This window comes from Gymnogyps californianus, chromosome 6 (genome assembly GCF_018139145.2).
Source record: "Gymnogyps californianus isolate 813 chromosome 6, ASM1813914v2, whole genome shotgun sequence".
NCBI lineage: Eukaryota > Metazoa > Chordata > Aves > Accipitriformes > Cathartidae > Gymnogyps > Gymnogyps californianus.
In genome coordinates, this window is record NC_059476.1 from 14,985,604 (window position 1) to 15,047,052 (window position 61,449).

The 61,449-nt window shown below is 43.8% G+C and overlaps 1 protein-coding gene across 1 annotated transcript; it reads left to right on the forward strand.

The window, feature by feature from the left end:
- Nucleotides 1–17,461: 17,461 nt before the first annotated feature.
- NT5C2 (5'-nucleotidase, cytosolic II) lies at nt 17,462–57,581 on the forward strand. The gene is made up of 17 exons (XM_050899034.1): nt 17,462–17,571; nt 28,835–28,908; nt 44,686–44,803; nt 46,221–46,316; nt 47,647–47,738; nt 47,931–47,988; nt 49,310–49,403; nt 50,423–50,476; nt 51,660–51,743; nt 52,491–52,532; nt 53,695–53,802; nt 54,153–54,219; nt 54,896–55,066; nt 55,923–55,974; nt 56,220–56,280; nt 56,831–57,007; nt 57,241–57,581. The coding sequence occupies exons 1-17, from the start codon at nt 17,471–17,473 to the stop codon at nt 57,496–57,498; spliced, it is 1,707 nt and encodes a 568-aa protein (XP_050754991.1). The 5' UTR covers nt 17,462–17,470; the 3' UTR covers nt 57,499–57,581.
- Nucleotides 57,582–61,449: the final 3,868 nt, after the last annotated feature.

Consider the following 61,449-nt stretch of genomic DNA (forward strand, 5'->3'; position numbering starts at 1 on the left):
AGCTGTGGCTTTTTTAGCAGTGAGGGTAATAGGACAGAAAACTGAACAGAATGTGCCCAGGAGTGGAAGCCTTGTCTCACTCTTTGGGATGTGTTTGGGATGAGAGATGTTACCAAGTCAGCGCATGGGAATTTTCACTTACTTTCTGTACTGCATCTACTTTTTAAATTTTATTTATAGTGTCAGCAGCACAAATATCATTTGAAATGGCCATGATCTGAGTCTTCAGCAGTTGTCTATTCTGTGCTGAAGCATATCTTATTCTTTGAGTATCTTCAAAGTGCGCATTCATTTAAGTATTTCCTATTGTAAAATGTCTGTTTCATGCTACTAAAGAAATTATTATTATGTGTCGTGGTTATGATGCTCGTAGCAATGAGCTGTATTTTGTTTTTTAATCATTATGACTCCTTAACTGGAATGGTTCCTAAAAGCTTGGACAGTGTACTCTACATAGAGAGCATGTATAACATGAGTCTGCTTTCTTAACACAACCACAGAGACAATCCAACATGTACAATAAATAGAACTTAATGTATGGTAAATATAACTTAAGCAACATCTGGAAAAAATTGCGTAGGTATTTAAGGTAGCCACTGTAAGCAATTGATAATCTAAACCCGCCTACAAAAGCGTAGTCATTAAGTCCCATGCATATGTTTGCAGGGCTAAAAAGGTGCTTGGGAGACCTGCCTGTATGAAGGCATATTAGGAGAAATACATTTTTTATATGACAGCATGAGATCAACAAGGGAGCCTGAGTAATTCAGCCTAAAAAAACCACAGCAGTCTGTGTCAAATCTTAACTACTACCTGAATGTGTAACAGTGAGTGCACCTTCCTATAAGGTCAAAAGCAGATTTGCCTTTACTTCCCAGGCAGTTGGGTCCCCAAGTTTAGGAGTAGTGAATGGCTGTGTGCCAGCCCTCTTAGTCCTATCACTTTTTCAAGTCTGGTGCAGGATGGTAGAGGCTAAACGTGTTGCTTGCTGGTGACCTTAGATTATCATCCTCTGGGCATGAATACCGGCTGAGGGATTTACCAGCACAGCCAGCCCTTTTTTGGTAGTTTCATTAGAGATAAAGTTCTGACTAAACTGGGGAGGTTGGAAACGTAAGCAAGAAAACAAGTGGGTTCTTACCCTGTGCATCATACCAGCTAAAACTGCTTTAAATTCTGCAAAGGTGTGAGCCCATTGAATGTGGAGAGCAGGAGTCACAGTCATGAGATACCTATAGAAATGATGCTGGGACGTGCGCAACCAGTTGGTTTCTCTTTTGAAATTAAAGGATGTGTGCGCACAGCTTCTGTAGGTGGATGGAAGAGGAAAGGGAGGCCCAAGGAGATGCAATTCTTTTGAGATTTGAAGGTGGCTCCAAAGTGAAGTAAGTTAGTAGAAACAGATGTGTGGGAACAATGTACTGTAGTACTGCTTGTGTTGTACCCATCCTGTAAATAAGAAGACAGTTTCGGTCTCCAAAACTACCATTCGGGCTTTTTTCACCACAAGTGATTTATTTAAAAACAAAGGTTCCTTGAAGTCATTATGCGATCCAAACTTAGCTTAATTTAGTTATAGAGTATTCACAGCTCTCAGCTGCCTTCCAGATATTTTAAAACAAAGACTTAGTATTTTGCATATATGCTTACTACAAGATTATCATTTAACCTTGCTTGGCACAATTGCTTCAGAGGAAAGGGCAAAACAGAGATTTCCTGTACGGGTTTCTGCGGGAGACTCTGAAGTAGAGTGGTTTTCCACTGTTTACTTAAGAACAGGCCTTTGGATTAGCTGGCTTTGACCCAGGCCTTGTAGTTCTCCCTGTTAACATTGGCATAATACATAAAACACTTAAGATACATTCTTGCTAGATTTTCAGGAAGCGAATTCTCGCTGAACCCTCCAGGAAGGTACACTTCCCCAAAATACTTTCCAACCGGGGTGGTCCAGCTTTGGCAGTTGTGGTGGCCAGATCTGGATTGTGGGACCTTCTGGGTGGGTTGCCCCTTTCTTGTGCGAGCTGCTGCCGTTCCGCTGGCAGCAGCTGCTGCCTGCACTGCTGCGGCAGCAACAGCTGCATCCCAGCTGTGCACGCTGGCTCCAGGAGGAAGCGTTTAGCTGTTCAGGCAGTGTTTGCTGCTGAAATCAGTATTCCTTATCTCCTTTGGAGAATGGTGGCTGTGGGTGGGAATCAACTCATACTTTACTACTTGGACTGTGCTCCTCTTGGCATTCGCATCAAATGTAGTGCATCTGGCCATGGCATATATAGAAGAGAAACTTTCTAATCCGCTTCTAAAATAACCTAGGAAGGAAGGTAAATTCAAAAGAGAGAAGACCAGTTGTTTAGCGTAAAGCATACTAAAATCTCTAGACCAGCTGAATTCAGCTGGTGTTTGGGTTGATTCAGTTGGTGATGAGTTGCACGTAGGCATGCATGGCAAATAATTAGGAACATGGGGTCAGAGAAGAGCATGTGAATGTCCTGCCCTCAGAAACCCAAAGAGGTGCTGAGTGAGATTTATGCCAGTGCTTTGTAATCATAACACAGCAATTACCAATAATAATATCTAAAAGTAAGTGCTAGTAAACAGCAGGCTGCTTAGGTAATTTTGGAAGTCAGTAAATAGAACCAGTTGCAATTAAAAATAAGTAATCTTTTCAGATGTTGATTTCCTTTGCTTTCTCCATCTGAGATACCTCCCCCCCCCCAAAGGAAGAGCTGAACATGTTGGCAAAGGTATTTCAAATGTTTCTTGCTGATCCTTTCAAGTCACCTTTTTGGATATTACAAAGCAATTCCATTTCAAGACTATGCAAAGACATACGTGGCCTTTGAAGTCACAGGAAAGGGCTACAAGATTTGGTCCCAAGTGTCCTGGTTAAATCATGTTGTTTCTGACATCCTATGCAGTATTCACTGAGACCTTTTAAGACCAGATACCCATGATAGCTGCATAGTTGTTTCTTTTTCATTGCTTGTTCAGTTCCACTTCTATAATGTTATTCTCTGTGTGTACTTTTAGGTCGGGATGAGTTCATTCCCTAAAGAATACACTGATGAGTTGAACATAAATTGCAGGTGCTCTGAGCACCAGTTAGCTTGAGGCTGACCCTGGAAACTGCTCTTCCAGTTCAGTTCCTGCAGCTTTCCCATCATTGAATACAAGTGGCTGAGTGAAGATGGAAAGAGGAATTTAACATAGAAGCAAGCCAGACTGGTAAATCATCTGTTAGTTCTGCTGTCTGGAAACTGAGGCAGGAGACAGATTTCATTTTCCGCTTCATGTTGCAAGCATCAGTCAGCGCACCAGTGATGTTTAAGGGCAGGTCAGCAAGGTAGTGCCTGTCTCGAGTCTTTCGGTGTTTGGGATGCTGCATTTCCACATTGCTTTCCTTTGTTAAAAAAAATGAAAATAAAACATTGCCTAAAGGGAAGCACAAACACGTGAACAGGGTCTCTCTGAAGGGAGAAGTGGTCAGCAGACCTTTTCTACCTGTAGTCAAAAGCAGCACTGCAGCTGACAGGGCTGGGTAGAGCTCTGCTAGGGAAAAATGATAAAAATGAGCATTTGCTACCTAAAGCTATAAGTGGTTCAAGTAAGTAGACACAAAACCGCTCTTCTCTATTCTTCAGAATGCTTGCTCTACCCAAGTGTCGCTGCTAAGCAGTGACTAGCATACCAGATGATCTTCTGCTAAGTCCTTTTCAGTTAATAATATGAATTTAGCCCCTAGAAGGCATTAGCTTGCCTGTACCATTAACCACTTGGTGACTGCAGACGTCCTGAGCAGAATGTGTCTTGCACATGTTCTGTTCTTTATTAGTATCCTCCTTAGAGTGGTGTTGAAATGGGATGATTTTATAGAGAGTATGTTAAAAAATGTCATTGCTGGAATCATCAGCAGATGTGTGTGATATTTTATGAGTGAATTTTATACAAATTGGAAAGAGTTTTACTTGCTGTGATCTGAGATGAAATATCCATCAATAATTTGGGGACTTTTTCACTTCTGATCCAGAGAAATAATGCTGTAGCCTTTCTAAGAGTTTGTTAAAAACACATTTGTAATCTAACCTCTGCTATTTTTTTTTTTCACGTGATAATAGATTAGGTAGGTTCTTAACTTCTTGTTTTACATGTATTCTAACTTCTCTTGCAATATTGCAATAGCAGTTTTATGAGCCAAGGCCAAAAAACTCTGCTTGCTAAACTTGAGCAATCAGGAGGGAATGGATGATGAAAAACTAACAATGTTTTACTCATCTACCACTCATTTGTCTTCACAGACATGTAGCGAGTAGATATTAACAAAGACAGTAATAAAAAGCACTTTCAGTCCTCGTAAATCGATGTGTGCTGGTGGGGTCAAGAACAAATATTGGAAAGGTTAGGACATGTAGAGAACTGTCTTCTCGTGTTGTGACACTCTGAGCCAGGCTGGGATTTTTTTCAATTGCTGTTTTGAAAGCAATTAGAAGGAGGCATTTCTGTGGCTGTGCAGGAGGCTTTGTGCTGGCTGGGCGTGTGGTCAGCTTTTTTTTTAGTGGCTACAGTAGGTCAGGTAACATGCTGAAAAAGAAGTCCTTCTCAGTGAATCAGGGCTGTCGTACTACTCTGCTTGGGACAAATATTTTTTGAAGTGTCCCAGAACCCAGGGGGTTCAAGCTGTTCACTCACCCGCAGCAGGAGCACAAGGCCGCACTCTTGAATGAGTCTTCAAGTCTACACCAACGAGATACTTGAGGTTCCCTGAAGAGAGAAGTCGCAGCCAGAGGGAAGGTTCAGTGTCAGGAACTCTCAGCTCTGGTTTTGGGATAACAGGGGCCTGCTGCTGATGCCTTCTTAGTTGTTTGTTAATGTTCTCTCACCCTTCAGGCTGACAGGTTTCTTCCAGGTCACAGCTGATGGAGCAGGTCTGTCACTTCACCTGTGTTCTTTCTGAGTATCATCTATGCTGAGACAAGTACAGAGAGAGCACTATGTGTGTTCTCCTCAGCTCCTGCCAGGGAACAGTCTCCTGTGTCAGCAGGATTGATTTAACATATTAAAAAACAGTGAACTGAAGGGACCATGGAAAGATGACTTTGTTTTCCCCAAATGAACTTAGTGGTTTGTGTTTTGCTTGGATGGGGTAGTAAGAAGTTTCTGAAGAAAAGAAGTTGATACAGTTGGAAAATGGTATAATGTAGGCCTTTGGTATCACTTGATAAAGCTGAGACGTTAGGTTATCAAAGAGAAGCCAGAGACTTAGCAAAAGCTCAAAGTCATCATAGATGTTCAGTTATTTTACTGATGAATTAAGTTACGTAGGTTGCCTAAGAAATGCTGTATTAATTAGCAGTCTTTTGGAAGAGCATGGGAATACTACAGAGAAAGTATTCGTAAAATTAATTTACTTGTAGAGTTTCCTGCAGTGGTGCCTTGGTACTACACATCTGTCAAGATTAAATGAGATTTGGGGGCTGATAACATCTAGGTGGGGACACTATTGTGCCCTAAGGACAGATTTGTAATTTCATTTGTAATCAGGCAGACTATAATTACTATGTTTGGCTCTGATTAAAAAAACAGGTCAGAAAAGGAATGAATTGTGCTCTTTATGTGGAGGGGAACTTCACCCATAAGAGCACTTCAAAACACCTACAGACTTCACGTTCCCTGTTTTTTCATCTTTGTGCTTGCTCAGTTGGTAGGTCTGTGTAGCTTGCTTCTCATGGGCAAGGAGCTGCTGTGTGGGACTGCTTGCTAGGAACGGAGTGCAGGAAAGGTTTTGGGTATGCGCCTTTCTGATCTCCATGATGAGTGATAAGTACATGTCCAACCTCTGGTTGGGGGAGAAAGAGGATTTCTGTGTGGCTCAGGTGAGGGGTACCTGTGATTACTGAACTAGGAGGAATATAGAGAAGGAAGGAGTTGTACTTCTGGCCTTTGTGAGCATTTCAGGAGAGTGTTAGAGCCAGCCCGGGAGCAATTTCTATGTGCTGAGCCTGGATGCAGAAGGCTGTTGCCCTTCTCACCTGAAAGGCTAAATCAGCCTCAGGGAAGGATTCTTGGAAGAGAGATGGGTAACCATTATTAAGGACAAAAGTAGGAAGCCCGTGAAATCTGTAGTAGGCTAGTATGCGTCTGGAGCCCTATATGTTAGGATAACTGAGAATCAAGATCCTTTTTACTAAATGATTTCTGTATTTATCTTCACGGTGCCCTTTATAGCTGAGGAGTATCGTTATTTTATCTTGGTTGTGTTTTGTGGACAAGCAGCAAGTTGAAAACTGGCTAAGTTTTGCATATGAAGTCTGTGGCCTTGCTGGGTATTAAGGCTTTCTCTCCTGTGTCTGGCTTAGCTCCATAGTCCTCAGGTCATCCTTCTTCTTTTGGAAAGATGAGTTTATTTGTCAATGATCTGCCTGTTATTGGTGGGTAAGATCTCAAAAGGAAGAGAGACCAAGTTAGTATATGAGCATTTGGTAAGCTTTTTCCTTAAAGAAGGTGGGAGGAGAAGGGAATGATGCTGGAGAAGAAAACTCTTAGCAGGGAAAAAAAAAGTTCTCACTGGTTTTGACAGAGCAGCTCTCAGAATTACCAGGTCGTCTTCAGCTGTTGGTCTTAGTGTTTATTTTCAGTAACTTTTTTTATGAAGGAGGAGCCAGTGTTCCCCAGTTAAGTATGCCAGCTTCTTTACTCAGCAGCACGTCCCTTGGCAAGTGTTGTGTCCAGAGCCCTGGGACTCATGCTGACTAGCCAGCTGGCTATCCGCATCTGGGCTGAGTGGGGACCACTTTCAGCCAAGGCTAGAGGGAGATGTGAACTCATGTTTCCAGCCTGCAGAGATGGTTCAGATGCTGATTCTGCTGTCACAGCTGTTTATGTAGCCCATAAACATGTAGAGAGGGCCCATCCAACATTGAAGAGGGTTCAACTGTCTCTAAAAAATCATCCTTATTCTTCCTTTAACTTTCAAAGATTAGAAAAAAGCAGAATAAGCTTTTAGTATCTTTGCTTTTTCTATAAAATATTAATGAAGCAGGGACATGATCTTCAGAGATAAGAGGGTTTTTTACCAGTAAGCACAGTCAGTAAGGAAAGCCAATAAAAATGTTCTCCCTCACCTTCAGTGTTTAGAAGATAAAGAGGACTTTTGGCTGTTTGTGTTATCCAAGCTGACCCAGTTGAATACTTTCAGAATGACGGTGCTACTGATCGCGAGTTGTGCATCTCAAATACTTTGTCGCTTGCTACCGTGCTTCTGGAAAGGCCCGTTAAGTCTGTATTTGCTTCCTGAAACACAGTGGAATCTGATGAAAAGCGTCATTGTTTTGAAACACCGTGATCTGCTGCCAAAAGAGCTACTGTTGTATAATCCTTAATAGCAGGTTAGAGTGGCAGTTGTTCCTTGGTTTGAAATCGGTATGTGGAAGGATGGCTTTCCAGTTCTCTCTCCGGGGATGGCACGTCTCATCTTGTTCTCTCTCTTTGGGAACTGTAACTCAGAGGTGTTCAGCTATCCTGAGTTGGTAATAGATCCTTGCACAGGTTTGAACACCGAGAGTGTTACTTAGAGGTGACAAGCTGAAGGGGACGGAAGAAACTGGCAGTTGCCTTTGAGAAGGGGGAGCAATGCTCTGGCTGCTGAGTACCAGGGGTTATATTTGTCAATTCTTGCTGGCAAGTTTTATTTGTTGCCAACGATGCTTCAGATTGTTCTGATGTAAAAGAACAGAATTGGAATAGAAAAGTTTATCTTGACTTCCCTTTCTGATTTGCAGAATTCAGTGTGTTCACTTCCGTGCTGACATTTCTGCTTTTCGTGCTGTTTACATTAACCTGTAGCTTGGCTAGCATGCTGTCATGCTTCATCTTTGTAGCAATGATATTAGTATTTGCAGATATCAGTCAAACATTGAGTTCCCATTGTGGTGGGCATTTGCATCAAAGCTTACCTCCCAGTTTTCAGCTGAAGCAAATACATGGGAACTCTTAAATATTTTCTTTAGGGTGGACTGTATTACAGCAGAGGGATCAAATTCATCTCTAGTTTTTAATCTTTCAGGACCCTGTGCAACTAGAGCAATTGCTTACGGGAAAACCAGTGTGAGTAAAATATTCGAATTATCTTACATGTTTCTTACTGGAATTTAACAGCTGGAAAAAAAGGCAGTGAGAACATCTTCTTAGCCAGGTCCATGCTTGCTATTGGCAGGCGCTCAGTTGGACAGCAGTTCGGGAACCTCTGCAGCAGAGGTTGCTGCAGGCTGCTGAAGACCTTTTCCCAAGGAACTGAGTTTCCCAGGGCCGTTAGGGTGCACAGTTCATGCTAGTGTTGGCTCAGAAGAGCCTTTGTTTGTCCATTCACCTTCTCTTCAGGTGAAACCTCTCTCTGGAGGTTTCTTTCCAATATTGCTTGTGCCTCAGCCTCTTATTCACTGATTCATTGATTTATAAGGTGAGGAAGAGTCACCTGAGGCATGATACTCAGTTTGACTGACCTGCTGTGTAGCTCAGGCTGACTTCTCTGCATTAATTCTTGACTCTGGGAAAAAAGGCTGATTTAAACATCATACACCCCCCCTTCATTTAGAGCTCTCTGGTGATGCAAAAACTACTTGAGAAATTTATTAAGTTGTTTCATAATTAACTGTCCTCTCTGTTAATATTTTTTGTGTGGATTTATTTAATTTCCAGCCATGGGCTCTTGTTCTGTCGTTGCTAGACTGAGAGCCCTCCACAGTCATGCTGCTTTCCTGTGTGTAAATGCTTCTAGACTATTTTCAAATCACCTACAGAGCCGTTCTCTGTAAATTGGCAATCTTCCGCTCCAGCCTTACTCTCTCTCACAGCTTTATTCCTTCCTCAATATAATCAGTATCGTTCTTGAATGGGGACAGCTGGCTGAAGACAGTTTTCCAGCAGTGTTTGCAGCAGTGACAGATAGCCACATGGAGTCCTGCTTGGTAGTCTTGTACATCCAAGGATCATATTTGACCTGCAGTCGCAGTATTTCTTTGAGAGCTCATACTCGCTGATTCTTCTCTGTGGCATAGCTCTTGCTCTTCTGGATCAAGTCTCACATTCCTTAAGTATGGTCCTCCTCCGTTTTTTTCTAGCGGTGGGACATTACGGGGCACACTAGACTTAGAGAAGTGGAGAACTAGCATTACCTCTAACAAACTGTTTGTGTAAGAAGCAGTATGTTGGAAACAACTAAAATGGTAATTCTGCAGGAAATATTAAGAAGCACAAGCTATATGGAAGCTAGAAAATATGCTAATTAGCTCACTGGAGAATTTGTGGTTCCCGTTTCAAGGCAGTAAACTCAGTTAGAGATAAATGAGGAGAATGGATGGTCTCATGGTACTCAGAGAGAGTCAGATTTGAGGTTTGCTCCTCTCAGAGTTGCACTGTGGATTTCATAGTTTTCCAAATTTGTTTCTAACCATCCATAAAATTGATGATAATTAAATAATGCTTAAAATATTTTAAATAACTAGTGCTCCTTGGAGTTTCTGAATGAATAGAACCCCTTGGATAGAAATGGATGGTCACCTGAAGAAACTCCATGTGGATATGTGGATATCGTTGTCAGTAGAAATAGTCTGATAAAAAAATCCATGTAAAATAAGGAGGGTTTTGTTAAATATATTTTACAATATATTTGATATATAGCCATTACTTTAGCATCTGGCTTTATGACAGAGATAAAACTCGGCCTGAAATTAAATCAAATCCTATAATAAGCCACAAGTAGCATTCTCCCTTCTTATACCTTACCCATCCAGAAATAACCCATGAGTTGCCATCGTCTATCAGTCAGACTATAGTCAAATAAATGTATGGATGGGAATGTGTTACCAATTTCACTAAAAGCACCCTCTTGGAAAAAGCGGCTTCATTGATGTCAGCACTGCGGTGGTGCCCAAGAGAAACAGCTATCCCCTTCCTGCGGGAGGACTCAAAGCCAGCATCAGACGTTGCAGGCTTGGAGGTGCGAGGGTTAGTACAATCCATGGAGCAAGGAGACTTATCAATCTAATGTAATCCAGTGGGTCTTTGTATACTGCAAGTGGGATGTACTGTAAGCTCAATACATGTGTCTGATTAACCATAACAGGTTCTTAACAGCAGATCTCTACCTCTTTAATACCCTGTAATGGGCATACAGAATTATCCTGCTTAAAGCCAACCTCAAGTATTAATTATCATGAGCTGAGAGTACGCTTTGAAGTCTCTTGGAAGGAATTTAATATTCTAATAGGAAGAGCGTATTTTGTCCTTCCTGCCATCATGAACCTGAAGCCTTGCTGTCAGAGAGGCGGCCACCCAGAAGCGGAAGTTCTTCAAGTGAAGAACTTAACTTTAGGCACAGGGAGGAAAAAAAAAAAGTCAGTTTTCTGGTTTAGGTCATTTACAAGCTTCACTGCTTATATTTGGAAACTATGGGCTTTCCAGTGTTGCCAGAGATCTCAAGTCATGGACATACTAATTTTCCAAAAGCATCACTAATTGAAAACACCTTTTGGAAACAATTTGCCATTGGCTATTAAGCAGAAGTGTTGGCAGTAAAACACAGAGTGGTTTGAATTGTCATCCCAGGGTTGTGGGGGAGAGGGAAGGAACTATGTGAACTAACAGAGCTGGTGTGTAAGGCTGCAATTCAGAATAAAACCGGAGCGTCGTTCGGCATCCATGCAATCCCTGCAGCTTGGAGTGAGTCAGAAGCCTACTGCTTTGGGGCTTTTGTCATGCATAAGTACAGGTAGTTCTCAGTCTTCAAGAATTTGTAGGTGTGATCTAGATAACTAGTGTAACTGATACCTTGACCAAGACTGATTCTATTTTTGTCTTCTAATTCTTCATTAACTGAATCCAGTATTGTCATTTGGAGTGCATTTCCTACGTTTGCCATCAGTTAAAGCTGATGTAGCCTAAAATATATGCAGCTAATTATTTTAGGATTCCTGGGGAGACTTTTTCAGACTGGCTGGTTAAACGTGTTCATCTCTATGTGTTGTTTAGCATTCTTGTTGGTAGCAAATTGAATGGGATATGCTTTGTTATCATCAAGGGACTAACATACTATCATCCTTTTTTTAAAATGCTAACTAGAGACATTTCTTGAAGAATTCTACCCCTTCTGCATTATTCTTCATCTCTGTTCAGTAGTGCCTCTGCTCTCTTGCGAGGATTTCTTTTTAGAAATTCTCCTTTTTATTGTCCTTAGCTCTCCAAAAGTGGGACCTCCACCAAATTTTGCAAGTTGGTTTATCACAAGACTTTTTTTCTTTTTTACATTGTACTGGTAGGAGCTCAAGGAGTAGTTTGTCCTGTTTTCTGGTGTGTTTTGATGGTAATCCTGGATTCTGTGATCATACTGACTTCTGTACATCTGGAACCTGTAGTTCTGAGTTACCAGGAACATTAAAATGTGGACTGGGGAGTCCCCCACCCATTTTCTCTGTGTTGTTCTTCCCAAGCAGAGCGTGAGTGGAGATTTTGGTATTTAGCTCACATGAATAGTTCTCCTGGGTTTCAGAAATGCCACTTAACAGACTCTTTTTCTCATTAGTTGGCATTTTTAGTTCTAGAAATTCTATGTCACCTTGCCTTCTAGCAGCCCCAAGATGTCTCGTCTTTGTCTCGTCTGCCACATCCCTTCAGTGAGTTTGTGACACATGAAGTTTGGGTTCATTGAGGGCTCTTCCCTCCTGGACACTGCTAGTGGGGCCTCCGGCTGCTCAGCTAGTCCCCAGCTGAGTTGAGTCACCCCTTGGCTTAGATGGGAGCCGGCACAGAAAGGACTGTTCCAGGGAGGTGGCCATCAAAGGGCCGGCACGTTAGGGAAAGGGGAGTAACTAGTGGTATTTATATGCTAGACTGATTCATTGCCTTTGCAGAGAGCTTCAGTGTGGGCATTGCAGGTGAGATCAAGCACAGTACCTGAGTGGTGGTGTTGAAGAGGAGACTGAAATGGTTGTTTTGAAGAGGAGACTGAAATGGTTGTTTTGAAGAGGAGACTGAAATAGTTGTTTTGAAGAGGAGACTGAAATGGTTGCATGGCAAACAAGTAAATAGGCTGGGAATGCGGGTGCAACATGGGAGAGCCAGGGGTCAACACAGGGTTTGACGTCTGCAGGGAGCAGAAGTCAGGCATGTTTAGAAACGTGTAGAGATTTGAGCTTGCTAAGGGTATATCAGTGTAGGCATTATTCCTACTGTGCAATTTCAAGCAGGGCACATATATCAAGACATGCTTGTATTTATGAAGCTAGCGATGTTAAGCATGAAATTATATTTAATACACTTTTTAACTGACCTCTCGGTGCCTGCCAGTTGATGCTAAGCATTGAAATTCAAATTCGTGTTAAAGTATACTCCACAAGGAAGATGCAGTGTATCTCTGTGATTCATCCTGACAGCAGTAGGAACTCAGACTGGTTTTTAGCACAGGGACTGAGGAATTAGGAGTTCTGCATTTGATTCCCACTTGCTCTGTGTTATTACCTTCTCTGTGCCCCGCTATCCTTGGCTGACAAAATGAGGACAGCATCTTTTGCTGCCCCTAAATGTATTATGTGAATGAGAGTTTGTGAAGTGCTTTGGGATCGCAGGTGTAGGAACTGCCCTTCTGGGTGAGGCCAGAAGCCTGCCCAGCCCCTGATCGCGCAGTGGCAGTAGGAGATGCTATTGAGGGGGATGACACAGTCCTGGCCACTTTCTGCAGTCCATCCCAGGATGCCAGATGCTCCAGAGGATATGATGCTAACCTGAGTGGATTTCACCTCCTCTGATGCTAGTGTCTAGCCTAAATTAGGTGCAAGCTACTTCTGCCTTCAGTGGAGGGAGAGGGACGCTCCTGGAAAGTGAGTCACTCACTTTTCTTAACCACCCTTACATGGACAGTCCTCTCAGCTGCAGAAAAACCTTCTTTTCCCCTCCCCTTCCCTGTTTGTGAGGCCGTGCCATGACCTGGACCAGGAATTTGATATGAGTCTTGAACAAGCCAACCTCAGTGCTGCTCCCTTTGCTTTTTCGCTTTCTCAGGATTTTAACATGGTTCAGTCCTCCCTTGCTGAGACCCCACAAAGCCCCTTGAGATGGAGCAGCGTTGCAGTGGGGAGCCAGGAACCGCTCTAGGCTTGGCAAGGGCACCACGAGACTTGTCTGTACACCCACAACCTCTGACTAGACACAAAGCTTTTAAGTAGCTAACGTTAGGTGTGATGATTTTTCTCTCTATTCACTTTCTGCTGTGCACGTACGTGTGTGGGTCGTACTGACAAGGCATTAATGATTCTTGAAGCAGAACGTGTGAGAAGAGGCAAATGTAGTGCATGGCAAATCAGTGTGAGTAAGCTACAACCTTGGGATTGGTTAGTGTTGCTTTTGTTTTCTGCTATGTAAGCTCTCGGAGAATATCCTGGAAAAAGTGGGATTGTCACTGCTATTTTGTTCATCTCTACATTTTAGTGTGTGTGCCTCTGATTTGGCATTGCATCATCAAAGTATTAAAACAAACTCAAAAAAATACAGGCAGTGCATTTAACCTGAACACATCAAGTATTATCAGGTGCAGAAATTTCTAACTATTTGTTGGCCAAAAAAGATAAGAAAAATAATAGTAAAACTTAAAAGGGAATGCTTCTGGAGATATTATTTTGTATGTGTAAGTACTTGAAAAAAATACACTGTGGATAATACTTTAAATCAGCCAAAATCTGACAAAAGAAGCAAATGGACTTACATGTGCTAAAAATCTCATGTTCTTTTGGACCAAAGCATATGTGCTGGATAGTAGCTCTGTATCAGAGCTTCAAAGCTGAGATTTTAAATACTTTTTCAAAATGAACCCTCTACCATAAATGCTATCAGATGCTTAATTAAGACTGCACTAGCAAGGAGCATGTTTGCAGTAAATGATGGGGAGGTGTTCTGACATGCTTTATCTATGTAAAGATTTCTATTTTTACGTCAAGCTATTTATAGATTATTGATTTCAAAAATAGATTTGTAACTAAAGAAAGATGAATCGTATTTCAGTTGCTCAGAGTTGAGAATCTTGCCTGGCTGGCTGGCTGCCCGCTCTCTTAGATGTTTATTCCAGTGGCTTACAAGTGTATGGAGCGATTCAGTCCTTCTTATCTTTCTCTCTCTGTTCGGAAGAAGGAATTTGTATTCAGGGATCAGGTCCCATGTCTCTCACCCACGCAGGTAGGCTGATTTTTACACCTTTGAAGCATCAGAACAATTTCATTGAAGTCCATGAGACTTTTTGTGCGAGTAAGACTTTTGGATGGGGAACATCCATCACAATATCTTTTGTCAGTTGTTACTGTTTTATTTCAGAGCAGTAAGCTATTGTCACAGTGCCAGTGGACCCTGCTAAGCTGTAGGAGTGCCTTTGAGTTCATGTAACACAAAACTTCAGCATAAGATTTTTTTATTTTATGCTGTGTGAACATTAAAAGAAAGATTTTAATAAATAAATCAGGGCAAAGCCTGAAGGTAGAGGTAATATCTTTTATTAGAGCAACCGATAGAGTTTGAAAACTTAGACAAGCTTGTGTGCCCAAGAGCTTGTCTATTTTTTCCAGCCATACCAGTTGGTCTAATAAAAGATATTGCCTCTGTCTACAAACCTTGTCCTGTCTATGAACTGTGTTCATCACAGCTACAGCAAAATAATGCTGGATCATTAAAATAATTCAGGCCTTTCTTGCTTAATTATGGAAACTCAGATTTTTGTGGTTTCCTCAAGTCTCAGCTTTTTGCATCCCAGCACACACCAAATGATGCTGGCTGGTTTCTCCTACTGTAGAGGAGGGTTTCATCACATAGGAGCTCAAACTGCTTCACCGATTCCTCCTTTTAGAAAGGATGTTATTAAAGGTAGCCTGCTAAAATTCTTCTGCCATATGGATTTTAGGGTATTTTGTAGGATACTATTGGTAAATTCTCAGATGTCTGGCATGGATGGCCGTTGGGAAAAGTCCTATCCTAGTACATGTAGCAGCATCTCTGATGTGGTGTGATGGTGATGGGAAGCAGATGAAGTGGGAAGAAGAGGCTGGCGGAATAGAAAGTCTCTGGCTTTGGCTGTGGGTGTAAATCTTTGAATCTTGCTATGTGTCTGGCTGGGTAAGCAGAATAGTGTAGCCCTTCTAAATGGCAGGAAGCTTGGATTTGGACTTGTTTCAGCTGGAAGACCTAGACCCAGAGCTGTCTAAGAGTCATAGGACCAGCCGTGCAACAGTTTTTTCAGAGCTGTTTCACATGCCTTTTAGAGGCCTTAAATGTGTATGTCTTTTGGATCTGAATCTGTAGCTCTAGGTTAGTAGCTTTAAAATAGCTCCAGGTGAGACCAAGGTGGTGATGATCTGGACAATCTTGAAATTCCATGGGGTAGATGCTTTTCCACCCTCTGGGGACACAAGCCCTTTCTGTCATTTGCAGTCTTGGGGTCATACCAGATCCCTCACTGTGCTGTACATCTCTCGGCTGCTGACCTGGAGTCTGTCACTCTTGCATGGGCACTGCTCCTCTCCCGAGGACTGCTGCAGCCCTTGCTGCCCGTAAGGAGCGCTGTTGCAGGCAGTGCCCTGCCTTTGAAGTGGAACAGGTTGATGCTTGCGGGCTGTTTAGTTCTGTGCCCTGTGCTGCCTTCCATCTGCCTTTGGGCATGGCTTAAATAGCTGGTAATTACTTATAAGCCCTTGGTGGCCAGGGCCTGGGCTATTTTAGAAGCTGCTTCTCCCTGCATGCCCTGTTGTGGAAGTTGCGGCTGGCTGGAATGGCCTGTCGCCCTCTCGCTGCGGTGACCTCCTCTCCTGGGTGTGTTGCAGGGAATTCGGGGGGGAGAGCTCTCAGCTCTGGCATGCGGTCCCTTTGGCTGCCTGCCAGGGCCTAAATTTGGTGACCTTTAGGATGTGGCAGAAGATGCATTTGTAAACCTTGGTTATAGTAACTGGGAGACAAGCAGAGAATGCTGGAGGAGGGAGGAACATATTTTTTACAGACAAGCTGTTTGCCGTCTGTTTGATTTTTATGACGAGCAACTAGTAGGTAAATAGACTAATAAATGCTGTAACAATTACAACTGTTGCTTTTTAATCAAATGTAAAACTAAAAAATTATACAGATTTCCTCTAGAAGAGCGAGCACGCCTGTGACCGCCAAAAGCGCCGTGACTTCTAATGCTGATGTGGACACTCGCTCTACTCTCTACTTTGCTGAAATCATCTAGTTTCCCTTCTGTAAAATGAGGGCAGTTACATGTTAAAGGTGTCTAGAAATGGTTGCTGTATCATTATCTGTGTAGCTTGTGGGTGGTTTTGTTTCTTTTAAGGAAGAGCAAACAAGCCAAGCCCTGCGGTCCAGCAGTTGTGTGGGTTACACAAGAATGTGGTTTCATGTTATACCTAATTTGGTATAACTGTGGGATGCGTCTCCCACCCCATTCTTCGCACCTGCTCTAATGATAGCGTTGTGGCAGGTTGAGCTCGGTTCAGCTTGCTGACCAGTGGAGAGCTACCCAGTTTTTATTTGCTTTTGGTTGGTTAGTTTTGATGGGTGAGGACTTGGACCGGTGAGTTGAACTGACTCACCGTGGGGCTGGTTCATCATCTCACCTGGTGCCAGGGCCGCAGCAGGACATGCGTCTGGCTGGAGGAGGGGGTGAGGAGGATTGCCCCAGTGTGCTAATAACAAAATTGGAAAAGGTACCTCTGTTTCCTCACTGCAAGGCCTTCCTGACGAGAAGGACTGTCCGGTGGTTTGGTTTTGACAACCAGTACTTGTGAAGGGATGTTTGTGAAGATCTGCTGGTGAATATTTGCATTGCTAGTGTTACAGGTTTGCAGTATGTTCTTGCTCTGTCTGAATGTGGCTCACCTGCAGAGGACAAAAGATCATCTTTCTACTTTCCTTCCAATTGTTTCTGCTAATTTAGCATCAGTTTGAAGCTTTGTCTTTGCTTAGAGATCAAATGGCCAGGGACAAGGCTCTTTATTTTTAATGGGTGGTAAAAGTGGCAATGTCAGTCCCACTGGGGTGTGTAGGGTTTGCCCTGCCTAATTTATCTTGTGTATAAAGGGTAGGTTTTCCATCACCTATAGCTAATGCATGCTAGTAACTCTAGGGTCAAAACATACCGCTTTTCAGCAAGGAAAACAAGGTCTCTATTTCTAAATGCATTTTCACCGCAATGGATAGGAATGTCTGTGCAGTTCCAGCCATGTGGAAAAGCTTTCCCAGGTCTCTGTTGTAACACCCTATCTCATCAAACGTATCAGAGGAAAGCATCTTACTTGACCTGCAAACTCAGATCATTCCACCGGGTACTTTGCAAGACTTCCTGAGTGGCATTGCATCTGTTTGTACCAGGAAACAGACAACTTTCTGGTGAAACAAACCTTGAACTTAAGCAAGCTTTTCTCATCTGCCTCTTTCAGAAATAAATAAGCATTTGAAGATGACAACCTCATGGAGCGACCGACTCCAGAATGCAGCAGATCTCCCTGCAAACATGGATGGACATGCTCTGAAAAAGTACCGCCGGGAAGCCTATCACCGGTAAGTCATTCATGTAACCCCAAAACTAAAGTGCTGAGACAGGGGGAAATAAACTAAGCATAAAACCCACATTTCTTGGTTTTTGCGTGTTGGTAAAACAGAAAGGTTGTTCTCACCTTCCTTGCAGAAGTGTTAGTAGAAAAGAACTAAGAAGATAGCACAGTATTCGCCTGCAGGAATTTACAAACAGTAGAGCTGAGATACATGTACTAGAGCGAGGAAGGGTATGCTTTCTTAATGCAGTTGAAAGATGAATCAAAGTTAGATTTTGGGATAGAAGCTTTCGAGGCAAGAAATACTTAGTGGCAGAAGTGCTGTAGTACTTACTGCAGTGCACACTGGGAGAGCATAGCCTTAGACACTGGAATGCACAAATACAAATAAGGAGGAAATCAAATGGGATGAGAAATTAAGTGTTTGAGAACTGTATCTAGTATGATTAATGGTGTGCACCACAGGAGCATGTAGAAGCACTAGGCAAGATCTCAGCTTCCTTTTCTGTGGTAGGTGTGCCTAAAACCATCTTTGCTGTAAAACAATTACAGTCTAAATAAACAAGATAGAATACAGAATAAAAGAAATGTTATCTCATTTTATAGTTTGGGAGTCAAAGTACAGACACTAGATTGTTTTCACAAGATCACATTGGAGGTTTGGTTGAGCCAAGAATTTAGCCCACAGCTCCAAAGGTTCCAAGCATAGAGCATAAAAGATGGATGCAGTCTGTATCCTTATCAGATGTCTGGACCGCTACGGAGTTAAAAACAACAGCATCGAGTAATTGTCAGTATTCTGTTTGTGGGAGGTGTATCTTCAAAGTTTAGCTTGTTTAATTTGAGAAGTCATGCAGTATGATGATCAGAGTATATTCAGCAGGAGTTGGGGAGACGTATGTCTGATATAGAAACAGAAGAAGAAGTCAAGTTTCCCAGCCTCATGCTTAAATGCCATGTTGCATTTGTGATTCATATATGGTGGTATTTCTGAGGAAGTGTTTTCGAAATGTTAGATATCTTTTGATTCTCCAAATGGAATCTGATTAGAGATAAACGCCTTAGCATCATATGATAGGCCAGGTTGTGCAAGTTGCATTGTCTAGGGCTAAGTAATGGATCCTGTGATGCCTTTCTGAAGCTTTCCAATTTCCAGTGAATATATTTGGGTACATGTCTTAAGTGGTGGCATTATTTGAGTCTCTCTGTGTCAGCTGGTTTGTCAGATATGGAAACGTCTAATGAATGTAACTATATATAGCATGTAAAAAGAGAGGGATTTTATACCATTCCCTGGCAAAAAATCTTTAGTTTGTTGAAGTCGTTGACAGGTTTACCTTTGTGTCATAATTTTACTTATGACTTTAGTTGTGTTACTCCTGATTTAGACTGATGGAAATGAAGTCAGAGTAAGGCCTATTTATTTTTTTTTTCTAAATATTTCCTCAACATTTGTGATGGTTAGGTGCTGACAGTCTGCTAAGTGTTGTACAAGATCCAAAGGAAGCAGTATTTGTCCTGAAGAGCTCACACATTCAAGTCCTCATCATGTTTACCCTTACTCATGTAGGAAATCTTTACTTTCAGAAAGAATTTCCTTATGGAAGGTGAGAGTGCACTCATATAAAGGAGAGTTTCCCACTAGGAGCTGGGATCTAGTAGTCCAAAATTAGTCTGTGCTACAGTTTAAGTACCCCTTTTTAGAATCTAGAAATGTCTTATTCAAAACATATTGCGCAGAAATGTTGCTAGCACTTCAGATTTTCATGGAAAGCACAATATTGGAAATGCATTAAGGGGAGGCACATTTTTGTTTTGAAATTACTATCCTATTTTAAAAAGAGAGAGAGAGGGAGGGAATGAGAGAGAGGGAGGGAACGGCAGAGAATGAGAGAACCTGATGCCAAGACTGTAGTATAAGTCTGTGCTATTAATGGCTTTGGTGTACCAGTTTCATGGGAGTTATTTTGATAATCCAGTATTGTAAGAATCTGAAACAACCTCATTCCAGAGGCAGTGTTGTCAGATTTCTATTTCTGGTATTTTTTGTGATCTTAGTGTTAACAGATGTGAAGTTACTTAAAAGATAAGTGCAGACTTAACATGACAGAGTAGGACTGAACTTATTTCCCCTTGTTGTTTTATATTACATTTTTTAGTATTTTAATAATTGTTCAGATGTAGAATATGTGTGCTGGTCACAGCCATCAGTTCTAGGATGTAAATTTGTTTCAGTGAGGTCCAAGTATGCTCTGACTCTTGGATATGGCTGAAGCACTGTCAATTTTATGAAAAAGAGAGATATAAAAGACGAGGTATTCATGGTCAAGATTCTTTTTTTTTCTATTCCTTCCTTTTTCTCTGTTTGTTTTTCTTTCTCTTTCAGTCTCTTTTTTTCTGTCTCTTTTTCTTCTTACTCTAGCAGCTAAAGAAAAAAAAACTTGAAAACATGAATCTAAAGTGACTTAGAAACAAAAACAATAAAAAAGAACATTGAATTTAAAACTATTAAATTTTTTTACCTTAAAGCTGGTCCCAGTGATTTCATGGGCATAATCTGGAAGGCTGGAGGAGCTTGGCAGCTGGGCCACACTGACAGATGAGCATAACTGGGGCTAGCTTTTGACACCAATGCTGGAAGCCCAGTTGGGCTCAAAGTCATTCATTGGGATTTTCTAAATGCTGCTAGTAATGCTTGGTTTTTTGAAGTGTGAAATTTTAAAAACTTGTTTCACTGCTTGTTTACTTCATGCTTATTTAAATATCAGTGGAGATACCTAGACCAGTTGATTTAACTTCCTGGTTCTCATGAACTACACCAGATTTGATATGCTTGAATTGTAAATGTTGAAGCAGCATAAAATAAGGGGAAAAGTTTCCAATCCAAGCAAAATAATTTACCTTAAAAAAATAAAAATAATGTTCTCATGGGCATGAAACTTTCAAAAAACTTTATAAAAAAATTAGCTCTGAAGATGCCACTCTAATAGTCGTGTTTTGCTGTGGTCATTCATACTAGAAATGTGTTTTTTCAGGTGTTGCACATCTTATTGTATCATACTTGATGGATGGATGTTCAACATATAATATTGTTAGCAGAAATCCCAGCTGAGACTGGTTTAACTGGTGTAATGCATACTGACTCAGAGTATGACGACTAAATCATAATCATGTGTGAATGCCATAGGCAAGAATGTTCAAAATCAAATATTTATAGCTGTTTTCCTCTTGTAGCTGTTTTCCTCCCAAAAGTTTTGCTTGGTGTTTGGATCAGTTTGTATAGCTGCTTAAGAAATTAGAGTATTGAGGTTATTGATGAAGTAAGCAAAGCTTGCGAATATGAATGCATATGCTATGCTGTAGAGTTCAAGGGCTGTAAAAGCAACATCAAGAATCAGAAAAATCTGTAGGGGAGGAGAAGTGGTGAGGTTTTATCTTCAGGGTATTTCTGATGACTTTAACTAAGACTTTCGGTTAGCTAGTGTTACTATCAGCCACAAACCTCGTTATACAACATTGTTGGCGCCTGTTGGAGGTGAGGTCTAAAGATGAATTAATATACAAGCTACATGTTATTCATTCTCTAGCAGAGGTCACTGGTAAGAGGATACTGCATTACTGTGCTATTGACAACATACATTTTAATTCGGAAATAAAATGGATGTGTAGCTGTTAGGTGGCTTTTCCTTAGTGTGTGTGGTTGTGAGGCCACCTCCCTCATGCACTGCTTGTTCACTTTTCTGGGTAGAGGATAATCACTAGATCATTTGTTCTGGAGGAGTGCTGTCATTTAACGTGATTGTAATTAGGCAAGAACTAGGTTGACTCTGAGCCACCAAATTGCCCTAGTGTCTATTTTTTAACTTTGAGTGAGCACTTCTAGGCACCCTCTGGATTATCTCACATAGCTCTTTAGGGTTTAAATAGCAACCACATCTAGTTAAAGCAAATAATGGAAAAAGTTGGTGTTCCATCCACTCTTGTTACTGACAGTTACCAAGATCCAGGAAACAGGTATTTGCATTTACTTTTATTCTGTGGTTTTGGCTTAACAGGGCAGTAAGGCTAAGATGGCCTTTTTGTTAAACATACAGACTTTGGGATGCTTTTACCATTTTGCATCAGAGTAATTTGAGACTTCTCATCCTGAACATGGGGTTTCTGTTGTTTTAGTTTTGTTTTCTTGCTCTGTTGTTTACTGGCTAGCACAGGGGATGTGGCATCATGATTCCTAGTCCTAATTCTCCTGCTGACCGGTCATAGAGTATTGAATAGGTTGCTTCATAGTTTTGTGCTTCAATTTGTTTTCAAAGCATCTTATGGTGGTAATATGAGTGAAGTGATTTAAGCTGTTAGTATACGCTGAGATCCTGGGTAAAAAAAAAAGGTATATACTTTAATAATGACAAAGCAAAAGGATTGCCAATTGGTTGTTTTGATTTCTGGGGTTAAAGATGTATTTCAGTTTGTTCAAATTTGTAAACTCTGGGCTCTTCACTGCTAATCTTGTTTCTTCACTTTATCTATACTGGATCATCAGTGATTGCAAACAGGTAGAAATGTTATATAAACTAGGCTATAAGGCTTGAAACTGTTTATCTATTTGGGTAGCTCTATATAAAGTCTCTTTAAAATGATTAATTCATTGAAAAAAATCTTTACCAGTCTGAAAATGCTCTCTTCATCAGACACGTTTGGATAGGCGATGTGTGGTATTTTCATGTAACTGTAAATGAGGTAGCTCCGTAGGCACTGCTGGCTCTGGTCTGTCCTCTCATGTCTTTGTGCAGCCTCCTTGGACTCGTGTGGTGGCATGTGTGTAGCGGAGGGCAGCATGTGGCTCTTTGTATTTATCTTGCTTTAGTGCTTTGGACATTGGAGAGAGGAGGGAGAGGGAGTGTTAAGGCGGCAGAATGGGCGAGCTTATGAGAAAGCAGAACACTTGCCAAATTAATAATAAAGAAATTACATTGAAAATGTCCCACGATCCCTAGCTTTAATAGTTTCACAGAGCAGACGGGTGTTATTTTGGGATGGAATCCATATGTGAGCTTCTTGGCACTTTGCTGTTGCCTGGGAAGAAAACCCAAACAATGGAAACAGGAATGGCCAAGGCTATCTCCTTCCATCTGATTCCTGCTGAATTTCAGAGGGAAGTGCTCATAGTCATGTTTCTGGATACAGCCTCGTCAGACTTTTAAGTTCCAGTCGTAACCTGATTTTCCAGTTTTATGTCACTATAATTGTACAAGGACGGTTAGTCTTGTGAAATTGCAGGGCACTATGTTGGAAATGTTACTAGAAGTGGCCGGGAAATTTTGATGCCCTTCTTCTGTCTCCCCTATCTGATACTGTTTCATCTGCCTAAAGTTATCTCAAGCCCAAACACTATCTCTAAATACAATTACAAACATACTGACCTGTCAGAATATTCCTCTTTGGTTAAAGAAGCAATAAAATGGAACTCTGAAAATCTAACATTGTAAAAAAAAGACCAAAATGGTACGATAAATCATAATATACAGAATGGTCATTACCTGCCTAAAGAGGCAAGACTCAGCAAAAGAATTATTACATTGGTTTTAGTAGTTTAAAGCAGTTTATTTCTTGTCCCCTCTAAGACATGTACCAAAGCATCCAGCACCCAATGACAAGACATTTTGATATATGTTAGTATCTTCTTAAGGTTGCTCATATGATTTGTGCCAGGTAAGTAAGGTCAGTGAGGGATTAATCTGAGTTCACTGCTGTTGCTGCAAGTCACCTGTAACCAGAACTATAATGTCATGTAGTGAGACATCTCCCCCAACCACACAACATCTGCATGCTAGCTAGTAATACTGAAAACATTCAGTTGTCATAAGAGTAATGGGATTTTTTTTTTCATTATTAGCCTTTTTAAAGAGTCCGTGGGGAACTTGGGCATGGGAGGCTATTAAAAACTAATCCATTTAGTTCCCTCTTATTTCTTTTTAACTCTTCTAGCTTATTAAAACATGGAAGTTGTCCATAAAGTGAAGATTAACCAAAGTGCCTAAACTTTGAGGAAGCAGGAATCTGAGCCTTCTGGCTAGTTAGTCCCTGTTTCGTGGCTGGCTCAAGCCCAACTGTCCGCCACAGTCTTTTTTAAACACACGTGTAGGTCGTGCTTAGCCAGCTCCCACTGTATTTGCTGTTCCACTCAGCACTGTTGCAAGTTTCTTTGTATTTATTTAATTTCCAGTGAAACGTACTCTCCTGACAAAGAATGCTTCTTGCTGCAAGGTATTTCTAGACACATTTGGAAAATCATTATAGAAGTGCTCTGTTCCAGAAACCTTGCCTCACATTGTTAATTTTCATTTTCTCGCTATGAGGAGTTGTGAGCCATGTGCCAAGTTCATCCTTAGTTGTATAATTCTGTGCATTTTGTTTATCTTGTCAGTCATATTACAAGAATATTATACATGCAAATTTCATTCAGGGCACAGAATGCTTTTGAGATTTTGCACAAATAAAATAAAAACATTTCTCCCTCTCTGCATTCGCTCCTCTCCTGTGTTACTCAAGAAGAGTTGGGATTTAGGTTCCTGCTTTAGAATTGATTGACAAGAACAGTAACAAAACCGAGATCAGTTCTCTTGTAAAAATATAAAGGACTGTGAATTGCAGTGTTGAGGATTATCAGGGCTCTGTGACTCCCTTTATGCATGCTCAGCAGTTCTTTCTTCCTTGCAATACAACACATTTTTCTCTTACCCAGCACAATTCATAGAGCTCAAAAAGAAAATAAATACTGTCATCGAGAGCCTTCTGCTGTGGCGAAGCTGCAGGGTTTAATCTTTGAGGAAGAACTCATTAGGGAGGAAATGTGCTTCGTGGTTTCCCTTAAACAGCTCCTCAAGTCCATTTTTCTAAAGGTGTGGATCGGTGCCAGGCTAAGCCACCCCAAGTCCACGCTGCTGCCTCCCCACTCCCCGCTGTGCCGTGTGCTGGCTCAGGGAGCCAGTGGGGCTGGATATGGTCACTCAGCCGGCTTCCCCACAAGCACCAAAACCTTGGACCGCTCCAGCCACACTGCACAAGGGAGTGCAAAACTGTGGGAAATTCACAGGGATATTCCTCAAAGCAGAAATATAAAGCTTGGTTTTTCATCAGGAAAGAAAGATGAAGGCAAGAGAAAGGCAATGTCCTATTTAAGGAGATGCTCTGGTTGCAGACAGGTGTGGAGCTGCGGGGTTGGGTTTAGGGAGTACCCACCTCTGCCTCTCAGCACAAGGAATGGAGAGGGTGTTCTCATGCTATGCCTGCAGTTTGATTTGTCTTACTGCCCAGTGCTGTTAAATTTTTAGATCAGCTTAATTTTTAACTCCAGTGCTCCTAGTTAAAACGATTATTTTCTGAATGGAAAAAAACCAAAATCAGGAGAAGGGAAAGTGTGATTCCTTCTGATTCTGGCAAGTGGAAAAATTATTCTAGATTAAAACTTCCTTGCCTAAATATGTTGGGTGATTTTAGTTTTCCATTATTCTGACTTCATCTTGCCTGTTTGTAATCTGGAAGCTTCTTTGATTTTTGTTTATTTAGATGAGCTGTAAAAAACTTGTCATCTCATCCTTTCCTTTAGAGACCAGAGGATCTTTTCTCTCAGGTGGTTAGGGTTCTTAGGGTCTTAGTGTTGGTTTTGCTTTATAGTCATTAAAAACAACTCTTGTCATTTCTCTATACCATGTCTTCTGTGGAGATGTTACATTTTTGTAGCCAACAGACACATTTGACCGGTATTCTTGAAATCAGGCTGAGCATACGTTCGATTAGGATCTAAGCAGAGCTTTGAAACGGGCTAAGTCTGCAGCTTCTGAGAAGCACCTGGCTCTTCCCAGAAGCTGCCGTGGTGATTTAATCTCAACTTTTATCTTTAGTTTCTAGGATACTGCAGATATTTACTATTTTGAGTAACCCCCCTGAATTAAGCTGGTGAGCTTCTGGGAGTAAATATTTGTAAGTATCTACTTAGCCCCTTGTGTCTAGGAGGGCCCTGTGCATGGGAGACGTCTTCCTTTATCAGGATTTAAAGTTGAGGTCCTGAGTGGCTACAAAATAACTCAGTATCTGGCTGGGCCTTCACAAGAGAAGTGAAATTGGTTCCAGGTTTTTTTGCCACTGTTTAGTCTGCCATTTAATCTGCCAAGGCGTATCCAAGTTTAAATTTATTAAAGTGTTCTCATTTCCTGTCCTGAACATGTTGTGTAATAGCCTTCTTTAGCTTTTTTAAATATTTGCTCTGTTTCACTCCTGCACTGGTGGGTGAAGTAATTACCACGTCAAATCAGTCGGTAGGATGCCTTGAAATCTGCTAGGTCCTGTGCACTGTTGGGGCATGATTAGACCCTGCCACTTATGGTTTCTAGGTCATAGGCAATATTTACGAGTTGATGGAGAAAGAGAGATCTTCACCAGCTGTTACCAAGAGGGGGCTGGTATAGTAATTTTCATGTTTTAGTCATAAGACTTATTTTGGAACAAAAATATGCTAATAGATGTTGTTCGTTTCATTGCCTTTAGTAAACTTTTCCAGATCTTCAGTATCAAAGTGTGCTGGTTTTTTTTTTTTTTTTAGTCCTGAAGTTCAGTTTGTAAATACTCTGAGAGCAAGCGATCAAAAAATGTCAGAGGCTTAGAGATCTTTCCACGGTTTTTGGTCAGTTTGGTGTCGTCATCATCTAAACATAGACAGGCTGGACTGGAAGAGATCTCTTGGGTCACAGCTCCCTTGTTTTTGCCTTTCACAGGCACTGTCGTATTACCCTGTTTATAAGCACATTCAGCTCTGTCTTAGTGCTTGTTTTTTGTCCTCATCTGGGAAACTGTTCCCAAATGTTGCAATTCTGAAATGCTCTTCTGAGCTTCTTTTAATTTCCCTTCCTGTTCCTGTCCTGTTCAGAAGGACGGAAAACTATGTTTGGGGCGCTAAGCCTAAAGCCAAGAACAAAATTGGACTCCGCAGGTTGGACAAAAAATGTTGCTAGTGTCTCCTGGAGGTATGTTATTCCCTCTTAAAGCTCTCCACTTTCAGAAACAAACTGCACAAACATGAGATCAGGAATCGTGTGCTTGAATTCGCTAATAAATAATGCTTCCTGGCATCAGCAGCAACAGAACGTAATCATCTTCATTATACAAAGCATGAGACTGTGTTTAGTACCAAACAGCGTTTCACGTTGGCTTCTTGTAAATCAGAACTATCTTGATGTTAAGAGACAAACACGGATTCAAACTGCAGATTCGGATAATTTGCTCCACCTACTCAAAAGCCAGCTATTTCAGGAGTGAATTTTAGTGATTTATGGTCCCATCTCATATTTCCAAAAGGCATTTCTTTACCAGTTTCCAGGTTTTTTCCCATCACTTTGTCTTGTTTAGGTAATACATAAATCTATCAGAAAAGAGCATCATCTATAACCTCTGAGGCCCCTTAGTGACAAGTCCCATTGTCAAAGGCAGGCACTTTGCCAGGAAACTGTGACTCCCAGAGAGAGTGTGCAGGGTTAGGGGGAAAGTATACTATTGCCAGAGAAACTGTATTCCAAGTGGATTTGTGTGGAACAACAACGATATCCAGTGACTGGTTAAATTAGCCACAGATGTGTTTTCTAGAACACTGTCCAAGAAGATATACAGTACTTTAAGGCTTGGTTCAGACATAATGATCTTCTGAAGTCAAATCAGATCCAAGCAAAATTGCATCGGTATTAGGGAAGCTTTAAAGGAATTGTGTAATGTGATTCAGACAAGTAGATGAATCAGACTGCTGCGAACTAAACAAGGAGCACATCGGTGAGAGATGAGGTAAGACGACTTGCATAGAAGTGTGATAGTTTGATGTTAGCAGTTTGCCGTTAAAATTCGAGCTGCAGTAGATTGACATGGGCAGTTAAACGGGGACATTATGCCGGCCACCTGCCCAGAACGTGCGTGCAGAGGAGAATCTCCCAGTGGTTTCTTTCAGCTTTTCAGAACGTACGAGTGCTTGGTTTTGCACTTGCCGTCTCCATTGCTGTATTGCTGTCCCTGCACCACTCCTCCTAGACGGCAGTGCTGCCGATTTCACTTTTTAAGAGGATAATTACTCTGCTGAGGGCAATGCACTCACTAAATATTTGGAGAATTTTCACATACTGAAATCAGAGTACAGGTGAAGGCTTTGGGACTTTTCTCATACAGGAGATTTTTGTCTTGGCATCACAGCTCAAGCAGTACGTGGGATTTCTGTCTGAGATCAGTGTTGAGAAGCTCAGCTTCCATCCTGCAGCCGAGTTCTGACTCTCGTTCTTAAAGTTCAGATAAGACAGACAGTGGAGAGAAGTCCTGTTGAATTACAGATCTGCTATATGGTTTAAAGTTCTGGGGAAACATAAGCAGCTTAGCTACTGTAGTAGTTTGAACAGGAAGCAAGAAAAGCTTTTGTTGTATTCTCTGACCTATTTCTTTACCATGTTATTTACTTGAACTAAATTGAATATGGTGTATTAAAATGTTGTCATCAAAAAGAGCCTGGAAGTATTCAGCTTAGGTTCTCATTGCAATAAGCATTAATAGTAAAAATGGAATTTAAAAAATAGCAGTTTTGTCGAGAAGTTGCGGGGGAGTTATAAATAAAAAGAAAAATTTTAAAATAAAAAGAAATAGAAATAGCATAATCTTGTGGATGAAAATTTATCTCAGTCACTGTTTTTCAGAGCTTTATTAAATGTTTTTAATGCTATTGGTGTGAATGTGGAAACGGATCTGTTTAGGTTTGTGTTGAATTTCTAGATATAGTTCCAAAGAGGGCTCAAATGCTGTGAGTTTATTCACAGAAATATTATTTTCTTTTCCTTTCCTTGTTACCTCTTTGTAATAATTTGTTTTAATCAAGCAAATTGTATTGCTTCCCATCCTCCGCTTCCAGTTTCCTCTCACTTGAGCTCTGAATTCTGCTTCAGGAGATTTTGCACTTTTATTCTTAGGATTTTTTGCAGGTCACATGCAAAGCCATGTGTGTGTGTGTGCATGCATGCGTGTATGTCTGTAGACAGCATACCAATAATTAGAGTAACCCTGCAAAGTCATGGCTTTGCTTCAGGAGAACTCATGGCAAAAAATGAAACATGCCTCCGTTTTCAGGTATATTTTCTGATTTTGACCTAAGAGAGCCAGACATCCTGACAGCTGGCAGAATGTGTTTGTTCTAAAACGTGATTATTTTGAAAATGCTCATACCTATGGCTTTATTTCTTCTTTCTTTACAGGGTCTTTGTAAACAGAAGTTTAGCCATGGAAAAGATAAAGTGCTTTGGTTTTGATATGGATTATACACTTGCTGGTGAGTATCTTAATTTTTTTTGTCATTGACTTAGTTTGGAATATTGCCTCTTGTTGAGCAAAAACCAGTTATTGCTTGGGCTACGCCAGTTAGCAGGTGCTTCTTCTATTAGCAAATATATTGCTCACTATTCATTGCACTTTCATTTTAGATATCTCCCTTAAATTTGTTATCTGCAAGCTGTATTTGGTCACAAGCCATTTTGCTGTAGTACAGTTTCAAGTGATTATGGGTGTCAAGGAAACCAAAGCTTAATAAGTCTAATTGTTTCCTTAGATTCCACTATATTTTGATACTGCCCCCGGTGCAAGCTTGGCTTTGAATAACGGGATGATTTCTTTCATCCTTGGTGCATATCTTGGGCTACACCTTTAGCCAGCAGGTTCTCCTGTGTCCTGGGAGGGTCTTTTTTTGAATAGGTTTTCCTCTTTCCCACTCCTCGACTGGCCACATCAGTGACTCATTTTGAGAAGAGGCAAGGCAGGGGGAGTGTCTTGTGTCAGCTGAACAAGTTCATTTAGAAAGCTTTGCCCATTCTTTATGGCAGATAGGCTTTGGGAGGTTGCATAAGACCTTTTAGTTTCATAAAATTTTTTGCATGACTTCTCCATCTTTCAGATACTTGACAGGCAAGTTCTCTGAGACTTTTGATAAAAGGGGGGTAAAGTTACCGTTTTCTGCATAATCAGACTTGCATGATGTTATGTATTTTAAGGAAGGAAGAGATAAAAAGCCCACTTCTACTTCCCTAGGTTATAGTATCACACAGGGTGTAACTGAGGATGTCACGTACAATCCTGCCTTCTTTCTCACTACTGCTTCCAAGGTCGTGGATAAAAAGTTCGTGTCACCCTTGATATTTCAATTTAGAATTGTTGTGAATATAAACTGAGAAAATATGAGGTAGAGTGTCAGGGTCACCTAATAATAGGTTAATGCAGTATGTCAACTATGGTCATCTAGTTACTGTGTCTACTGAGAAGGAATGAGAGATGAGTAATGTGGCTAGGGACGGTGTGAGGGTCACAGGAGCCATGGTCAGTGGCTAAGCAAAGGACAGGAAGGTTTCCGTGTGCTCATGCTTCAACACAGTGCTGCAAGGAGCAGTTTGGAGGCTGCGGTAGGTAATTGCAGTTTATATTTAGATCACTTGCTTTTGTTCTTTTAAGCATTTATCCATGGCGCAGTAGTTGTATATAAAAGGTTTGGTTGTTTAACACCTTATTTATACATCTGTTTAAAGTTCCTGCCACTTTTTAAGTCATGAAGTGTATCATTGTTAACCTGTGCTGGATCTGACTGCAGGCGTGTGCTTTCGGTGTTTGTGTTTCCTGGCTGTGACAGCCTTGTGGCAGTGCCTTTAAGGAGCGCAAAACAGTTGTTCAAGAGTAAATGCTTAAAAAAAAAAGTTGTGGGTTTCACTTCCGTAATGGAAAAACAACTTCTGTGCCTTTCGCAAACTGGCAGCATTTCCCAAGGACTCAGGTGATCCCAGTGGGGCTGGCGTGGAGCATGAAGCATGTTGCTAACTTTCATCCTGACAGAAGGAGAGCTTCAGCACTATCCTCACTTCTCCGACTGTTCATTTTACTCAAGTGTTGCTTGTTCCTGTAAACACAGAGCAAATGTGTTGTTATCCACAAAATGATGCTTGGTTTGATGACAGGAAAAAATGTGAATGTTTCAAGCATCCTAAAACAGTACCCAGGGACATGGAAACCTGGGGCTTCCAAGGCTGGAAGATCACAGTGCTACAGTTAAGCAGGCAAAGTCGGTGTATTCAGGGGAGTTGAGTGACAGAGTATGGTGCAGAAAAAGAAATGGGATGTGGTCCGAGCAGAAAACTGGAAATCTGGACTGCTCTGGGGTAAGGTGCTGTCCTGTGACTTTTTCTGTGGTACAACAGAGATAATAGTTGCAGATCACTTTACAAGGAGTTATGAGAATGTAATTAGGTTGGAAAGCCTTTTGCAGTTGCAAAGCATTATGCCTGGTAAGTACTATTTCCCTTTTTTTCACTCGACTGGGAAATTAACATACAAAATTACCTGTTTGTTTTCTTATGTCTCAGAGTCATCCTTTCTTCTCCATGTGGGCTTTTGTTACCTGACCATTATTTGCTCTATATAACTGTTGCACAGAAGAAAAATTACTTATTCATTGCAGGGGCCTTAAAGAGTGTAGTGTTAGAATATGATTATGATTGTAAGTAATTAATTGGAAATGATCATGAAGAAGTGGGGCAAGTGAAGTATTACATTAGTACGTTGTAGTGCATTCATTAGACCCTATCCTGTTTTCTGTCTGGGCACGTTATCCCTTACACACTCTTTCCCATGGACATGCTACTGTCTAGATTAAAAAAGAAAAAACAATGTAAAAAGCTAGTTTATCTGTAATTTAACATCTGGAAATGGTATCTGCATACCAGATGGTGCATGCTAAGTAGAAGCCTTTTGGAGACCATTCAAGGCATGTAAATAGACCAAGGAAGAAGAACGGAAGCATCTCCAGTGTCATCAGCTCCTTATCTAGTTTTCTGCATTTGTACTTTCAGATATTGCTAGGTCACTTTTCTGTAAAGTTGTTTAAAAATATCGCAAGCACAATCTTCATATTCAATGATTGAAGGCAGTCAGAGCCATTGACCCTGCCAAAAACTGTATGCCACGTCCTTTCCCCACTCTCTGTCGTGAACTTTCACATCAGAAATAAACTGATGACATTCATCCCATAGCTGGCAGTCATACACTTTGACATGTCAGAAGATGAATGGTTATTTTGGAATACCTTGAATTACCTATCTTGTGAAGAGAAGGCTGTGGTGTCAGTAAAAGAAAACACATTGTCACTCTTCTTTCTTTCTTCTTCCCAAATCATTGGCCACTGGTAGCACCAAAAGTCTTGCTTAGGTTCAGTATCAGAGACGTCAGAATCACTTGACTTATTTTGAACTTTAGAAGCTTGAGACAGTTTTGTTCTTGTACTTTGTGAGTTTAAGGACACAAACCTACTTACAATAACACCGTTTTCTGTCCAGAATAATCTAATTTTGGAAGGGGCATGGCATTTCCATTTTGAAGTATATTGTAACAACTACTACACCCATGCTGCAGTAATCATGTGTTCTACTACTAGCATGACTGAGAATGTCAGCTTGCCAACTGACAGCAGTTTTAGTATCTTCATGTTACATTGCACATAAAATACGATTTCATGCATTGTTTTATAGGGTAGTATTTCTTAGCCTTATTAAATTAAAGGACCACTTAACTCAGAATTGAAAAAATTCGAGGCTGTCTGATAGAGCATTGCCACAGTGATTTTGTTTGCTTTCAAGTCAAAATTAGGTTAAACTTTGAATTCTTGTTAATAACTTCTATGTTCTCTCATTGTGTTTGTCTCTTTCCTTGCATAGGGTTGAGAAATACTGTTAATGGGTGGGTTGGGCAAACAAAGTCTTTTTGTCTTGAAGAAAAGAGCCTGAATGTTTTAGCCTTCTCAGAAATTATGGACATTAAATTGCTGAATTTGTAGCCCCTGTGATTACAACTAGAATTAATTTGCTGGGAGCTCAAAATAAAATGAAAGCAAATTGAAGTAACTCTCACAAGTTTTAGATTCCTTGTTTTCCCATCAAGGATTGCTGTTGCATCCTCATGGGATGAGTAAGATCTCCTACATGTATGGAAACTCCCAAGTCTCCTTAGGTTTATGTGCTGGATACACTAATACTAGAGGCTCAGAAATCTGTGTTGTATGTGAAGCTGACTGTCCCCTTCCTATTCAATCTGTTTGGTTTGCTTGTGTTAGTGAATCACATTTAGTACATAAAAGAATGTTTCTTTTAAGCTAGGTGTTATTGGGAGGAAAGTCAAATGAGTAGGAAGAACAGCAGGGTTTGAATGTCGTTTGTGTGCATAGTTAAATAGTTGCTGCTCAAAATCTTGGAGGGTTTGACGCAAGCAAGAGTCTTCAGCTATTTCAGCCCTTGCTGTTAGTGGAGGTTAAGACAAGTTTCTGTGATGTTACGCAGCCGTCACCCCAGCAGCCCTTCGTTCTCTGCCACTGACCTTGTTGCCTGCCAGCCAGGGAGGAGGCCCGTGCCGATTCCCCAGGGTTCCTTTGCTCCTTGGAAAGCGATGGTGTTACACCAGGATCTGCAAATACCCGTGAAGGGCTGCATTTGCTGTCAGGTCAGAACTGAGAATTTTTGAAAAATTCCTGTTTAAATCCTTAAGTTAGAGAGATTTGAGGGTCCTTTTGTAGTGCATTTTTGTTTGCTAAATAGTAGTTTATTATCCAAATGATTCATCTCTGCTTACTCATCCTGACTGGCTAGAAGACCAGTAGTCAGTAACAATTCTGGTCTGCCTTCCTGTTTTACTAATACTGTCAAAACTGCCCATGCTTTGGTAAAGGAAAATGTGAATCCAAAAGATTCACAGCCTTCTCTGTTTTGTGTTCACTGCAAACTGCAGGAAGAAAGATAAAGGTATGTCAGTAGAGAGTCTTCACTGCAACACTCACCTGAGACTAGGAGTTGGTGAGGCCTGTTGGAAATGCAGCAGAGAGAGATTGGTTTCACACAGCATTTTATTTGGCTGCTTCCTTCTCGGTGTGAGCTACACTTGTAATTAGTAGGTCTGGATCCAAGTAATGCAGGAGGCCTTGGCATTACTACGTCTTAAATGGGACAGGTTGCACAATGAGGTGATGGATAGATGTCCCTTGACAGGAGCAGGGCTGTAATTTCACACCACGCCATTAGCAGATGGAGAGGGAATTAGTAAGAATTACAAACTCAATTGTGCTTGAAAAGATTCCTCTGTGACTACCCTCCTTCTCCAAAAGTTACAGAAGTTTTATCTTCTATCTCTGAGGTAGATCAGGTGTAGTATCAGTAGGCAGGATGCTTTCATTTGGAATGCTTTTCCTGTACTTAAATCACTGCTGCTTCCATGTTCTCCAGAAATCAATACTAAAATTATAATTGGCTGCTGAAAACTGTTTCAATAAAAAAGAAGGGGAAATGAGGCTTGAAAAATACTGGTTTTATTGTGTGCAAATATGATTAATACAACATAATCTGATTGGAATATAGCTTGTGTCCTGGAAATATTGCCAACTTAATGCCAAGATTTGGTGCACTGCAAAGATTTTATTGCAAAATTGCTTATGCTTTCAGCTGTAGCACTTCCCTTCTCATCACATGGGAAAAGACATGGGAAAGACAGCTTTAGTCTTTCCCAACTTACTCCAAAGTGCAACACGCATAAACAGGTTTTGCCCCTTCCTCAAGTAGGCGTTTGTGTCTAAGCCATCCTTGCAGTTTGGAGGAGAGGGAAATTTTTCACACCCACATCTTAGTTTTGAAATGTTTTTCTTTACCTGTTGACTCTGGAAAAGATACGTTCAACCAGGAGGTAGGATTGGCTTGTTGCTGCGTGTGATCTGGGAGAAAATGTGGCAGCTGAACTGAGAACTGGTTCTTCAATCGATTTAGTATTTTTACTGTAGCTGAGTTGTATCAGTTTTCTGTGTTTTGGTTTCCACAACTGAGAAATGGTACTAATGAATTTGTACCTTGTATAAAAAATTTCTGGATTGCACAGATGAAAAACGAAGTATAAACGTGGGAGTTTATACATGAAAGATTGAACTGAATACTTAAAAAAGCTGCTGAGCTTGTAATGTGAGTAACTACAAAGAAATATTTGTTCTTCTGTTCAGACACTGTTATCGTCTGTTTATTGGTACTGGACTCTAATACAAATGTTCTAACGAGGCTCTCCTGCTTAGGTTAAAGGCGTGTCTTTAGTTTCATCATGATGTAAGGACTACAGGCTTTGAGGCTCTTTTGGGGAGATACTAAGCAGTTTTGCTTCTTTCCCAGTTCTCTGGATAATACAATTCTTTGTGTCATACAGAAATAGTACGGTGGCTAGAGAAAGGAACTGGTAGATGTGACAACACTAGCCTTCAAACTGTCCTAGCAAAAAATGAGAGATGCCTTGACTATCGCACATCTGCTGTCTGCATTTTCACATTTGCACGTTTCCAGTTTAACAGGTGCAGATTTTGCAGATGTCAGAGGCTGGTTTAGCCATTAGTGTTTTAAAGCTACAGGCAGATGGAGAAGCTAAATTGTGCCTAGTACGCTTTGAGTTGGATGTTTTTTCAAATACCAGTGCAGTGCTTGAGTGCTATTGTCCCTGCTGTCTTTGTGTTGCTGCTCTTCGGAGTTTGACCATTTAAAGCTGTGTAATGAGCAAACCAAGGTCTGGAGCTGTGGGATCTCACATGCTGGCATTGGGAATGAGGAGTGGAGAAAGCATGTGTTGCTTGCTCCATCCCAGTAAATCACCAACTGACAAACTGCTAATCTGCTGTCTGTGGATTCTTGAAGAATCAGAGTATTAGACAGAAGCTGCTGAAAAAACAAGTCTTCACAGTGTAAGGAAAGTTTCAAAAGCTGCTATATTCTGTTTTCTTGCTCTTAAAAACATGACAATAACACCAAGCTGCATCAGCAGGCTGTTAGTATACCAATGGCCAGTTCTTATTGTTGCCGGATGGATGGAAATATGGAGGTATTTTTCACTCTAATAGACCCCCTTATCTAGTAATCTTAATACCACAACAGAAGTACTATTAAGTTGCAAATACCCTTGTGATGACACAAACAGCTTACTCTGTAGGAGGAACCAAAGCTGAAAGTACAGAAGGCTTTAACTCTGAGATCACATGTGCTATTGCTTTGTGAATGCCTTATTTTAGCACACTACAGAAAAACTTATGTATGTGGCTTATTGACAGCATGGGGACTTGTGCTACATATAAGCCCAGGTGCACACTGTTAAACAAATGTGTAGCTTTTGAGGCTCACTCGCTTAAGTCAATATGGAGAGAAATAAGAAGCTGGATCTGTTTGGACACTGCTACACCTGAATAATGCCTTAGATATAGTGTATAAATGGCTACTGTATCTTTAAGTCATTTTCTTTTTATTTCTAGATGCTAGCAAATGATGTTTGAACATGAAGCCCATGCAACTATTTCTTCCCTGTTCAGAAGTCTTCATTGAAGAACTAAGCCTGTATTTTGGCACAGTAGTTTGTTTCCATGGAAATGCAGGCATATTTCCAGTATGGGATTACGACTCCCAGTTGGCTATATCTGAGAGAGGTAAATTGTGAAGGCCACTTGTTAAGCACAAAAAAAGATTCTCTTGTGTCAGGGAAACCATAAAAAATTCCCATAAAAGAACAGGTGACTGTGTAGTCATCTTTAAAATATTATTCCAGTGCAAAGGAATGTTATGCCAACTATTAAAATAGACAAACTGAAGTTTCCTTGAAATGCAGAGTCCATCTGAATCACTTCTCTCAACATGCAAAATGTGACCTCAGTGCTGTTGTTGTTACCTCAAGCCATGCATTTTTATTCAGCAGAAGAAATCTTTCCAACACTAAGCTCTGTTTTGCCAGCCTCTGAGGCATATCCAAACAGCTCAAATCTTTGTTACATCGAAGGCAAACAAAGTGCAGCAGCAGAAAGCTAAAAATATCTGGAATTTACCAATGAGACCACTAATAAGCCTGCTTTGGGAAGAGTTAAAGCTGATGATACTTGACAACACTTTTGTTTTTAAAACAAGTAGAAATGCAGCACTAAAAACAACCTGAAATGTAGACCCAGCAATGCAGAGCCAAGCTGAACATACAATGCTGTGTCAGCCCTTGAAGCAACAACAAATCCTGTCTTTACAGATCCTTTTAGCATACAGAGCGGGAGAATAGGAGCTGATACGGTTCCAGGTTAGAGGTTTTAGAGCTGAAAGCTGTGCTGTGCACTTGGGGATGTTTGCAGGAGCATTAGAGGTAAGGAATTTTCCATCGCTCTTAGGCTGCAGAGTGGGTGCATAGCTGCTTTATGGGCACTGCTGCAGTTGGGGACTGCAGAGTCTTTGTGCTTCTCAATAGGTGTGCGCTGGTTTTCACCCTGAACCCTGTATTTGGCAGTGTCAGAAAAGGGTGCTGGGGAGCCACTGAAGCTCAGAGCCGAAAGATCGAACCCTCTGATGATTAGTGACTCTTGCCTTGCTTCCTGTTAGCAGATTTACTGTCAGAAACATCTGTGGCCGCAAGAGGCTTAGTGCAAGATCTGGCTGTTCATGCACGGCAGAGCACCTTGTGTGTTAAGCATACGAAAGTATCGTGGGACGCACCTGGAGGTTCTGTTAAGGTCTTGTTTGCTGATCACTACAAATACATAATTTCTAGTGAAATAGAAAAGGTACATTAAATATTGAAGTGTGCTTAAAGCTCAGCTTTGTCTTACTGCACAGAACGCTTCTGTGTTTGAAAAGGTTTCTTGGGGTAAATGAAAATTATGACCAACATGGCAGCAGTTTCTTCACATTTCAGATTGAAAAATTGAGTGAATTCAAAGAAACAAAACATACTGTTGCTACCCATTTTGTTTGTTTGGTACTATGAAAACTCAAATATAGGCTGAAATACTACAATTCTGTTTTGCATAATACAGTGCATTTTTATTTATGGTCTAGTGGTTAAAATCAAAACCCAGGAGTCAAGAGGACTGGGGTCTGTTCTGGGCTGTTTCTCAACTTGTTTTGACCATAGACAAATCCTTTATGGTCACGGTTCAGCCGAGTCCATAAACAAATGGCAAGTCAGTGATTCACCACGTTCCTAATTGAAAACATATGAGTTGTCCCATGGGTTTCATTTGGGATTTCTTGTGGTTACAATTAGGCACATTTACCACTTCATCAGTTTGTTTACAGGCACTGAGCTCCCAGGTCAGCACAGCACAACCATGCACGACTCCATTGCCCTGCGTGCAGGGAGGCACATAGCAGGCACGTGTTTACGTGGGCAGAGGTGAACTGAAACCAGTGCTGTACGCAACCAGGGCTTTAAACAGGAGTGTCCATTTTTTCCTTCGTGTCTGGCGAGGATGCTGTGAAGTGAAATGTCTGCAGCGGCCATGGCAGAAGTTGAGGTAACACTTGATGGGTCTTTGGAAAGTGAAATGCAAGGCAAGGGGAGCTGGAGGTTTGTGCTTACCTCCGCTCCTGGGATTGCCAAGCCAGCTGAGCGTGTTTGTGCGGAGGCTTCTTCAGTACAGGTACCTCTGCAGGGTTCCCAGTTCTCATGGAAAAGAAAATCCTCTGCCGTGTTTCCAGTGCAAAATGGCAGCACCCTGCCAGGCTGTGCAAGCCAGGAGTGAGTCTGGGCTCCCATCAGAGCTGAGCAGTCTGACTCCGCTGTCAAAACCAAAGGGAAGCTAACATGCAAGTGTGAAACTTAAACATGACATTTCAGATTCCTTCCTGTGTAAGTAATGAATTATTTTAACATAGAGAACAGCGTAGCTTGAAATGTTACCATTTCCCTTTTGTTATGTTTCAGTGACAGTGCCTGACAACACCTCCCCTGGTTAGAAAAGATCCCGTAATACAGAAGCTGAAGTAATTAGTATTCTAGAACATAAATCTTCTTTTCTAATTATATATGAAAACTGGCATTGCTCTGTAATGGGTTATGAAGATAATAGTACCCTGAAAGGAGGGTCAGTATATAGAGGTCAGATAGCATTCTTCACTACCTGGTTACTTCTGGAGATCCTCAGACCTCTGGCCCTAAAGCTGAGACAAACTTTCTTCAAAGTATGGCAGTACATGAAATGCCTGCCCAACACTTGCTAGTATGTTTAATTGGTATTGTTGCTTCAGTGAGGTTTATTTTTTAATTAACTCCAGTGTCCCAAACACCTCCAGGACTGGTCAGTCACGGTTTCCCTCTGGATTCTCAGCTGGAGTTGCAGGTTGGGTGATCAGAAGTGCCAGGGAATTAGTATTTGGTGCTTGTGTGAAATAGCGGTCTGGATGATTGTGGAGGGGTGACTGTCACAAACATCCTGGTGGTAGCTGGCACTAAATGCCCAGCTTTGGGGCTACGTGCAGAGGAGATGTTGACAAAATGGAGAGCTCTGGGGATAGATCTATCCTATTTGGGGACACTAGTCTGGGATCTCATTTGATAGATGTTGTTGAGGCAGGATATATAGATACTTTTAGTGTTATAGGGGATGGGGTTGTAAAACGGGATCTTGGTCCTCAAGGCTTTAAATAAGCACTTTTTGGTCAGCACAACATTGATATGAATCTATTTCTAATACATACTTGCATTATTTATTTGTGGTGCAATTCAGAATATGGATCAACATTTAAAATGAGCGGCACTTTGATCCTGCTCTTTAAGTCAGGTTTGTGTAATTTCAGAAATGTATTTGCACAAGCTTAATTATGCATGTTGTGCCCGAGACATACATAAATCTGGATACTAGCTACCCACCTGTCCATATATGTCCCTAACTGCCTGATTTGCATGCTTTACTCACTAGGGAATAAGCAGCAACTGAAATAACCTGTTTCTAGTTATTTTACTTTCATTTCTTCAAGACTTAACACAAAGTAATTGGGCTGCATTTCCTGTGCTTCAGAGAAAAGGCTAAACCCCTTGCATTATCTGTTCACCTTTTGGCTTATCTGTCTTTGTGTGACCTCTGGAGAACCCAGATAGCGGGTAAAATTTCTGAAGATTGAGTGTTTGTTAAAGCTTTTTGCAACCCTTTGGAGGAGGTCATCACCTCCAGTTTGAGAAATACTGATCTTATCTGAACACCTGAAAGTCAAAAGCCAATTAGTTTCATCTGCCAACCAAAACAGTGTGGGTAGACTAAGGTGTTTCAATTCCCAAGAGACTCTCAGTGGCCAGGGCCAAGGATGAGGAAGCCCACAGCGTGGATAGTGCTCTCAGCACCTGCGTGGGGAAGGAGTCCCTGCCTGAATTTGAAATCTTTGTGTGTGTGGAGGAGGAACAAGGAAAGAAATAGGCAGCCCTTGAAGACCTTTCTCCTCCCCACAGCTTAAACAGAGCCATCACATGCACTACAGCCTTCCCCAGCTATTCGTTTTGAAACAGAACAGGCTTTAAACACTTATTTTCAGAGAAGCCTTCCAGGAGGTCTGCATACTTCTGTGGGTCCTTTTTGCAACATCATTCCAACTCATTCAGCTTTGTATTTAGTGCAAAATGGATCTCAAAGTTAGTCCTGATTACTCTGTGCATACCTGTAAGTTGCAGAATAGGTCTGGTCTTCTTACTGTGCGTGCTTGCAGACCAGTGCACAGCAATACAGTGCAGCACTATGTGCAGGTTTGGTACTGGTTTATCCCACAATACTTTGCACATAAAGGCCCAAGCGTAAGTGTGTTAAAGTATACAGTTGAATTTAGATGTGCTACATCAGACTGACCCAGTGTGCGAGGCTCTTGCTGGGAGCGCCATCAGATGTAGGGCAAAATTCTCTTCTCAGATTCCTGGAGTAGCTCCTGACTCAGTCTCCCAAGTCTCCTGCACTGACACGTGCAGGCGTTTTATGGTGTGAAAGAAAGCGAGTGCCCTGAAAGGAGTAATCTGTCACCGACTGAGGAATGGACAATAATGGCAAAGCCCCAAAAAGAGCACGAGATGCTTTCTTGAACCAGTTGCTCTGCGTCTGAGAGAAACTCAAAGGGTTTGTGTCACTTGGGCAATGTGCTTGTAGCCTCTTCCTCCTGATTACCAGAGCTGATGATCTAAGACTGCTTTGTGGATATGAGGACAGAATTTTGCCTGCAGGGTGCACGATTACCAACTGTGCCTCCTCTGTAAATCAGTTGTAAGTGTATTTGGAATAGCTGCCAGGCCAGCTTCTGAGCTTACCAGAGGACAGAGCTCCAGCGGATACAGTCCCACATGGCACAGAGCTGTTGCAGTTTTAAAATCAGTCTGATTTTTTTCTTTAACAGGGGAGCCCAGTGTAACTCCGTCAAGACTGGAGTGACACTCTGAATCTGCATCTGCCTCATGTGAGTTAAAATCCTGGCAGCAGCATTTTGTATAAGCTGGAGCCTCTGTAGAGATCTTTTGTTTTTTTTTTTTTTTCTTTTTTTTCTCCTTTTCAGGAAGGCTATAAAATTGTTACTCTATGTGTCTTGGCAGCAAAGGTAAAAACAACCACACAAATGCATGAGAATTGCATAGAAACCTTTATTGCACAACCCCTGCTCATTCCAGATCGGCTTCCCTCCTAGCACATACTGTATAAGGGATGCCCGCACTCATCACAGACCTGAAGGCTTGCAACGTTCACTTCCGGGGTACTGCTTTTTACCTTTCAATAGTATAATGTTAAGCCAAGTGATGGTATTAAGGGGAGCCAGAAATGCTGTCAACTGGCTTCTGTTTTTTTAAACCTTTGGTTTAAATTATGTGGTCCTCTGGAGCCAGGGACTTGGCATGGTGGCAGAGACATGGCCATCAAGTAGTAAGAAAGAGAAAAGAAATCAGAAGAAGTCGTAGCATGTGCTTTGGTTTTACTGTAGTCCTGTGTGCGTTGGGCAAGGACACTCTGAAAATGGGTTCGTGGCTCTGCCTCTTCACCTGTCACAGAGTTGGGGATGCTTGAAGACTGGGCCCTTCTCAGCTGGGTGAAAGAGCTGAGCACGGGAGACACTGCATGGCAAATAGCTGAATTCACGGCATCACCTTGGCACACAAATTATCTCCAGTTGTGATCTCAGCAACCAGGTCTGAGGGAGGGGGATGTTCCAGGAAAGTTTAAAACTTTTTTCATCATGCAGCTGCAGAAAAAAATACTGATCTGTCCTCTCTACTTTTTTTATCTACGGATGCCTGAAGTAAACATGTAGGAGAGAGAGCGACCAACCCTGAGTACAATATTAAAATACATTTTTTCATCTAATAATGCATATAACTGGTGCATCTTCCTTGAATGTGCTGCCGTAGTTGCAGCAGCGTTAGCCTGTTCATACTTGATCTGAAGGAGGTGGATCGTTTGTTTGCCTGGAAGCTCATGTTACTGAAACAGGCATTCGCACAGCTTACGAGAAATGTCAGTGGGTTGTGGCTCGTACTGATTGATGCAGCATGTGCTGTGGTGTAGGGTGCTGTCAAGGTAGGCTCAGTGAGCTCTTAGTCTGTTCTCAGTTGTGCGTCTAATTAAAGGAAAGTTTATCTTGAACAGTAAGTATGATGGTAACTGGAGAACGTTCATTGACCCTTTCCTGTTTCCAGGAGTCCAGTTTCCCGTGTCTCTGTTTAGTTCGTGTATCAAGGAGAAGGCTCTCATTTTCCAGACGTTGTGGAGTCGTAGAAAAATAGAGAAGAGACCTGAGGCATGAATGAGCTAGTAGTTTAGTTTTATTCAAAGAGACGTCAAGGAAGCAAAATCTGGAGCTTGAGAGGTAAGGGGAATAACTGCACCCCAAAAGGAAACATTCAGATTAATCCTGTTGCAGTACTGCCTCAACAGAGACTTGGAATGATGAAGGCTGAGGTTGATAGCTGTTCTTCAGCCTTTTTCCTGCTGGTGCTTCAGCTTGCTTCCTTAGACTCAGAGAGTTAAAAGGAGGTCTGTAGTGATAAATCTAAGACAGAGAGGCAAATACAGAAAAGAAGAAATTGAGTGAGGGCATTTTGTGAGCAACTGGCCACATGTCCCACCATAGCCGTTCTCTGGTGGAGTGTTAACAAGATGCACAGGTTGTTTAACAGAAAGCCCTACCGTTTCCCTGGAAAGGTTCTGCTGGAGCTGTTGATGAACCACTTCTGCTTGCCCAGAGGAGATGCCAACGTGCTCCTTGAGATTCTTTGTGTCTGGGCAGCATCACCATGGTTGGTGAGTTCAGAAAGAGCAGGGTTTCCTTGGAGAAATGTTTTGTTTGGGAGTGATGTTTTATGGTTAAGTTGGTAACATGGTCAAATTCCCAGGAAGCTAATGAGGAGGAGTGCAGCAGCTTCATGGACAAAGCAGGGGACTGGAGGCTGCTTCACATAATGGGGAGTTCTGCAGCGCTTTCACCTTCTGAGAGTATGTGCAGGTGTATTTATTACCATTTTCCCTGGGAAGTGCCTTTACTGTCCTGCATCAGAGAAATTCCTTTTTCCAGATGATGCTCTGGTGTCACTCTCACAATGTTGTTCATCACCCAACTGCCTTTTGCTCCCTCCAACTCTAGTTCACTCCCAGAATTGCCTTGTCAGTCACTGCTTTCTTCATTAGCTGTAGTTTTTGATTGCTTATTCCTATCTCTAGCTCAATCAATCCTTCCTTTCTTAAAGGACAGAAAAGACTATGTGCATTGAATGTTGTATCATGTTGTTGATGTTTGCCATTGGTATAATAATGCTTGAAGATTTTGGTAACTGTTTTATTGATTTTAGTTATCTGTTTAAGAACATTACAGCTTTGCTTATTACGTTTTTAATGGTGTTAGTTTAATGGGGAAAATTAACTCTTACGATTCTTGTGCTTTTTAGATTATTAAGAGATACAGGAGCCCTTTGTCACAGTTACTATGATCTGAGTCTTTTGACAGTCTCGTTTCTTCTATAGTCCTTGCCTTCTTAGTATTTTTGTAGTATTTTATATATTTGTTTTCTCCTCTCAGATTGAGCTTTTGTATTCCACAGTATATATATGGTGGTGAATACCTGGGCAGTATAGACAATGTGTATTAATATATCTTGTGAGGCCCACAGATGTGCTAGATCTCTCTCAGGAAAAGCAGTCTGTCTTCTAACGAGCTTACTGTGTAACTTGCACATTTTTGTATTTTACTCAGCTAAATTTGAAATACTCAATTGTCTGAGACAGTTGGGCCCATTGAACCCATGGTAACCCTCCCTGCAGTCAAGGGTTGTATTTGACCTTGTTCCATCTTAGGACCAATTTAAGACAGCAACATGCAGCAAATGTAAACGCATCGTCAGAGAAACACAGTGATTTCCATCTGTCATAGAAACACAGCGATTTCCTTTTGAATGTTAATTTAATGGTCTGATTAAGCAGCAACATTTTCAGTACGTGGGAAGGTCATTTGCAGGAAGAACACAGGCCTGATGGTAGGAATGACTTGGTTGAACAAGTCCATTTCTTTTGCATTAAGCTAAGGTGTGTGTTACAGATGAGCACCTCCTCTGAAATGTGAGAACAGTAAGCTTGCTTAGAAGAGTAGCATTTTGATGCACAAGAGTAATAGCTAACAGATTTTTACAGTACCATATGGTATTATTAACAAACAAATCGTATGTTAACTTGACAGCTCTACCTTCAAGCTAACTTAGTCTGCAGCAAACATAAATTCCCCTGAGATGAAATCTGGAGACAATACTAAGCTTTGGGATTGTATCCAGAGCAGTAACAGTAGCACAGCAGCGATGAATTTCAGGCTTTCTAACCAAGAATACATGTGTTCCCAAAATTTATTGGTTTCTTCATCAGCTTTGTGAAAACACAGCAAACCAAAACCCGATCCGAGCAGGTGGAACAGGGAGTGTTCATGCATCTGCCTAACGGGACTGCAGGGAGAGGAGCTGCAGTTTGAAATACATTTTTCCTGATGCAGAGAGCTGTGATAGGCTGATGGATATTTCATCTGGTGCACTCTGCTGCTGAAACCTGAACTGCGGCTCCGCTCGGCTGCAGTCCTGGAGCATGAGCTAATTCCACCATGGCTTGAGGCTGGGGGACCCGAGGCAGCGAAGGGCAAGAGCGAAGAAGGGAACGTGTGATGTGGAGGAGGGAGGAGGGCGAACGGGTACATTACTTTTAACTGCCTTCTTGTTTAACCCCCTAGCTGTTTTCAGATTTTCTAACTGAAATCTCATCTTGGTACAGTGTATAAATCCCCTGAATACGAATCTCTTGGATTTGACCTGACCGTAGAAAGATTAGTTTCCATTGGATACCCTCATGAGCTGCTCAATTTTGTGTATGATCCTGCATTCCCTACCAGGTAAATGACTAACAGATACCGACCCAGCCTGCTCGAGGCCTTGAATATTTGTTCTGTAAAGTTCATAGGCAACACGTGAGGCCAGGTTTTCAGAGTTGTGCCTGTGAAGCCTGTGGTTGACCACAGATCACGGGGAAGGGAGCAGACCGCTCCAGTATGTGGAGGGCCTTTGCACACATGAATCCATGCCAGCAAAGAGGGAGTGTGCAAGAAAAGAGGCCTGCTGAAAACATGGTCCAAAAATAACCTTTCAAAGCAAAGACAGCAGAGACACAATTGGATTGGGAGTTAAATCAAAACCAAGGGGAGAAGGAGCCGTTACTGTCCATGAGGCTGCTAGAATGTCTCAGAACATTCTTCTTTAATGATTTTAATTAATAGTGTCCTGGTGCATAAGACATCCTGAAAATTAAGCTGACAGTAAACAACAATAAAAGTGGGACCAATCCAGTTCACTTGTCTGGATGAATCAAACGCTGAACGCGAAGTTAATGGTGCAGAGTTACTGAATTCTTACATTTTGTCTTTTGGTAGCAGAGGTAAAAAGGACATTGCTTGTTTTAAACAAGGCTTTTGATCTAAATCTGCGCCTTTACGTTGTTTCCACTTGTGCCTTTGCTGGATTTTGCTTTTTTGACTCCTTTGGAGCTTCTTTACAAAAAGAGTGGACCAGAGGGTCTGTTGGCTTGTTGTTCCAGTTTTCAGTCTGGCAGCCTCCTTCCTTCCTTCCTCTCAGCATGTTTTACACCGAGACTGTTGCTGGGTGCGCCCATGCCCGTAACAAGACAGTAGCCCTTCACAAACCTGTGATGAAGACTCCATTAAATCCACTGCCTTCATCCCAGGGAGGGGACAGAAGGGATGTCTCTGTGGGAAGGCTGTGTTCTCCACATGCAAGCTACTAGATAAGTGAGACAGAGTTTTGCTGGAGTTGGAACCGGGAATGTCCAAAGCATTTTGTGCAATAGTTACATGCCCCATCTGGCTCTGTCTGTTACAGAGCAATGAAAAAGAGGGGAGAAATTCCTTTATCACACCTTGCTCTTCCTTGCAGCCCAGCAGGGCTGTCAGGGAACCACAAACACAGATGTCAGATTCATGACCCTGTGGAAGGGGCCCATGTCTTCCCTGGTATGTGCATAGCTAAGCCTCTGCCGGGTTAAACGGTTCCGTTTTCAAGCCTGTGGAGAGCAGATCAGCTGTACCTTTCACCTGGCAATGCAGGGCTCTTGTTGCTCACCTGCAGCCAGGTAAAAGGGACAGTAGGGACCCCATCTGCATAATAACAGCAACTCTGTTCTGATGCCCCACGCCAAGTGAGCAAGCTGTTCTAGAGCTGATTTGGAAAGAACTGCTATTAAAATGGTAACCGCTTAATACACTCGCTTCTTCATATCTTAAATCGCTTTCTTAACAGAGGCCTGGTGTTTGATACCCACTATGGAAACCTGTTGAAAGTTGATGCCTATGGAAATCTCCTAGTGTGTGCACATGGCTTTAATTTCCTCAGAGGGTGAGTGCTGACTCTTGGCTGTTCTTTTTGACTTAATACACTCTTGTGTGTCACTGATCCTCAGGGCACCCATTGTGTAAGCAGTCGCAGGGACTCCACTAACAGCAGATGCTGTATTGCTGTTCCTACAGCTCTAGGATTGACTGGGGATGCATTGAGGGTCCCAGACACAGCAACAGCCCAGGGTGTTTATAGAGGAAAGGTCCGTGCTGGCACAGGCACATCTGTAGTGTGCTGGCAATAGAAGAAAGTGTGCTGTGGAAAGGGGTTGATGGGATAATCCAGGGGCTGTTCACCTGTCCTGGCACAGTTTAACATCAGCAGCTTGTCAGTTAAGACACAGCCATTGTGTGAGGGCTGCTGGGAGCAGAGAGGACCTGTGTCCCGTGAGACTGTTAACTCCACAGCCATTGCTAAGAAAGTTTGAGAGCCTGAGCTGGCTTGGGAAAGGAACAAGCTTGCTCTACCCCTTTGTGTTTCTGACCCTTGCGGGTGTCAGAAGTGAGGCATTGCATGCCATTGCCTGCAGCCTTCCCTGGCTGCTTGCGTTTCTCTTGCCCCAGAGAAGGTGCTTTAGGAAGCAGAGGGGACCGCAGTGCTACGTGCCTGATGTGTCGTAGCAAATCCCCTCGTATCCCTGATGCGAGGGTGGATGGATGGAAGGCAAGCGCAGGCCAGCTCAGGGCGCCCGAGGTGACAAGCCTTGTCATTGCAGGCCTGTAAGTCCTTGCATCAGGAAGCCAAAATTTAGAAAAAGCCCTTATATATGCACTCAAGTTCCTCTTTGAGTCAGAGGTGATCTTCAGAAGCTCCAGAAATGAAGGAAAGCAGAATAATTAAATGACTTTAGTCATCGCCACCCTGCTGATTAATTGCAGAGGGCCCCAGGCAAGCCTCCCGCAGCACAGCTGTGCACTCCCCTGCTGAAAGCTGCTCGAGGGAGTGTAAAGCAACACATAGAAAGTGGGGGAAAGTTTAAGATAAGCAAACAATGAAAGTGCAGATATTTAAGGCATCCTCAGAGCCAGCAGCATGGGGCTTAAGGTCGAGTTGTGGACTCTCGACCACTCTGTTTCCCTGTGTGGGCTCTGCTCAGTTTGCTGACTCAGCGACGAGGGCTTTGTGCCCGGCTCTGCCGGAGCCAGCACGGCGGAGGGAACTCCGGTGGATGCAGTTTTGCTCTTGCGCTGCTAGTGCATGTGCAAAAGCTGGGTGTTGATTAAAGCACAACTAGTTAATGGACCCTGCTACAACTGTATTTTACAGGTCAGCACATTTTATCCTTATTATTTTTTGTGGTTTCATTCTTCTCCACTTTATCTATTCTCAGGCCTGAAACACGGGATCAATATCCAAATAAATTTATCCAGAGGGATGACACAGATAGGTTTTACATTCTGAACACGTTATTCAATCTACCAGGTGAGTCTAATGTGAGCCAACACAGGCCTGTTTCTGTGCCTTTGAAGCCAGTAAAGCTTTGCTAATGTCGTACTCTACTTATCTGTTTATTTTTTTTTTTACAGGAACTTTCTTCTTTTGGGCACAGGGCCTAAAGTTAGCGGGTCATATGATGTTATCCTTGTTTTAAAATCTTGCTTTGTTTCTTTGCAGAGACCTACCTGTTGGCCTGCCTAGTGGATTTCTTTACTAACTGTGACCGGTACACTAGGTACGTATTCACTCTGCTTCGAGGTGCTGATGGTACCGTAACATTGTTATTATAAAGATCAATACAGCACAGGTGGAGCTATTCTTAATATCAGTGGAGGCCCCTCAACTGGTTTCGGTGGGGAAGAGTTCAGGCCTCTTATTCTTTTGACGTTAAGAGAATTTAGTGGTGACGAGACAATCTGTGTGTACAGCAGAGACTGGTTATGAGGGTTTCCTTCACAGGGTATATCAGTATCACCATACTGACTGAAACTGGTATTTGGGCTAGCTTCTAAGATCACACACTTATTACAGGGTGATTACAGGCACCAGACAGCTCATTTTGAACCCATGTCCATTGGAGCCATGTTTGAACTGGTAACTGAAGGGCTAAATTTCCTCAGCCAGTTACCAGAAGTCCCTCATGTCATAATTGAGGACTTTGTTCACTTAAACGTGAAATACTCAGGCACAGTGTGGTGTAAAAGGCTGTGCAGCATGAGTATTTACCTAGCTTTCAAATAGGTGTAAGCATAAAAACAAGCTGCGGTTTGAACTGGCAAATGTGAATGCTGCTGTGCTGCTGATGCATGTGATGGGTCACCTTTGCATATTATGTGAGTGGAAGGCAAAGGTTTAATGGGATTTTACCTGGGAGCAGAGGAACTGATTATGCCGACAATCCATCAGGTGAAGTATCCTTTCTCAGGACAGGCTTGATGATTGCTGTCATAATAACTACAGCTGTTTAATCCTCCTTGATTTCTTCTTGGTGCAAACTCTTATGGGTGTCTCAAAGATACCTCCACGGTATCTTGTAGAGGAAATTTCTCATCTTAACTCTTAACTGTTCAACATAGAAGTAGTTCCTCCTCTCAGCAGCGAGTATTACATTTAGTTGATTTCCATGGCACCCTCTTCTTTAGTGTTGGAAAGAGGGAGAAAGAGCAGCACTCTGCTTACTTTCTCAGTACCATTCACCTTTTCTAAAATGCTGCAAACTGCACAGCCCCAGTCTTTTTTCCTTCTTGTAATACTGTGGGGGAGAAACAAGAGTTGCAGTCACAGAAGGCTGTAGTACTGCTATGGAGGCACAGGCCCGTAGTTAGGAACTTGCATCCTAAAATTTTAAACAAACGTTCTTGGGTAACACGCAGATCCTGTTAAACTCTGGTTGTAGCCTTCTTTCAAGTCTGAGCCATGGTAAAGTACTGATTAAGAAACCATTATGGTAAGATGAAAACACAAGCTCCAAACAACATTTTGAACTGTCTCTCTCCTTGACGTGTTTCTTACCTGCTGCGACTGGTTGCTACAATCTCTCTTCTTTCTCCTCACAGCTGTGAAACAGGGTTTAAAGATGGAGACCTCTTCATGTCCTTCAGGAGTATGTTCCAGGATGTCAGGGATGCTGTTGACTGGGTTCATTACAAGGTGATTACAAGAACTCCTTGGGACGTCTGTAATTGTAACTGAGTTAGAGGGACTGGTTTGTAACTCATGAGTTAAGATGTGTTATTCCACTTTTGGGCAAGAGCCCTGCTTTGCAGACTAGTGAGCCAATAGTAAATTGCAGTTGTATGTGAGTAAGTCAAGATCTCGACTGCCCTTGTAGTACTGAAACATATCTGTCTTGGCTTCCTATTCCTTTTTATTGTGCCCAGATTCCATTTCTGTACTGTAATTCATGGGTTTTACAACGTGATGCCATGAGGGTATTTGCACTTACAGTCCACAATTTGTACATTGTCCTAATTATTAAACCAGCATTTTACTGTAAATGGTTTACATAGGTGCTACCTTATGCTGTCTGAAAAGTACCTGCATTAAACAGAGAAATACATCAACTCTTCTCTATTTAGGGAGGAGAGGCAGTTCATCTTTTTCACACACTTCTGCACAAATTTAGAATATAATTTTGTGAGCATTAACATCTGGTTAAAGACCTGATTTTCTTGTTCTTCCTCATTCAAGAGGTCTGTGGGGGTGGGATGGAGAACCATCACAGGAGAACTCTGGTCACAGTTGTACTTGTGGTGCTCCTTTCAGCCATGCAGAAGTCAGGAATCTATTTTTCTCTCCTTATGCAGTGTTGTGTGACACATGTTGGAGTTGGCCTTTGAGTAAAGCATTATGGTCAGTGTTGGAGACAGGTCGTTGACTGTCTTGTTTGGTATGGCAAATCTATTTTTTGTTTGTTTCTATTGTATTCCCTTCTGAAAGGGTTAAAATGCTGTTGAAGTGGATTATTTACCATGGTGAGGGAATCGATGGATCACAGAGTTTGTGATGGTCCCTGCTACTCAAAGCCTCTCATCTCTAGAGTCACTGGTTCAGATTCGCCCTGGTTTGTACTTTCACAGCATTTTAAAGTGTGAAAGTTGGCATTACTTTGATGTCTCTTACATCATAAGTTTCCATTACCTCACTGGGTTCTGTTGTTTCTATTTCAGGGATCACTCAAGGAAAAGACCCTTGAGAATCTGGAAAAGTATGTGGTGAAAGATGTAAGTGTGAAGTTACTTTACTTGTGCTACGTGACATTCTGTACTGAGTAAGCCGGCAAGAAATAAACATGCTGATTTGCTTTACTACATCACAAAACAGATAACGCTGTGATTTCTATTGTAATAACCAAAGACAAAGTGGAAAGTTCGGACGCAGCCTTTATTCTGAGCCAGTGATCCACGTGATTTCATATTCACGTGCCTGTTTTTTACATAAAATATAAAAGCCAGAGGAAATGTTATCACAGGACACAGGTGAATACGCTGGCAAGGCTCATGTTGTTTCTTTTGGTCGTGAATGGAACTGTGTTCCCTGCCCTCATTTTCTCTGCCCAAGCAGACCTCTTTTTAAAAAGCAACAGATGAGCATCTTTTTAGACAGAAGTATTCCTTAGCCATGCAACAAAAATGTTACACGCGTTTAACCGTGAGGGACTGAGGGAAGGATCCTGAAAGACTCACCAATGTCCAGTCTCTTGATAATCCCGAAATGTGTGTTCAGCACATCTAATTGAGCAAGCTCCAGTGGTTCCCTTACTTTTGCCCTCTCTGCAGTGTGCAAGGCCCCTCTGGACCACTTACAGTATAATTATTCTTTAGTTTAGATGAGCTCTGTGGTAGAGTATCACTTTAAAGCAGTTAACCTTGTTTCTAGTTACATGCCTGCAAAATCCTTAGGAAACCGTTCTGTGAGGTAATCAGCTACTCTGGCAATGGACTGAGATTTATGATTCAATAAAAATAGCTCCAGGAATAAATTCTCCCTAATTTGAGGTTGGAATTATAATGCGCTCCAACTTGTGGCTCGTGTGAGCTCGGATTTCACCTGCCTCTGGGCCCATTTCGGGAATGGACTTGGAGCTGGAGGAGCTGCTCCAGTGTGCCTGGCACGGAGCATATCGGTGGGAGCAGCACAGGGTGCCTGGCACTGTGGTTGGCAAAGGCACCGCAGCCCTGCTGAGCCCTTCCCCCTCGCCTTCCTCCCCTGGGCTGTGCTCTGGAGGGGTGTTACGTGGATGGACCAGCAACTTTCCTGGCTCTGGCCAGTGCAAAACATGTGAGTTTGCTTGCTTGATGGTTTGGTTTGCTTTGTTTTGTCTGGTGGGATCATAGCTGAGAGTATTTTGCTCATGATGAATCTCTGTAACTTTTGTGTGTGACTTTTATGTCCCTTGGCTTTCAGGGGAAGCTGCCGCTGCTTCTCAGCCGCATGAATGAAGTTGGGAAGGTGTTTCTCGTCACAAACAGTGACTACAAATACACAGACGTAAGCACTGCTTGAATTGTTGTGTTGGTATATAATGGAATAAGCAAAAGCCAGCCATTCATTTGGATGGGTTTTTGTAGGACATCTTCTGGTGGAGAGTCGAGTGTTTGCTAAGCTAGGTGTAGGATGGTTTAGTGGTGAATGCAGATTAGGTCTTGAGTCATCTTTTGTAGTCCTGGTTCTGCTACTGACGTAGTATGGGCCTGGCTTAAGTCCATCTGTGCCTCACTCAGTTCCTCAGCAATTAAAAGGCTGAAAGAGAAAGTGATACTCATTTTAGATTTCAGCATCCTTTAAAACGCAGAACTTCCCTTTCAAGTGAGATAGTCTGAGTACAGACAGGTCACCAAAGCCATGGTCCTGGAGAGGTCTAAGAGCCAGAAAGGGCTGTCTGCTGTGCTGCAGGAATAAACAGGGTTACTTCAACTCCAGGTAAATGTCAGGATGTTGCAATACTGCTAATCCAAAGATTTATATGCCATTTTAAAGCATTGCAAGATATACCTGAAGCAGTGCGCAGATTTCTGAGGCAAATGTGTTCTTTGATTATAAAATTACTGGTTTAATTCCTGTCACTTTAAATTCCATCCATTCATTTTGTCTCCAAATCTTATGCTGACTTTTGTGTAAATCCTGAAAATAAAGTTCTGTAACCTGAAAAGATAAACGCAGAAAAGTATGCTTTTATAAACTACACAAATGTATGTTTAAAAACACATCTTTGAATACTTTCTTTCTGTCTTTCAGAAAATTATGACTTACTTGTTTGACTTTCCACATGGACCAAAGGTATGTGATTTCTAGACTGCAGTTCCAATAGAAACTGATGTGCCTAATTATCTGTGTAGCTGGAAAGCATTTTAATCCTGCTTCATCAGCTGCATGGGATTAGTTGCTTTAATCTGGTTAAAATACACTTGCTGTTTTGTGTCCTGTTTGAATGGGATCAAAGCAAATACAATATAACAAAGAGAAAAGAGGCATCATCTGGTCTCAAACAATAATCTGTGTTAATGATAACATTATTTTAGTGATAACACATTTTAACTGTGGCATTTTGCAGCCAGGTTTCTTAGAAATCTTGCACAATGTTTTAGATGTTTTTTAAAAAAACCTTGATGGAAAGGAAAGAGTTTTATAAAACAGCAGAAACATTTATGGCTGATTGTGCCTTGACTATCGTAACTCCAAAAGTTTGTCATGCTTTTTCTGGTTTTCTGAGGTCAAAACTCAGCCTTGCAACTTTTGGAGAGAGTCTGATGAGCTGAATTTATACTGCTTTCTCAGTCTCCCAGTGGGAGGCTCTCTCACACTCAAAAGATGTGTTTTCACACTGTGCTCTAAAGGTAGGAGGTGGCCAACGGAGAAATTCTCAGAACATGGAAAACCACCACAACTGATAGCTCAAAAAACTCCTTGCTGTGGTCTTGATCTCAGAAAGAGCGGAAGCATGGAGCAGAAAGGGCTCATGAATGCCCAGTGTCCTTCGGGCAGGGCTGTGACTCAAAGCTGTGCTCTGTGGAATAGAGTCCAGGCATTTTCCCACTCTTGGCAAACGTACCAGCGTGGCCTTGTAAGGCTGAAGCCGTGAAGTTGCATGTGTCTGGATCTATGCAGGATGTCACCTTCAGGAACGGTGGCGGTGGTGTCATTTACAGCATCTCTTTACACGACAGCTGTGCTGTGACATGGATGTTCAGTGCAGTTCTATCTCACACCACATTCTCAGTCCTCACTGCTAGGCTGGGTTGGGATGGGCTTGCCGCAAAAGGGGAGTGCTTTAGGAGATGGCGCTGGCAACCCAGCATCGTGCCACAAGAGGCATGAGCTAGGGGATTTTGATGGACCAGCAATGTCACAAGGTTATGGCTATGGACAACGACGCTCCAGTTAAACTCCCTGTGGTTCATTGTGTTGTGCCTGATTCTGGGGTTTGTTTTTGCCTTTGCAGCCTGGGAGTGCCCATCGGCCATGGCAGTCCTACTTCGACCTGATCCTGGTGGATGCGCGAAAACCCCTATTCTTTGGGGAAGGCACCGTTTTGCGGCAGGTGGACACAGTGAGTGGCATATGGAGGGCACCTCTACGGCTGGAAGGGCTCGTGCACCTCCTGTGTGGCATCTCTTAGTGGTAACGGGCAACACAGCGTTTAGACAGGACCTGCCCTAGAGATGGTGGGCTGGCTTCTCCTCTTAGTGATTCCTGAGCAACCCCATCACCTGGGGCACAGCAGAGCTTGAGGCCTTCCTGGCTTCCCTAATGTACTGCAAGTGGCAATAAGAAAAAAATGTGGAAAGCCACCTCTAGGCTGCCTGGGAGTGAGAGAGACACAAAGAGTAAAGCATCAATAGGACAGGAGAGATCCAGACCATCAGCTGTTCTGTAGTAACGCAATGTCTCCTTCCTCAGGTGACCGGGAAGCTGAAGATTGGTACCTACACTGGCCCGCTGCAGCACGGCATCGTGTACTCAGGAGGTGAGGCAAGAACCCTTCTCGCCCTGTGGAGTGGCTCTGACGTGCCCTCGTGGCCTTCAGCCACTCCGGCTGTGAGAGGACTTGTGCCAGGTGCTAGGCAAGGCTGTGTTTCCCAAAGCGCGTTGTACTGTGCCCTCTGCACACTGCACCAGAAGGTCTCCATCATCATTGCTGCCCAATGCAGGGAAGAAATGGACCCGTTCCTCCTCAAATGCCCTTTCCTTCCTTGCCAGGGAGGGTCTGGGAAATGCCACTGCAGAGCTTGTGGTGGAGGGGAGCTGCAGCTGGTCCAGTGCAACGTTCCCAGCCGTACTTACAGTGCTGCCACCAGTGTCACCACGCTCGGACAGTCCCCTGAGCCAGGGCAGGGCAGCGGGTGGATATACAGAGCTGGCTGCGACGCCCAGGGCTCCATTACTGTCACATGGGATGGGAGGCAGCGTGGCCGCTCTGCCACCCCACACATGTGGGTGTGTGCGTGGGCAAAGCTGCCCCTGGGTGAACTCCCAGGTGGGTGGGCAGTGCCCCGTGCCACGGCCAAGCAGGGGAGCTCTGTTTAGCAGTGGAGGTTTCTGGGAGGAAAATGCACCTGCTCTGTCCCTAACCCTGGCCCTCTGAAATGAGCCAGACGTTTCCTTTTGGCTCCCCGTTCTGAGCCATGCCATTCTTCTCTCAGGCTCTTCAGACACAGTCTGTGACCTGCTGGGGGCCAAAGGGAAGGATATCTTGTACATCGGAGACCATATCTTTGGAGACATCCTCAAATCCAAGAAGCGCCAGGGCTGGAGGACCTTCCTGGTGATCCCTGAGCTGGCGCAGGAGCTGCACGTCTGGACAGACAAAAGTGGTGAGAAGCCGGGCAAACCCCGGGCCAGGCTTTGTTCTTGCTTGCCTGGTGCTGCACCCCTGAGATCGCCAGGGCATAGGGGGGCAGGGGAGAGATCACCCTGGCTTGCCGCTTCTCCTTTCAGCCCTTTTTCCCTGGGTCTGGGTGTTGGCGGCAGGAGCTGGAGCAGCTCTCTGTGGGCTGGCCTCGGGGTCCCAAGCCTTTCCTGTGCTCTTCTTTCCAAGGTCACTTGTGCGTGATCAGCACTGACTTGGCCGGGGGAGAAGCTGCAGCTGGGTGGGGTCGAGTTGTTCCTCAGCCTGCCCCAAAAACTCCTCTCCCTCTGCCCATATGGAGCCATGGCTTCTCTGGTAAAAAGTATCTGACAAGACACCTGGGTTATTCTCCCTGTAATGCCTGAGCCATGACTGCTCTCCCATCTGCAGGGAGTCCCTGCTCACCAGCCGCTTCCTCCTCCTTCCTCCCGCTCCCTCTGCTGCTCTGCTGCCAAAGTGCTGTGTGTTTCCCATCCTCCAGCGCTACTGCTTTTCTCCCGGGTTTGCCCTTTGGTGTGTAAATAGGTCTGGGGGTTATGCAAGTTGCCCCATGGCTGGTTGGAAGGTTTTGGTGAGGGCTGCAAAGATTCAGCCTCAAAAACAAAAGGGGCAACCAGAAACCAAGCCCAAAGCTCTGCCAGTGGCGCAGAGCACGATTAAACCCTCTCCCTGCTCAGTGGCTGTGAGATGCCGCGCTCCTTGATGCAGTGCCCCTCCACTGCCATGCAAGAGGAGCGGGCAGGATGGTGGGTTTGCTTTCAACCCTTTTCATTTCAGCAGTTTAAACTTACCTTTTTTCCCTTTCTTTTCTGGTTTTCCAGCCCTTTTTGAAGAGTTGCAGAGTCTGGACATTTTCTTGGCCGAGCTATACAAGTGAGTGTTCAGTGACAATTTTCCTGCCACCTCTCCCAGCCTAGCGACAGCTAACGAGCAGCTCTGACGAAACCTTGGGGTTGGGTTAGCAGCACTGCTGCCGGAGCTTTGATTCAGGCCTGGGCTCTGCCCACAAGACCAACCTTCCCCTCCAGACCAGCCTCCCTCCCTCGAGCCCCCATCCCACAGCATCTGATTCTGAAAGGCTTTTCACACCATGTATTTACCTTCTCGCCTGTAACTAGGCATCTGGACAGTAGCAGCAATGAACGCCCTGACATCAGCTCCATCCAGAGACGCATTAAGGTACCAATCATAAAAATCCCTTTTCATCCTTTTGGATCCCAAAGGGCTTGATAGCCCAACCCCACTGCTCAGCCCTGAAATGCTTTGCTCTGATTTTGGGTGGGCACGGCAGGCTTGGCAAAGCCATTCTGTCTTTGTGGACGCAAACGGAGGAGCTGCTCAGCTCACTGGTGTCACTGGCACTCCTGAAAGGTAGCCTGGTCTGGAATAGGGTCTGCTCCCTCATGCACACAGCAGCACTGACTCACGGTGCTCACTGCTGCAGAGCGCGGCACTGGCACACACAAGCTTGGAGGGGCTGTAGCCTCTGGTTCAGCCAGCCCTGGGGTGCCAGCCTGGGGCAGGTGCTGGCCCTGAGCCCGCTGCTGCCTTCCCCTCTGTTAGCTGGGACTTGGCTGTGCTCTGATGTCATGGGATACGAGCACAGAAAGCCTTGCTGGAGATCCTTGCAGATCTCATGTGGCCCCCAGCCCTCTGCGCTCCACTTCAGCGTTGTGGCTCCGCGCTGCTGCCTGCCTGACCCAGGATCTAACCTGCTCTTTGCTTGTAGAAAGTGACCCACGACATGGACATGTGCTACGGGATGATGGGGAGCCTCTTCCGCAGCGGCTCTCGGCAGACCCTGTTTGCCAGCCAGGTGATGCGCTATGCCGATCTCTATGCAGCCTCCTTCATCAACCTCCTCTACTACCCCTTCAGCTACCTCTTCAGAGCCGCCCACGTCCTGGTGAGTTGCAGACCCCGGGGAGGTGGGCAGGGGTCCCAAAGGTGCCTGCGCTTGTGTTCATTAACACTTCCACAAGCCGCAAGCACCAGGAACGGCCCCTTGGAGGGTTGGGGGGCATTTGATGCACCCTGGGCCAAAGGGTCACCTTCTGGGGTTTGCTCTCCATCGGTCTCAGGGAGATACCCTGGGACTGGGACACCCCTTGCCATCTCCTCTCTCTCTTGCATGTGTAGATGCCACACGAGTCCACGGTAGAGCACACGCACGTTGACATCAATGAGAAGGAGTCACCGATGGCCACGCGCAATCGCACCTCAGTGGATTTTAAAGATTCTGACTACAAGCGGCATCAGCTGACCCGCTCCATCAGTGAGATCAAACCGCCCAACCTCTTCCCCCAGGCACCTCAGGAAATCACGCATTGCCACGATGAAGATGACGATGAGGAAGAGGAAGAGGAGGAAGAAGAGGAGGAAGAGGAAGAGGAATAAGAAGGAAAAAGCGAAGCATCTTTGAAGACAAACCATGACTCTAGCAGTGATCAGGAGCGGATTCCTTTGTTGGGGCCCTTGGGGTGATGGGTTGGGGGGGTGTGATTCTTGCAAAGGCACATTTTGAAAGTGACCGGAAACTTTTAACAAATTAACACTAATTAGGAGGAGACCCTTGTTTTCAGTTTTGCAGACGGTTCAAAAAGCTGATGGATTCTGCCTGGGTGGTGCGTTCAGATTCGACTGCCCGCCTGTGCTGTCATGCTGCTCCCATTACATTTAGGGATGCTGCATGTTTCTCCCTTTCCCATGATGTGTTTCATCTGATTTTCATTTGTACGGTGTCCTGTGAACGGTTTTTGCCATTTGTTACATTCGCTGTGGAGAAGGAAGGGATGTGCTGGGCCCTGCAGGAGATAAAATGATCCAAATCCTCCTGCCCCTTGGGTTGCTGCCCTTAACTCTCTGCCTCTGGGTTACAAACTGCCCCCTCCCCGTGTTAGCCAGGGTGTTGCTGTGGCTTCCAGCACTCAGTTTACCCTCTGCTCGCCGTGAGTTTCTCTGTGTAAGTGGTTCGATTCCTCCGGCCATCACGGATGGCGGTGGGATTCCAGCTCTTGCATATCTGCAGCTGTACACGTTTCGGCTTGTAGACGCTTGTTATCCTCTCCCAGTGTTTCAGAGCTTTCTTTCATCATCGGCATGTGATGCATGATTTCCAACACATTTCTCAAACAGCTGAGCCGCACACTGTGTTCTCAACTCCTGTAGTTTCAGCAGTAAATACTAACCCAGGAGCTTGAAGCTACTGCTTTAGCATTACATTAGTCAGTTTGTTTTCCTACTGCCTCTTACTAACCTTTCTGTCCGCTCAGCTTTAAGAAAGCGAAGCGTCCCAAAGACAAACCCAGCCACCATCTGGAGTGAAAGGGCCTGTTATTCCAGGGTGCTGCGGGCCACGCGTAGCTGCCGTAAACTAGGAAACGGCACGTGCCCCAGGGCCAGCCGCACGGTGGGAGCCGGGAAACTCCAATCCGGCTGGCAGCGGCCCTTGTCTTTGGCCTGGCGCGGAGCAAGCGGAGCCTCATCGCAGGTTGCAGTGGGCAAGGCTGTGTCCCTGTCCAAGGAGGGTGATGGCTGGAGGCTGCTGTGCGAGGACTGGGGGTGCCCCACGGGGATGGGCAAGTGGTCCTTGTGCCTGAAAGCCAGCCCGGGGAAGGCGTGGGGCCGGCACGCAGCTGGGCAGCAGTGCCCTGCGGTTTTCTTCCGTGTCATGGGTGCAGCCTCCCTTACTCCAGCCTGTGCCGTTCGCTGTGAAGGGATTACAACAAGGGCCCTCCTGTAATGAATTCGACTGTTGTTTCAGTACCATTAAACTCATTTAATCTTTTTTTTTCCATTTTAAAGTACCTTAGGAGAAAATAAGAATAGAAAAACCACACCACCAACATCTGAGCAGGAAACGCTGCTGCTGTAGTGGCAGTTGTTCAAGTCAATAAATGATGATGTTTCTAAGAAATGCCTGGCGCTTTGTGGTGCATCGCTGAGATAATGAGGGCTGTGCTGGAGGTGGCAGGGAGAGCCGGGACTGTGGGGGTCCCAGCGGGACGGGTGGCTGAGGAAGAGGGAAAGCATCTCCGGGAATTGGTTGTGTGACGCATTACCGAGCAGTGGCTGTGGATCTGACTTTAAGGGCTTGTCTGCTCCCTGGGGAGCAGGTGGGCAGGAAGCGAGGGGGGGGCACAAGGCTTTGGTTATCCCCATCGTCTTCACCCAAGAGGCATGGGGAGACAGAGAAACATTTTGGTCTGGATTCAGAGTGAGGAGGAGCTTCTCCATGGGGGGAAGGGCAACACTCCCACCCTGCCACTACCTCCAACATTGCGCCTTTCCAGGGCTGTTTCCCACAGGCATTACCAAGGGCTGCTCCCCACCATGCATGACCCCTGCCCAGGGTGGCACTGGCGGCACTGCATGGCCCACACTCACCAGGAGCTGCAAACCTGGTTAAACAGAGAAGGATACCTGGGGAAGGCCAGCGTTGCCACAGCGATGGCACTGGCTGGCCTAGCCAAAGGCTGCGTGTACCCTGCACCCGGCCGAGACGGGGACAGCCCTGGGGACAGCACACTGCTGTGCTCAGCCCTCGCCCGTAAACAAACCCCTTGGATCAACGAGACCAGACCAGATGAGGCCCCGCCATCAGAGCTACCACAGAAGGCTATTCAGTACCCAGGGCCCAAAGTGCCACACAGAAAAGCAACACTAAATGGCTGCAGATGGTGGCCAACAATCAACAGCCAACACTTCAGGGACTGCTAAAAGCCTTGATTTTGGGGTCTGGAGAGCAGCTAACGCATACCCACAGCGAGGTCGGCTGTAGGAAGGGTTTGAGGGAGGTGTTCCCGAGCCCTTTCATTAAAGGCCATACTGGGCTTTGCTATGTTTAAACCTCATTTCGCCAAGTATAGCCACTTGAATTTTTTAAGCTTTAGCTCAGCAGCTGGGGAGGGCGTGCGGCTGTGGGAAGGGAGGTCTGGGGAGCTCTGTGCATTCCTCCTCCCTAACTGGTCGCCACAAATAGCTCACTCCCAGCCCAGGGCTATTTCTGACTGCGATGGGGAGAAGACTCTTCAAGGCTGGAGCAATGGAAAGTATTTGACCCTCCCTTGATAGTGGGAAGGTGGCGGGCAGAGCCTGACAGACACACAGGCACTGCTCGCTGCCCGGCCTTGTGCCACTCTGCCCATCCTGTGTTGGCTCTGCGATGGTGTTGCAGAAAGAAACCACCAAGCAAGAGCCAGGGTGAAGCCTCTTGCCCCAGCTGGTACAGGGGACATGGCCACAGCCCAGTTTTCTAGCCCATGCCTCTGGCAGGCAGCTGCCTGCACCAGCTGCCGCTCCCGGGAAGCCGGTGGCCTGGCAGTACCTGTGTCTCCAACCGGCTCTGCAGAGCCCCCAGGAAAAGCCAGCATGAGCTGCAGCTGCTGCGAGGCTCCTGCCGCTCTCCCCAGAGCCTGTTCCTCCGCCCCAAGGGACGACCATGCTATTGCCCACCGGCGGTGGCAAAAGCCCAGTGGGAGCAAGATGAGCACCAGGGACAGGCCTCACGCCCGCCCTGAGGTCTTGCTGACCCGATTTTTTATTTCTTCCACTTTCTCCAACACCACACGCCCACCCTCACTGCTTCTGCAGAGACGGAGGGGGGCTCACAGTGGCTGCACCAAGCAAACTCTACCAGGGACAGGAGCCTGAGGCTCGCTCTGCCCTTAGCCACAGCCCTGCAGACATTTTGTGCTGGGCACTGCCAGCAAATACTTCTGAATAGGTCAAAGTAACTAGAGATGCTCCCAGCTCCTCTTCCTTTACACCATCTCCTCTCTCAGCAGAGAGAGGGCCCACTGCAGCTGAAGCACAAATCCAGTATCAGGGTACACCTAACCACAACGGAGGATGCAAAGCCCTGTGCCAGACCCTGAGCAGCAGCTATTGCAACCTTGGTGCCTGAAGCCCCAGCCACCTGCAGCGTACATTGACAAGGCAATTTTGTAGGTGCAGAGCCACCCGCCCACCCTGGCCCTGCACAAGGGTGCTCACCTCCAGCAGAACGGCCACGGGGCCCGCTGGGCTGCCGAGCGTGTGGCAGGAGCGCAGGGCTGGCACGCGGGAACAGCGGAGGCACAGCCAGAGCAATGCAGCAGCAAGGTGGGGGGGTGGATGGTCTACCAGGACTTAACAACCTGTAGGTACAAAAGGCGACCTTGAGCACGACTCACACTGTTATGTGAGAACTGGCCTGTAGCGCTGGGGGTCCCATCCCATCCCTGTTGCTGCAGTGGCACAGGGCCCAGCCACACAGGGAGGGCGAAGCGCAGCCTGGGTGCTGCTGGAGCCTCAAGGACGCAGAGCCCTGCCAACACCCATCCTGCCTCCCTGCGGGGACCCGGCCTC

Excerpts from the sequence above, each read along its gene's own strand:
- NT5C2 (XM_050899034.1), top strand. The coding sequence starts at position 17,471 with ATGACAACCTCATGGAGCGACCGACTCCAGAATGCAGCAGATCTCCCT. Across the intron at positions 17,572-28,834 it reads CGCCGGGAAGCCTATCACCG|GGTCTTTGTAAACAGAAGTT; the intron begins GTAAGTCATTCA and ends CTTTCTTTACAG. Across the intron at positions 47,989-49,309 it reads AACTGTGACCGGTACACTAG|CTGTGAAACAGGGTTTAAAG; the intron begins GTACGTATTCAC and ends TTCTCCTCACAG.